The sequence below is a fragment of the Lipophrys pholis genome (assembly GCF_963383615.2).
Source record: "Lipophrys pholis genome assembly, chromosome: 12".
NCBI classification, from domain to species: domain Eukaryota; kingdom Metazoa; phylum Chordata; class Actinopteri; order Blenniiformes; family Blenniidae; genus Lipophrys; species Lipophrys pholis.
Genome location: NC_137641.1, coordinates 20,158,220 through 20,230,308, shown reverse-complemented (window position 1 = coordinate 20,230,308; position 72,089 = coordinate 20,158,220). Strand labels below are relative to the sequence as shown.

The 72,089-nt window shown below is 40.5% G+C and overlaps 2 protein-coding genes across 2 annotated transcripts in view; one reads left to right on the top strand and one right to left on the bottom strand.

Moving 5' to 3' along the window:
* Nucleotides 1-14,705, bottom strand: part of sppl3 (signal peptide peptidase 3) — a gene marked incomplete at its 3' end in the record, with an annotated part of 24,540 nt that extends 9,835 nt beyond the window's left edge. Inside the window, exons 1-2 of the mRNA XM_080476572.1 lie at nt 14,594-14,705; nt 1,344-1,421 (exon numbers count right to left, since the gene is read on the bottom strand). Of these exons, the coding sequence (XP_080332698.1) occupies nt 1,344-1,421; nt 14,594-14,619 (104 nt within the window). The 5' untranslated portion in view covers nt 14,620-14,705. The remainder of the gene's footprint in view (nt 1-1,343; nt 1,422-14,593) is intronic.
* Nucleotides 14,706-28,536: 13,831 nt separating this feature from the next.
* Nucleotides 28,537-61,302, top strand: gnaz (guanine nucleotide binding protein (G protein), alpha z polypeptide). The gene is made up of 3 exons (XM_080476571.1): nt 28,537-28,842; nt 45,142-46,509; nt 58,616-61,302. The coding sequence occupies exons 2-3, from the start codon at nt 45,787-45,789 to the stop codon at nt 58,958-58,960; spliced, it is 1,068 nt and encodes a 355-aa protein (XP_080332697.1). The 5' UTR covers nt 28,537-28,842; nt 45,142-45,786; the 3' UTR covers nt 58,961-61,302.
* The last annotated feature ends 10,787 nt before the right edge of the window (nt 61,303-72,089 follow it).

Genomic DNA, 72,089 nt, shown 5'->3' with positions numbered 1-72,089 from the left:
TTTTCCCACTTTAAACTTTGCTTTGACACATTTGCCTTCTTTTAGCCGTCTCTGCGGCACTCTTACCACAATCTGTTACGGCATCAAACTGATACACATCAGTGGTGATGGCTGCCATGTCATGTCACGTAAATATGCAGAGTTTTGCAATACAAAATGTTTTGTGAATAACAGAAGCACCTAAATGTTTGATCTTGAAGTCACTGTGCTTTGAAAATACTTCTTCTAAATAACGGTGCTCTTTCTCTTGCCTCTAATTTACACCGGCTGTAACTGGGATTTGTTGTTCTTAGTTTGTCCATCACACGTGCGTCTGCAGTTTGTGACCAGCAGCATTTCAGAAGTGGGACAGTGTGTCCACTCTTTGTGCTTTTGTACTTCTGAACTCTGCCTCTGGCCATCAGGTATGAATTAATGTTGCAGCAATGAAGTGAAACATGAAACGTCATCATACCGGATCAATTTATGCATTTTGTGTGGCAACTCCCTTTGTGGGTCAATCTTCTCTGTAAAGCTCAACATAGTTTCGGTGAATACTAAAGAGACGAATTTTCCATAGAGCTGAACACCTAGCCCCTCTCGGTGGAAATACGAGGCAATTCGCAGTCATTTTACACAATACCCGAGTGCTGCGGTCAATGTGAATTAGGCATGATTTAAAAGTAAAAATAAGCACTGTTGAATTCACACTGAAATACAACACTGTTATTTTGTCTACTCGTACATAAGTAGAAAAGTTACTGCCTCAAATCATAGTCCATGAGTCAAAAGTTTCAGACGGAGGTGTAACTATAAAGTTACACTATCCGAGCAGTTTTAACAACTGAAAATGACATTGTTATTGTTTAAACCATCAACAAAATGCAGCAAATTTTTTTCCGAAAATGTGGTCGAAATAAAGCCATTGGGGTTAGCCACAAGTTCCCATTTGACCAAGACTGTCCTTGGTTCCACCATCACAACAATCACTAAGCTTTCTCCTTACACCTTTTGAGTAGTGTGAATGTTGATACTGCCGTGTCATTAAATCTGGTTAGATCTACTCGCACATAATTGGGAGGAAGTTTGGGTTCAACGTCTTGCCTTCGGAGCTGCCTGACCACAATTCGATACAAGGTGAGTCTGGGATCGAACCAGCTGAGCCACAGCCATACATGGGCACTGGGCATGAGTAAATAAAATATACACAACTAAATAAAATATATTCATCCGACTTCCTGGAGCCTTCAAATAAGGCTGCTTCAAAAAAATGAGCAAAGCTTCAAAGCAACATGCAGGCGTTCTTGTCAACTGTTAACATGCCCTGCAAGCCAGTGTCCACTATCTGGACTTCTCAGACTTACCTGAAGCTGCCATAGACGATGAGAAGGATGGAGATGAGGAAGGTGGACACCTGGCTGGAGTCGACTAAGGAGTACGCCCTAGAGAGGAAGGAGGAGAGAGAAGACTTGTATTACACAGCATAACACACTATATGATCGAACTGAAAGTAAAAGAAGCATAGAATCTCTCCATCTTTATTGGACAAGCAACCTCATTAGATAACTTCGGAAATTATTTTCATCTGGTGCAAGTGACTCAAAAGCCAGTGAGGTAACACTAGTTGTATTATCACAGGATTTAATAGTGTATCTACAATCTGTAACAGAATCTTCATCACACCTCTATCCCATTGAGAGGATTCTATAAATTGTGAAATGTGTAGACTTTGTCAGTTTCCAACACATTTTTGTTTGTCTAAAAGTTGATTGAAATATCACAAACTCCCATGGATTTCAGAAGTGCCCAGTAAAAGGTTCAAATACTATAAAAGAACAGTTTTTATAATAACTATCTTCTTGGGTACAAAACAAAATACAACTGTTACAAGTCAGAGTGTTTACTGCTACATAAAAGACATTTACTCTAAATAAATCTTGAACAGATGGGGTAAACTAGCTGCACAATAAACAATCATTTGGAAAGACGCAAACACTTCACATCCCACTCCACATAAATCTGCTGCTTTTACACTTTTGCTGAATCTAAAGCACATCTTAAGTTACATTAAAGCTTGTAAGCGGACTTCTAATGTGGTTACTGTCACTATTTACCGCAAACTTTAATGAATCAGTTCAGCTCAGCACCACTCTGCTGATCAAGTCAAAGTAAAAAAAAAAAAAAAGAAAACAAAAACACAACCACAAGTAGATTTGTTGTTTTGGTTGGGGTCCCATCTGATGACATGGGATTGAGAGGATACAGGATGAACCTGTCTTTAATCCCATTCACTTTAAGAAGTCAAATAAAAGAAAGAATACAAACTGCAAATATGACAAATAAGAAGGGCAGAAAACCCCACCCGTGAAACTGTTAAAATGAGGCCAATTGTGTAAATGTCCCTTTCTTTGGGAATAAAGGTGGTTTTCCTTCTGGATTCTACTCTATAATCTGTTCAGATGGAGGGTGCACACCCATACAGAAGCACAAACATGAGCGAGAAGTCAACCTCGACCATTTAGAGTTTTTATGCTGCAATTCTGAGGACAATATGAAAAACAGACGGGCACTAAACTGTCATTTGAGTGAGTTATTTTAGATATGGCGTGGCCACAACAGTCAGCACATAGTCAGAGTTTGTGGCCGTTTTTGACACATTTTCCACAAAAAAAAAAAAAAAAAAAAAAAAAAAGCATGGATCTTCCATCACTAAACTTTACAACCCAAACTGAAATGTTTGGTGGAAATCTCATACTTGGAGTTAAAGGAAAACTCACTAATCAGATTTAAACAAGGTAGTAATTAAATGAACTTTGTATGGAAGACACTTAAAAGGGCTCAATCTGGCCCGTGTGATGATATTAAAAAGTTGAAAAGTATTTTTAGGTGACGACGCACAGAAACAATGTAAAAACTGAATGCAAGCTGTATCGCTGCACAACGCTCTGAGGATGCATGATACATGAAATATTCAGTTCCCCCTGAGATTACTGGGCATAGTAATGCTGACAACAAAGCAGAAAAGAAAGAAGAGTGTTTGATAGTAAAATATGAATGACACTTCTTTAAATAAAAACACAACCTTTGGAGGGGAAGAAGTTATTGATTTTGGAAATGAATGTGAGCACAACATTCAATAAACTAAACTACATATCAAACAGGCGTATTAGTTGTCATACATGAGTGTTACATTGCATATTGACCGCAACATGCTCGGGAAAAATGGTAAACATCTGATTCTGCCCAATTTCATTTACACCAAACCCAAAATTTATATACAAACATTATTGTCTGAGAAAGCTGAAAAACAAACACGGGGAGATTTAAAGGTGATCAGAACATGTGAATGCAGATGTGTTGTTTCAATTACTATGCATATCAACTGAAAAGTCAATGTCCCACGTAAGGCTTAGACACAGGGCCACTTTTATAGTTCTTTAATAAGGCTGACCCCACCCCGCAAAACACAAGGGTTACAATTGCACCTGGAACAGCCCTGACATGCAGCTACAAGACAAGTCAGTTTCTCCCAATTGTGCTATTCACTGATCACACACTCTGCAAATCTATCAGGTTCAGCCACATATTTTCTGAACGCCATTTTTTTTAAAAGTGGTGTAAAGACCTCCTCGCCTCACAGGTCAGACAAGGACTGAAAAAAATGCTTTTATTATGAGAGATACTATAGGATCATGTCATCAATACTTTCAACCTATATTTTTCTGACAATGTCCAGATGAGCTTCTACAGGCTCGGCCTAACTATGACTGTTGGAGCTGGGAAAGGCATCAATGGAGGAGCTGTTAGTGCTGATTGACTCACGCTGGCGCTGCCTGATTGCGTTGATGTACTCGAATAACACCAATCAAATATACGTCGGCTGGTAAGTGTTCAATGGGGCGGACATGGCCACCTACTCAGTGAGATTGTTCCAAGTTATCCTTCGGGCTTGCTGAAAAGCTGCCTCTAGACCAACACAACCATCTGACCTATATATGCATAAAGCACACAGAGGATGTATTTTAGTTTTGGATAACGGAGAAGACAAAATAACACTGTGATCAAGGACAAAAGGCACAACCGCCTCTGCTCACGGTAGCCTTAAAAAATGATTACAAGTCAGTGAAGGTGGCTGGTATTTTATTTGTGGACAAAGACAGATTTACTGCACTGAGGATGCGTGTGGCTTCCAAACTGTGTTCATCCAGCTCCATTCTATCTTGTTAATCAGATAGTGTGCTGACAGTCTGATTTTGTTTTGGTTGCAGTCTAATCCCAACTTTTTATACACAAGTAATCCCGAGCCTTTCAGCGTTGAATAAACCCAGCGTTTTCCAGACAAATATGTAATCTGCCTTGTAGCTCGTGGACAGGGCGCTTTGTCTGAGCATCAAATTGTTCCCAAAATAATTATCTGGGACCTTGACATAGCCGTGACTTGACATGCAACTTTAACTATAATGCAGGCCTGTTACTGACACAAAGACGAGGCTGGCATTGTGACATGCCGGCCTTCGTTGGAGAGGTGCAGTCAGGCCTGTCTTTCTCCCATCAAACTCTGGCCAGAGAAGAAGAAAGCACTTGTTAGTTACAAGATCTAATATCTGTCCACCTCTGCAAGGATTCAGAGCTACATTTAGCCATTTTCACAGATAATTCTTACAAAAAGTTAAATATGTGGTTTATATCATGATGGACATTGTCGGTAACTGGAAATGCAATCTTTTTTACAGGTCATTACTGTGGGTTCCTGAATAAGACCCTCAACTCTCAACTATGTAAAAAGAGGAACTTGTAAAACTTGTGCTTAATAATAATAATAAGAATAATAAGAATAACTTAAAACAAATTTCAACACAATGTAATCTTTTTGTGTAAAGAGATGGGTCTTATAAACACTCAGGAAATACACCAACACTACATTAACAATGGTTAACAGTTATGATTTGATCGCCAAACAATACTGCAATTTAAGACAGGCAACAGACCTACATTAAAGGTCTCTGGTTCGTCTTAAAGTATGTGAACATACATTTCAGGTGTTAAGACTGAAGAATTTATTCTTTCCCAAAGTAACACTGGTGGTAAAACTGGTAAGACTGCTAAGCCTTAACTACATAATTAATGTATGGTTCACACAGACATGAGACCACGTGAGGTGAACTGCTCACACTTCAGTCTATTACAACATTCAGAGCAAAGAGGCATGTGTCTAGTAAAAAGAGAAAATAATCAAATAAAAAGGTTATTTCATTTGAAGTGGTCTAACAAGGTTCTAAAGTAGGTGCCATTTCTCATGGGTGAAATTATCAGGCACTGCAATTAAAATCTGTATTTCAGCTGGCATGCAGCGGGTGCTGTTTGAGTATTGCTGGGCTTTGCCAGTCTTCCTTCCAGTCCTGATAGAAGAGCTCAGCATGACAAGACCCAGCACATCAAATCTTTTTTCATTCTGGAGCCCCTCTGATACAGGAACTCACAGATTTCATTGTGATGCAGTGGGTATAAAAAAAATGAAGAAGAGCCAAATCATCGGCCTTTTTCATTCATTGAGTGAATGAGAAATAAATGGCTACAGGCTGTTGAGGTAACATGTAGTTCACTGTGGAATGAAGACACCGGGACAATGCTGCCTCATGAAGCTTTTACCTGGTCTTGTTTGTTCAACGCAGACTGCTGCCTAATGCTGACTGTGAAACACTCAGTCTGATTCATCTTCACACAAACTTCATATTACAATGGACTAAAGTCCACCTGAAACAAGATGTAGGTCATCATCAATTTCCAACAAAACAGGTGCCACAAAAATGACACCATATTCAGCTTTTTCTTTGCTTTTAACACACATAGGTTACATGTCTTAGCGGCAGTTTGGCTTCACACATGAAGTGGTGAGGAGACTGACCTTCTTTGATACACTGACGCTAATGATGTCACTGCTTCACTGTCAACACAGCTCGCAGCTCCACAGCTAGTTTAATCTACCACAGGCCTAATTCATATTCTAGTATCGAACTGGTTCGTCTGAAATCTGTGAACAGAAGCCTGTAGAACATGGGTGAGATAGATGAATGGAACATTTAAAAACAAAATACAATCCCGGACTGTTGAGGCCTGGATGGCAGCCCAAAGTGCCATAAGACGTCCTTGTTCACTGACAGACTAGGTTTTCAATAACACAATTCCAATACTGGCCTCCATCAAACCAGTTGCATGCCTGACCACTAAGGGCCATGTCACCAGGCCACAATCACGTGTTTTGCAATTCTTGCCACTTTAAACTGCAGATAATTAAGAATGAGTGTCCTCAAATAATATCTGTCTGTGGCACAAAGGCTGATCCATTTTTCAAAATTAAAACCATGATCGTTTAGCATGGGGTGTGATTTGCTGAGTAGGTGAAGGGGATATACCCCTTCCCCCCTCGTCTATGTATATCCCCTTCTGCTGAAATATTTTTACCGCAGGGGGTGATGAGGATAAAACTCATATCCTCTTGAGTGATTAAAGCTCGTTCGCGAGCAGACCAGACAAACATCCAGTGAAGGTCTTTTGTCCTTCACCCGAACCGCCACCACTGTGGGCCCTTGAGCAAGACCTTTAAATTCCAAATGCTTCCTGGAGAACTACCCACTGTGCTTTCAGGAAAAATCTCAATGTACTGGTGTGTATTTGACAAAGGAATTTCTTCTTTAGGACAGTAGCTTAAGGTTAAAGATGCAAGATTGTGACTGGTAGATTGCTGGACGGAATTCTTAGACCAGAAAGACATTTTGGTGGAAATAGTGAAAGCCACCGGTTGTCTCCACCCTCATCTCCACCCTGGGGAGCCTGGGGCAAAGCCCCAATACCTCTGAGCGCTCAGCACAGTTACTGACCCTTCACAATGGATTAATGCAGAGGATAAATCTCACTTGAATACTGTGCATATGTAATTAAAGAATTTCTTTAGTAAAGCAGGGCTGCCAAGTCTTGCACATTGATAGTGAAACTCACAACGCACATTTTGCCTCATGTTACGTAGTCATTCTTGCATTAATACAAGAAAAACTGTATTTTCAAAACCGCTCCGTTCAGAATAAATCAGATATGCCTTTACAAAGAGCTCTGACATAGTTTAAAACTTTTTTCTTCACCACTATTTTTTTCTGGAGCTTCAAAGAAGAAAACATCTCGACAAAACATCTACCGAGTTTACAAGAGCCACCGGGTGTAGGGCATGCCAATCAGGAGTTGACTTTCTCGCCTCTACTTCCTGAGCCAATCATGGACGTAATGGATTACATCCATCAAGAACAAAAACATTGGTAATGAGCCACAAAAAACCCCGAAAAAAAACAAAAAAAAAACTACTTGCACCACAGTACTGTTTACACCTTGTGTCATAGTTTCTTCTATTTGATTAAACACTGAAAAGAGACTAGACAAAAACAAGGAGAGAGTCACATAGAGCGCAAGATAAGTTTGCCATGTTAGAATTACATGGCCTGTGCCTCAGCTCAGAGTCACAAGGATGGCCTCCAGCACAATGTTTGATGACATTTTGGGAGGTGAGGAAGATCCACACCAGCTGCTGGTCACACCTATCAGAACTGAGATCAAGATTTAATCGTTCCGTTCATTTTTTTCTGAGCACATGAACACCACGAGTGGAATCCTCAGCTTGGAAATTTGAGATGGGTCAGACTGCTTTGTCCCTCCAAATTACAACTAATTGGGCATTTAAGTTGTGAAGGATAATCTTGGTGGTGCTTCTGCTCAGGGAAGAGACAACAGGTGCTTTAGTAATCTGCCAGTTAGGAAGAGGTCAATGTGCACAAGATGCTGTTGGACTGACTGCAAAGCACTGAGGACTCTTGAAATGTACAATGACTGCTTAAATGCTCGACACAATTGTCCATTCAGTACCAGTACAACATTTTTTAATGTTTATAAGACAGGGCTTTGAGTAGCACCAGCTGTTTATTAGGTCATGTGAATGATTAGTTGATTAGACAGTGTCTAAGAAAGCCAGGACTAAAGTGGACTGTACTGTAGATGGTCTTAATAATAGGATTTGGGGATTAGATCCTAATAACCAGGTTACATGACAGAGAATGCTTTTCTTCTTAAATTCATTGACACAAAGATATTTGTGGACAGTCGCAGTAATGACCTGCAACAACTGTCATTTGCTCACACAAGCATATTTGATTCACGTATTGGACAGAGGAGTTTAAAATGTACATCGGGGGGTACGTGTTAGCTTCAGCATGGACAGCAGCTAAAGTCTGACTGTAAGAGGAAACTGTAAATGGGCATTTTGAGGAATGAAGTAATTGAACTATGGCAAACAAAAGCTGTAGAATTGAAATAAAAAGTAAAAAAAATGCGAGCATTGTATTTGATGATCAATCCCTTTGTCCACAAATAGTGGAAAGGTACAGAGGACATAATAAATACAGTGAAACTAATTAAAACCTCAGCCATAAAGTAGAAGACCCAGAGTAAACACTGTTTTTGAAGCAACAGAAATAAGGATGCAGTGACGAGTTAACCAGAGATCGCCATTGGTGAATCATGAGGAACGAGATGGAAATGAAATAGCCATGTGCTGGGATAACGCTGGTAAAAGCATCGCATGGGGATCAATGTGTGTTACAGAGGATTAAATGAGTCAATCCTGACATGGAATTAGCTTTTTTATTATGCTGTCCTACTGACACGAAGACTTTGATGTGTGTTACGTAAATCATTTGCTTTTATGTAACATTTGCTGTCAACCAAAACAAAGCACCACCCTAAAACAGTCCTGCATGAGATGCTTCCAAAAACAACAAATATATTCGGGCAATCTGCATTGATATCTGCCAAAACAAATAACAGTAATATTAATATATCACAATATTTGTGACTGTGCAAGCAAGGCGATGGTGTGCAACTTTTATAGTCGCGTATAAAAGCATTCAGAGGATTCAATGCAGCCTGTGGATGACCAAGCAAAGTGTAAAAATTGTTTAAAAAAAAAAAAAAGAAAAACCCTAACCCGTTCTTAGTAAATTTAATAAAGGTGCCACTGTTTTATTAAGAACAGCAGTTCTTAAATAAAATGTGTAGTATGAAGGCTGCAGAAACTGTTAAGAAGTGCCAGGCCATTAATGTGAAGAGAAACCGTTGCATTGAGGTTTTCAGATGTTTTCACAAATTCGAACGGCCAGAAAAGGACAAATTTGAGTGATTTGTTGCAATGAAATGTAACAAATACTTTACTGCATTGAACAGATTAGAAGATTTCAAACCAGGAGACAAAATGGCAACTTGTTGAAACTTTTTCAGGTCTTATAAAAACACATCAAATTAAATATTTCTGCATTTATTCCTTTTTGGGGGAACACGTTTGGCGTTGCAGTTATTTTTAGATTAAGCTGTCAATTTTGGTCCGATCCACTCAAGATCAAATTGAATCACTATGTGGAAATATATGTATTTTTCTTTTCAGTCCAATGCAGAGTTTTCACATTCAGGCAATTTGTCAGAAATGAACAGATGAAGGTGTGTCACTGCCAGCCAATGACTGGCTTGAAATCGTGCCAAAACATACCAATTTGACATTGGAGATCAACATCAGAATAATTCATTAAGGGGTGAAAACCATTTAAGCAATTGATGAAGTAAAATTTGTATAATCTTGCTGATATTTGTGATAAATGTAATATTTGAAGCCTGCATTAACACAGCAGGGCAGATTTTTTTCACTCAGTTTGACAGATACGACATCCACAGCGTTCATACAGAAAAAAAGACAAAACAACAAAAAGGTAACTGTGGTTTAATTGACCCCGGCTGTGAAACTAGGTGATATTGTGGTTGTCCATGTGTCACAAAGATGAGGCATTTGTTGCCACAACTTGTTGCGCAAGCAAAAGTTGAACTCTTTTGCTTTGCCGCATGTGGAGCTAAACGCACTCTTTTCATGTCCGAACACAACGCAGGCGAACAATCATGAAGACACTCTCGAAATGTATGAGGATCTGTTATACTGAACCTCAGAGATCTCATGTTTTCGGCCTCGAGAAGGCATGGACAGTAGACCAGGTAAGATCAATACTATATCACTTGTCCCACTCTGTCACCTAAAAGAGCAATAGCACAACATCAGAGACTTTTACATTGTAATGCGACATCTCCCAAATAATGTATGGCTGGCAAAACCATTACATCTCCAAAATGTCTAAAGGCGAATCTGATTGATGATTAAAGTAGACAGTTTATCAATTATGCAACCTGTCCCTTTCACCACTCCTTGTACAACTGTTTAGAGACATTTCAGTTCAGAGATAAAAGGTTAATGCTTCCAAAACACATTCTCAATTAAGTAATCAAATGGAAGAGATTTTCACGGCCGGGTATTTCATTTTTTAATCACAAAGGTTGGGACATTTCAAAGTGAAGTTCTGGCTTCAGCTGAGCTGCAGATGGAAGGCCAAGTGACACATGATCATATTTGAACATCCACATCTTTTTTTCCTTCTCCTCCTCCCTATCAGGAAAGTCATGTTTTTCTCAAAACGACAGTAAATGTTAAGGGCACAGAGACGACTCAATGCCACATATTTGGTTATTACCACACACTTCGCAGTCAGCCAGTGGCTGTATCAGCACGTGCTGCAGCTATTCACCAAACTCTTAATTCCCTGTATTGCCTGTACTCACAGCAGCACCGAAAAAAAAAGAGGATGTGTCCCAAAAAAGGTACAGCCAATCACCTCTTGTGACATTTTCAAACTAGGAAATGGGCTATGAATACTTTCCAGAGCCTCACACTTACTGCAGAACACCACCACACTTTGTGTCCTTGTTTCAAACTACTATAACAACCAAAAAAACATTTGGGACTCCATGATAAATTGAAAGCTTTCCTCGATAATAGCGGTGGCGTTTTCATATCCGCCACTGCAAATTCAAATACGTCGCACCACAGTTAGAAAAAACAAAAGCTTCGCAACTGCAAAGTCTCGCGCTTACCTGTCTATGTGATCATCAGTTTTTCTGCTTCAGGAAGTCCGACTTACATGATCTCACAAAAAAAGAAAAGGTTGAAAAGTTCTATATAAAGTGTGCAGTCTGACAGCTGCAAAACTTAAAGTGAGGAAGAAAAACCAGAGAGCAGCCTCAACAGATGGTTCACACTGAAGATATCTGCACCTAACAAGACTGCAAACTTTTAACCGGGACATCTTCAGGATCAGACATTAAACAGGTAGTTCCTGCAGGGCTTACTTGTAAGCAATTTATACATGTTGCTTTACAGTAGCTATAAAACTAATGGTGCAAAACACAACAGGCAAATATTGCCCCACCAGATGTTTTTACACTCACTGTTATTAGAGGTCTGACTACAAATACTAAAAACATCTACTTTTTAAAGCTGTGGCTGCTTAAATATTACCTGTATAGAAATGCAATCAGGCTTTTTTAAAATACACAAAGAGCAGAGCAGGTTTTATGTACAATACATGTCACCGCTGCAAGTGTCTATTTGTGCTTTCAAGCGTAACGTTACACTTTTGAAGGTGTGATGCCGACTACAGCAGCATCTCCTGTTCAGCAGTGATAAAGGTGGGAGCAAAGAACAACAACAAAGACTCGTATTTGCAGACGCTGATGTGATCTGTGTGAGCAGAAAAACAAATCTGAAACTTATCCTTTTAAAATACAGAAAACAGAGCAGCTCAGACAGGTTGTGGTTTGCCAGCATTACAATAATGGTATGAACAGGAAACACCACTGTAAGATTGTCACATCAACAGGCGGTAACCCTTTAAATCACAATAACACATGAATTTGCACTTTACAACACAACGTAAGACATTAATGGAACCAGTCTGGTTACAACTATATTAGGAATCACTATATGGTCTTAAAGGACGAGTGTGAATTATCAGTCTGTTCACATTTAAATTAAATTTGCCATGGTTCTAAAAGTTATACTGCCTCACTTGTTCATTGATGCCAATAATGATCTAATCTGATTTATTTCTGGAGCGCAGCTTTGACAAAATCCTAATTTTGAAGACATGCTCCTGCTCGCTTAGCAGACAATTATTAAACTGTGAAAGGCATGTTTAGTACTGCTCCAATACTGGAAGTTACATGTTTCAAACCATTGTCAAGCTGCTTGAAGGCACAGTTCTCGAAGGCTTTAGATACCCATTTGATTGGTCATTGATAATCTGTCTATTCTGTCCTGACACGGGAAGCCACACGTTAACGGGGGTAAATGCCACACGATGGGAATCGATTGGATTGACCACATCTGGGGATGATGAGACTTGAGCGGTGATCAGCTCTCAGCCGGGTGTAAAGGCCATCTGTACAGTGAGATGACCCAGCAAAGCTGCGAGGCCAAACCAGATGCTCAGCCTGCTACGTTAATCAGACCAAGTAAACGCTACAACAAACAAAACGAAGCTTTTAAATCATCCCTCAATATTAGTGATAATAAAAACTATATAAATAGGTGTGGTGAAACCGAATGACCAAACTGCAGCATGAAATCTGCTCATTGAATTGATCCAACACAGGCAGAATAAATATCTAATGTATCTAGAGAAAGACACGTATAACTTTTCTATGGGATCTGCTGTGTTTTGGTTTAAAGCTTATCATTAAGACTTTTAATAGTTGTTATTGGCAACAAACTAAAAGTAGTCTCCATCTTCACTTTAAATTTATACGACACCACTGCCAATAAGGAAATCACTCCGTAAGTGTTTTCCATTAAAACTTCATTCCTCACATTTAGCATTTAAAAAAACTAGCCCCCTCCTCCTCCAAGCCAACATCATTCAAACTTCTATAAATAAAAAGTATGGAGGGGAAACACGCTAAACCCAGAAGATGGATTTTTCCATTCAAGCCTGTCAGTTTGTTTACTTTTAGAATCTGCTGCTGTTAGCGACATGCTGAATATCGACAGTACATCGAGATGTCATTAAACACAATTCTCTCCCCTGGCAAAATGCAAATACGATTAATTTTTTTTAAACTTTAAATAGCATTATGAATGAATGAGGTGATCAGTAAAGATGTTCACAATCTAGTTGTTATTTGGTCTTATTTAGAGAACATCAAAGCAGAAATGAAATTTGAAAATGATTGAGCTTCACTTCGCTTCTAATCTGATCACAAAGCATTGTGAATGTTTATATGATAATAACACAAAGCCACAATACTGGCAAAACAGTAGTAAAAATAGACTACGTTTACAGACATCTGAATGACAAGTTTTAGCTGAATGACCTAAAACATACAAGTCAAATAAATGACTGAAGGACTTTTTGGGGGGGGGGGGGGGGGGGGGGGGGGTAAATTAATTGAAAAAGGGATGAACAAAGTACACACCACATAAAGAAAAGGCCAGCTTCACAAGAATGACAAGAGTCATCACTGTGGAATGAAAATTATGCAAACAGTGACTTTTTCCATCATTTGCTGGTTTAGTAAGAGACAATGAAACCAGTTTCAGTTCGACTAGGGAAACACTACAGCAGTTGTTTCAATGAGGTGCTATTTTATACTGCAAGACACTGTGATTGGTTACTGTTTTAGCAGTATGAATGGACATGATTTCATTCTGTGGTACGTTTACTCTCTTTCTGGATCCTGGGTTTCAATCGGACTGGAACTGAAAAGAGTTTGAGAAGAAACAGAGTGGACCCCTGCCATTCAATGAACCTGATCTAATCTTAAAGACTCATTACGTTGGACTACTTACACCAAGATGCTGTTGCTCTCACAGTGAGCCCCCCCCAAGATGAGCCAAGCATAATTCATCCTGGAACAATTTGCCAGGCCTTAACTAGGTGGTCATTTTATTCACGTAGACAGCGCATTTCACTGACCACAGCATCTCTGAGCCTTTAACAAGCTCAATTCCCTCAAATGCCCCCCCCCCCCCCCCTTCTCCTGCTTTAAAGCGTGAACGCCTCACGAATCCAAATAAGCAACTTGTGATAAACCTGACGGTTTGTCGCCACACGGACGCCGGTAAATCGTGACATGCGATGGTGTTGAGCCGTCTACGGCTTGAACCTTTTGTTATTGTGAGCAGCGGGTCGACGACGAATGCTAACCAGCTAATCGGCTAATTCGCTGGCACGGCTAACGTCAACGAAGCCGCTTGACATTGTCATGCAATGCCGTTTTTTTCTTAATTTTTTTCTTTTACTGTGCAACAAGCGGCCATATCGTCGGGTGGAGAATAAGTGGACGCCCGATGTGCTTTTCCAGCGTAGTGTGGGGCAGCTAGCCGCTTTAGCATCGCCTCACAATAGCAGCGTTGGATTTGACCGAAGCATCAGCTGGTGCTACCGATTAGCCGCGGCTACAGCTAACCTGCGGCTAGGCTAAGCTGTTAGCAGTAAAATATGTGGATCTGCAGGATTCGTGCTCTGTAGTCGAGTATAAATGCACCCGAAACAATGAACACGGGGTCAGGGGCGCATTTGGGTGGATTGACAGGGATACAATTCATTGGTTTTGATGAGGAACTTGCAGCCCAGGCTGGGCAGTGAGCAGCAGGAGCTAACGTCTGGTAGCTCCTGCTGGTCGGCGGCGTTCTGTGCGCACTCACCAGGATGAGTAGCCCTGCTCCGCCATAGCGCCGAAAACAGTGGGCTCCGCGGCTGTGGCTAACACGGATTCAGGTCCCGGTGTTACAGCCCGCTGGGACCCGGGGAGAGCTTCTCTGCTTTTCCTTCACAATCCGACGCCCTTAGCAGTTTCTTTTAGGTGACAACATGGTGATACATTCCGGCGGCAGCTAGTTAGTCACTAGCTGAATCTCTTGCGATTGAAACGAGAGTGATGGTTTGCTATCGTTAGGTGGACAAGACAAAGCACCCCGAGAAAAAAAAAAAAAACAACACACACACAGATGATTTTCGTCGGTTTCGCTAATGTCCTGCCGTCACCCCAGCCGAGAAGGCTCGGTTCTCCGACGATGCTACACCCACTGTAAATCCATATTCAGCGCGACGTATCCAGGGTAAATTCGGATATTCCTCAGGTCTGCACCCCTAGCTGTTATGGAAGACGTTCAGCTTTGTTTTCTATGGCGAGAGAGAGTCCACGGGAACGCGCAAAATCGCCCCGCTGTGGAGGTTTACAAGTAGGACGTGCACTGAGACGGTTTCCCTTCAGCTGGCGGCGGCGCAGCCTATCACATCCAGTCAGCGGCCAGCAGCGGATAAAGTGCCTGGAATCAGTCCGAGGGCCAAATCTCGTCGAAGTACTGAGAATCGTTTCAATTCGGACAACACCTCAGCCCCACACTGATTGGAAACGCATTTTTGCACTGCCATCCGGAGATGCTCAGCGATTTTTCTCAATCAATCCTACTCAATTATATTATGTTCCATTTTATGTTTGATTAAAAAAACAAGAAAAAATCAATTTGAGTACAACAAAATTATTTCCTTTTTCAAATACCAGAAACACGATAATGCTGATGTAAAAATAGAAGGTTAAAAAAAAAAGTATTTTTTTTAATCTATATACTTTGCAACAGGAATGTCAAACGATCCAATTGCATCTCGAGTGGATCAGACTGGTAAAATAGTGCCATAATAATTTTTAAATTGAAACTTTTAAGGTTATTACGTTGTGACACAGCATATACGTGATGAAAAAAATCTTCTCCAAACCAAAACAATTCCGACTGAAAGTGAATACAAGTTCAAAAATCTAAAGCCAATTTGAATGATACATTTTGGTGCACAATTCAGTGAAATGTACCAAAAACTGGCATCGCTGATATCTCAGCTCAGATCTCACTGTTGTGTGCACTAATCTTTTTGTTAAAGAAAAAAAAATAATCAAAATTTTCTTTGAAATCAAAACAATTTGCTAGGTAGTTTGGCAGGCTGGGTTGCAGACCAGTTTTGGCCCACGTGCCTAATGTTTGACCCCCCCTCCCCCTGCTTTGCACTCTATTTGTTCACAGATCTGGATAAATTCTTGATATCATCTTATATCTGGTTTAAATACATTTGATCAACATACTAATTAAAAAAAGACTGAAATTACAGAACAAGTTAACTTTCAAGCATTTTTGAATATTAATTGAAACAATTATGAACTTCTGTTGAAATAACTTGGCAAAAATTGATTACATGAAATATTTGGATATTTAAAGAAATTGTGTTTTTCAATTTTGATGACATAATCTAATTAAACAATAATACATAAGTTTATCTATGATGACTCACAGATATGTAGGAGACATTGTTTGAAGTAATTTCTGGGTGAATTGTACTTTTCTATTGTATTCAAATGTTTGTGATGCATTATAATTAACATTGAATTCATCATGACTCCTATTTATTCAATTACTTTATTTTATAAGATACATTAATATGTTGAAAGGGCTGTATAGTGGTGTTGTGGTTAGCACTCTTGCCTCAGAGAGAAAAAATGCTCCTGGCTTGAACCCAGGCTCTCTGTGTGGGTTTTCTCAGGTACTCTGGTCTCCTGGTACAATATAAAAATAATACGTATTTGGTGATTCCAAATTGCCTCTGGGTGCGTGATTGTCTCTGGTTTTGCCCTGTGATGGATTGTTGACCTGTCCACAGTGTAACCTGTCTTCCTCTATAGTCAGCTAGGCTCATCTCCAGCTCTGTGTGACCCTGAGCTGTATGAAATGTAATAGTAGAAGGATGAATATGCTTATAATAATGTTGTGGTGCACTCCTAGGCTGACCCTCGTAATCTCCAAGAATAATGTGTCCACGCCCTTCCTTCAGCTGGGACTGATAAAAAAATTACTTCACTGCAGTCAAGATTTCACAAACCGTGGAAATCTCAACGGAACCAGAGTGTGTCACAGTAGAGCTCCAGCGATCGCAATCTGCAGAAGTTGCAAGAATAAGCAACATCCATGAAAAATGTTTGTAATAGAAACAGATCCTTAGAAAGTGCTCTGATCCGTTGTGACAGACTTGTTTGTTCTTGCAGAATATTTGTTGGCTGGATTGACCTGTTTCCCTTTGTTTATTCATGTCTGCAGGGTGGCAAACCTTTTAGACGGGAGCACTCATCCCTCATGTTGGGCTGTTTTCAGTCTTTATGTATTTAACAAACTTCAGCTAAAGGACAGATCATTTCCTCTGATATATTGTAGATGTCAAAGATTGATTTTCAATCCTCTTCAAGAAACCTTCACTGCCTGTGCCCAGGACTTTATATGAACGAACTATGGAACATCCCACTTGGCATCGCTGAGGTCTAATATTTGTATATCAATAGTGAAGAGTTGATTACAAGAAACAGCAAGAACTTTCTGTGAGCCCTGCAGAAGAACAGCTCCAGACAGAGTTTCCTGAGTCCGCATGGCCTTAGATTAAAAAATACTGACATAATGACATCTTCAGTTCATATTTATTGTCTCCAGATGATGAACTTAACATTCCCCTCACTTTTTACCTGATGGTAAGATGACACTTATCTTTTACTTAAATGGTTGAAATAATTTCTGAAAACAATCATGGTTATTGTGAACTTGGCTATTTCTGACCTTGCACGTCATCTGGTCAAAATCTCATTTTTCGTTTCTCAGCAATGACCACTGCGGCCTCCAGAGACATCAGCAGAGCTCTAGACTCTTTGTCTTGCTCTTTTCAAGGAGCCATACCAGGATGTGGAATTACTCAAATACCATTTCATCATTAAAATGGAGGCATACTTTTTTCTTTGTGGAAAGCACAAGCGCTCCGAAGCCGTGCATAACCGTCAATATAAGGATCAGATAAAGACGTACAAATAAAAAGCTGACACCACCTTTTATTCTCTGGTTACACTCAATGTGCTGAATAAACTCTGATGTCCTGCAGTAGATATTTTGTCCAGACGGAAGAGAGAAAGGAAATATAAAATTTGTTCTGTAAGAGAGTTTAAAACTGCAGGATAAAACAAAAGTACGGTATTTATTGTCATTGACTGAACTTAAAGAAAGCAGGCTCCTCGAGGGCAGAAGCAGCATTTCAGTTGGTTTATTGGAGTTTGAAGGAGTCACATGTCATTCCTCAAGACAGCAGGTAGAACAGGTGATGCCCAGGGTGGGCGTCGTCCTTCAAAATACCACAGGACGTCATTTGTGATTGGCCTGTGTAAATGTCCCTAAGGGGAGGGAGTGGCCTGTTCACCCCTGTAGGTCCTTCCTGTTTTACACTTTACAGTTGGAGGACTGCACAGTGGAAAGGAAGGGACCGTACTTCAGGTTATTAAGAAAGTATTGTCCCAGTTGGGGTTTTTCTCTTGAGGTCAGATGAGATCAAGGACACCATGACATCTGGAAATCTCCTCTCTCTGCAATGTCTCTGCTGAGGGCAGACTGATCAGGGGGTTTGAAATAGCTTTGACATGATGATGCTACCAATAAAAGTGATTATAGTGGTGCTGGGTTGGATCTATGAATAGTCATAGGTGAAGAGGAGTGGGCCGAGTATCCATCCCTGTGGTGTGTCAGTGCTCAGGATCAGTGTGGCGAATGTATTATGTGCCATCCAAAAATTAAACCGTCATCATAATCTCATAGTATATCAGAGATTACAACAGAATTAGGTTTGAAAAATTTTGTAATTCAGAATATATAAAAGATATGAGTCTTACGACCAAAGTCTTACGACCAAAGTCTTAAGACCTGTCAGATATGAAATTATCCTGTAATAGTTTGTTGATCTACAGATGTTATAAAAGATGAAGGCATATATAATGACTGGTCAAGTCTCTTTTTGTAGCTGTTACCACCTTCAAATGCTGATGAGGCCTGCGAAATTTTACTGACAGAACTGATTCAGGTCAGTCAAATTTTAGATGGCTGGGCCTCCAGAGCTTTACGGGGCTCAACCCAGAGCAACTCCATCCTGTTCAGACCTTGACTTAAACTGGAGCACTCCAAGTGGTGGTATTTCTCCTTTATTTGACTTTTTAAAGCCGTTCTGTAGTAGCACTCCCTCACATTAAAGTCACTGTCCTGTCACTTCACTCAACTTTTATAGAGCTTCATCTGGTGGACAGACCTCAAGTGGTCCAGCTCTGAGTCAGCAAAGCAGCTTCAAATCATGAAGTCCACTGCATTTCACTGTGAGGATTATGTTCTCATGCTCTTATGCAGTGCCCTTTTCACACCATGCTGCATTTACTTCCTGAACAATTCGGCCTCAGTTTCACCAGTCCACAAAAGATTTTCCAAGTAGCACTGTGACGTAGTGCTGCATGGTTCTCCCATACAATCCAGCCTTAGTTCCATTTATCCATGAGATATTTTCCTAGGAAGACAAGGTGCTCTTTGGTATACCAGAGGAGATTTATTTTTTCTTCTTGTCTTTCGGAAAAAGCGCCTTACACTGTGGTGTCGTTCCATAAACCCCCGTTTGTGATGTTTTGAGTATGACAGATTCCTACTCCTGCACTAGTGTAACAAGTAAAGGCCCGGTCAGGGATGGGGCAGACAACTGGGTTTGCCCACAACTCAAATCTTATCTTCCCCACCCCCACCAAACTACCAGCATTTGTTTACTAAAGAATAGTGCATTCCAAGATAATAATGGCAATTCATTTGTGGATTGGCCTGTTACAAGTTATCCTTGTGAAAGATGACACTTTTAAGTAATGTATTGTACATCAATGACTACAGACCGATTATTACCAAACATGACAACACCTCTCATAACATATATCAGCGCGGACTCATCGAGGTTTGACATTTCTCTTCTCATGAATGTCAAACCAGTAATGACGTGAATGCGCAATGCACACCTTCTCAGTGACCCCTGGTTTGGACACACTTAGAGTCAAGTTCGGAGGAGGAGGAGGAGGAGGAGGAGGAGCCCTCCCTGAAGCTCTGCCCCTTCAACTCAGTCCCAATGACTTCTTTAAGCCACTAGCTGTGACTCTACTATCTCACTGAGCTGTCGTAGCACAATGAGTCAACTCGGCTCAGTCCATAACTAATTAATATAGCCACAGGTATCACATTCTTTTATTTGTGCAGATAGTGAAATAATGACAGATTTGCTCCTCTCGTATGTGTGTTTACACATGTGACTGATTCTTTAATAACTAATGATGTAAATTACTCCAAATTAAAGCTGACACAGCACTTTAATGCAGCATCCAACATAATATTTTAATATGGACGAACAAAGCCTCAATAACAAATAGAAGTGTGTAGCTTTCCGGATACTAAACAACCTGCACGGCACATGACCAGAAGTTGGGTTTAGCGTACAATGGAACCAATAATTGTGCTCGAAAACAGAAAACTTTCCTCTGAGGGCTTTGCCGGTGCCAGATAAGATTGCGTCTCTGCTGTAGATAAAGATGCCATTGGGGTTTAGAAAGGGGTCAGTGGGATTCCCTCTAGCCAAAGAGTGTGCGGATTACCAAAGTCTGCAAAGAGCTGCTTTTCTTTCAGATTATGTACAATCTGTTCTCAGCTACAGAGCCACATATTCACAAAACAGAGGCAGCATGCACCACAAGCAACAAGGATTTTTCTTTTTCCTGGAGCATTCATTTACTTCCCCTCACCTCATACAGCAAAACTAGTGCCACTGAGGTTTGACAGAACGGTAGTGGCCTCCACTGCTATTAAAAATAACTTATCTTCCCTGTTTGAAATGTCAATGCATCTGGCTCCAGGAACAGTTTGTTACCATCCTTTATGTCCAAACTGTGCAGCTCACTGAAAAGAAAGTGTCTCCTCCCCGGCTGGATGCAAAAAGACAGGAATAAACCAAGAACTCTCAAACACAGTAAAAGTCAGTGATAAATAAAACATCAAAAAGATAAATGATATGAGATATTGAAGAGGCTCTTTATAATCAGGAGCACCACAATAGTCACAGCAACTTCAGATGTGATAAAGCCTCTAAATTATATAATTTAGCGCACATGATACCCATGTTGTGGGTCTCTTGAGAACGAAGGCAGAACCTCTGAGAATAAATTCTTTCTTCATTCATTGTTTGCACGATTACAGGCTATATTTGCACTCTCTGAAGCCCTGACTTTATAATTAAACGAGGAGGACGTATGAGAGTCTTTAATAGGGAGGAAACGCTGCAGCTGTGGTGAAAAAACTGAAACTGTGTTAAAAAAAACAAACACACAGAACTTGCAGCCACCACCTGAAAACCACAGGGAGAATAAACATCAGCTAACAGTCTCCACATAATGGAACATAATGGAACATGCAAAGAATACAAAAGTTGATTGAAAGCATAGTAGCAGTACAGTTGTTTACATTTCAAGCAGTTTATATCATTAACAACTCAATTTGTCATTAACAACATATTCAATAAATTGGGCTATATATTTTTGATGTCAAAACCAGGACAGAAAAAGTAGACAAGAGTGTATTAGCTGGGTCGCAAGTTCTGTGTTTTGGTGCACTCATGACAAATTAGGATTTGGAAAGGTCCCACTTTCCAGAGAAAACAGAACATATAAATATGGGCAAACGAGGAGTTTCCTACTGTTAAATTAGGAGGTTTGGAAAAGCTTCCAGAAGCAGGTCTGAAATCACCGAACATGGCAGTGGTTTTGGTAAAAATTGAGCATACATTTTTTTTTAATTTTTGCTAATACTCTGATACAAAGCATGGTGCTCATAATTCAGAGAAAGAGACTATATTAGTTTATACGATAGCAGGATATGTTATCAGTGAGAAAAACAAGGTGACGTCTGAACAATGAATGTGTATAATGAAAAATAAAAAGTACCTCTTTAGGTTTATTTCCACCCGTCTGGAATGATGTGTGTTATTGATGAGCTTGTTGTCTCTTTTCAGGATTTTGACAGCTGCAATGAAGCGGCACTGCTGGAGGAGGCCATGTTGCTTGTTAGCTGGGAATAGGATGCTGCATGAACACAGAATTAAGTGTACTGAAGAAGAGCAGACACATCTATCCAGCATTAAGTGTACATAAGACTTACTTAGACATCAATCTGAATCAACAAAGTCATCTGACCTCATCTGACACTGAAATGATCATCCTCAGGCATTGAATGTTAGTATCGTGTGACTCAGCAGCCACTTACGCCAGTAAATTTCACCGTAAACAGAGAACCACAAAATCAGGTTGAGTGGGAAATTGTGCCTTAACTTTAAGTCAAATTGACACAGGGCCATCAGTTTGAAAACAATAAAAAGAGTGTCTTGTGTGAGGGGAAAAAATTTGAGAAATGTCAACTGACTCCCCAACCATGTCCTCTTTCCTTTGAAACGTGCACTCAAGTGCAACTGATGTTGCATGATGTCATTTGTAGCTAAACAGAAGGAATTTGTTAAAAAAAAGCACATCTGTGTTCAATATCTGGCTGTTTTCCAACTTTCACGGGACTGAATGACTGAAGGCACACACGCACGCACGCACGCACGCATGCACACAGTAATTAGGAATGATCAGTTCATCACAGGAAGAACATGCAAACTCTGCAAATAAAGACCCAAGACTGGACGAGAACTGGAGATATTATGTGAAGTGAGGGTGCGTCTTAATTGATGATGGTTGCTTTTAGGCTGCTCCCTTCCAGACTCGTCACAGCGGCTTGTCATCCACATGTTTGACTTGGCACTGGTTTTATGACGGAGGCGTTTCTCAACACAACTGTCGGTAAGGTTTTTGAGCTGGGTGACTGGATCAGCTTTCCAGTCACAACCTGTTCTATCTCTAGCCCAGGGGTCTGCAACCCACCACCTTCCAACTCATTCAATCTGGCTTATGCATCTAAAGGGATTTAATTGTCATGAATTTTCAAGAAATTTCCCTCTGGGATTAATATAGTATTTCTATTCTATTCTATTCTATTCTATTGTAAAACATGTATTGCAGTTACTATAAATACAGTTTACTGAGCAAATTTTGATGAAAACAAAAAAAGCAATTAAAATACAGTAAAAGTGAGCACTTTAACCTCACAGTGAGAAACTCCCTGGTTTGATTTCATGTTCGGCGGACCTTACTCTGCGGAATCTGCAGGTTCTCCCTATGTGCATGTGGGTTTGGTCAGGTAGTCTTTTTTCCTGTTTGTGTATTTCTCTGTGTTTGCTCATAATAAACTGGTGACCTGTCCAGGGTGTACCCTCCATTACGCCAGCTGGGATCAGCTCCTTCCCTCAACCACCCCTATCTTGAATGCAGAAGGATGGACGTTCCGCCTTAGAAGTACACATTTCTGTCCACCAGGTAGCAGCGTTTACCACAAAAGCAAAGATCTCGGCCCCAAACAAGTTCTTCTGGCCAGTTTATCTTCATTTGGTGTCATTGATCTCAGCAATATAAACGTAATTCCTTCAGTTTAATCATCATGCACCGTATTCGCAGATTTGGTGCGATGAATGAAGCAAATATTGGATTATTAACTTCCACTCCATTCTGGTCACAAAGTTTTCCTGATTGCATTTCCCGCTGAAGAAAGACCATCATCATACCAGGTATGTCACATACTGATCATTCAGTTCACAGGCAGTGCTTCCTTTCTCCAGCTTGATTTAAAGCACCTGATTACACTGCTGAACTGATTAAATAGAGTCTTGAGGACACTGTCAGTATTGTTGTAGCTCTGCAGAGAGCTTCGGCCTCCAGGCCATGTGACCGTGAGAAGACAACACATTTATGCACCATTTCTGTTGGTTCGGGAACTTTATCCAGCAAGTGAAAGACTCATTATCGTGATGAAACTCTATATGCAATATGTCTTTCTACTCAGAATATCTGCCTCTGAATACAAGGTCTGCAGGGAATAAATTACTAAAAGAATGCAGTGGAGAAATAATGTTTTTCCACAATAACATCGTAGGTGCATTAATCTAAAGTTAGTGAGGATTTGCTGTATTGCAACTGCCAAAATTAATTGGTATTTGACATTTTTTGTATCTTTTCTTGACTCCTATGTTGTTTTGTACACTGATGGCTGCAAGATGGTTTAGTGATGAGCACTCCCACCTCACAAGCAAGGAGACCCTTGGTTTGAATCCAGTGGGAGCCTTTCTGTTTTGAGTTTGCATGTTCTCCGAATGATTACATGGGCTTTCTACGAGCTCTCGTTTCCTCTAGCAGTCCAAAAGGAAGCATCTGAAGTTAATTTAGGTCTCTAAAATTCCCTGCGTGTATTAATATGTGTTGTAACTGTCGGACTCTGTTTGCTGATTGATGGACTCGTCACATCTCCAAAGTGTGTCCTTTCAATGTCCATGATGACCCTGATTTGAGTAAATTAATTTGCATGACATTGATTAATATGGATAAAGCTGTATAGAAGATGGTTTTCCTGGTCAACAGATGTGTTTCTATTCCCACCAGGGAAGGTTTTCCTACTGTCTATGGATCACTTGAACACTAATGACACAGATTTTCATCCTTGTTGTCAAGGACACTTCTGACAAAAGCAGAAGAGACTTTTGTGCCTCACTCATGTTCGCTGTTCTCAGTCACAGATGGCTTTACACTGTCTGCTGTTCTCTTTTCCCAAAGCGAGTTCAGCTCAAGCAGAAAAGTATAGGTGTCATCACTGCGAAAAGGTGTCAAGTCATGATGCAAATCTGAAAAAAAAAAGAGAGGGAGAGGGACTTATGTCAGAGTCTGCTGCTGATAGTTGAGACAGGAACTCCGCAGCCTCTCTTTCCCCTTCCTCCCAAGTTGAGTCCAGGGGGGGGGGTTTGAATGCCTGTTTGAAGCTCTCCCCTTGGGCTCCAGGGTTCTGTGGGATCTGGGTGTGCTGACACTGTTAGCACGCCTGATATGAGGGCCTGATCAAAGCTGGCTCCTTCTGCCTGACCGATTTCCACAGGATTAAGGATTAGGGAGACAGGAAGCTGGGAGAGGCACAGAGACAATCTGGGAGAGACAAAAAAGGGATGGCGAGGGTTAGAGAGAGTGAAGGGGATGGAGAAATGTTGAAGGAGACGGGGGGTCAGGAGGAACTCAGCAAGGACGTCTTGGAAAACAAGACGGAATGAAGACAGGAAGAGATTTATTAAACTACCAAACATGTGCGCTAATAAGCCAAGGAAGTTCAAAACAAGATAAATGGAGAGAAAAAAAAATAATCGCTGAAGCATGATTTAATGAGACTTATTTAAAAGACAATCTGGCAGCTTTTGCTTTTCTGGCTGCATCTTGTGGGAGTGTGGTCACCTTCTGTTACCAACCGAGCTCTCCCAGAGAAGCGGGCTGTGCTGCAGCTCGTGAAGTGTTAAGTCTGATATGTTTGCTGGAAGACAAACCCCGCTGTGCTTTAACAGTAAAATCTTACAATCAACTTCAAACCAAACCAGCTTGCAGATGCCTCACGGAGGTGATTTTGTTCATCGTATGACTGAATACTGAAACAATTTGTGAGCAGTGCAGCAAATCTGTAGTGAGAAGACACTAGAAGAGAAATTATAGAGTGACGGTGTCAATGGAGTTCTTTTTAGGCATCAAATAAACGGTTGAAAAATGCAGTAGGACACAGGTGTTAGATTATTATCTACTTGGTCAATATTGCTCAACTGTTAAAACTCCAAAGTCTAAATCAGGGCTGTCAACCTCTTTGCATTTCAGGGGATTCATACGCATGGTTTATTCTCAGTCCATGATAGTGTAACAACTCCAGTTTGTCAATTTCTTTTAGTGAAAATGAAAAATCATTAATAAATGTTATGCAATCTAATAAGAACCACCTGAAATAGCTTCAGAAGAATTTGTGCACCTTGAGATCCTCACTGAGAAGTACTGTGAAGGTTCTTTTTCTGATAAAACTTTAATTTCTATATAATCCTTTGTAATTTTTACCGGAGCCTAGACAAGGTCAGATGGATTTGACCACCACTGGCGGTCAGCGATTTGGCCTGTTGGCCACATGTTTGGACAACCGCTTTTCTCAATGGTGCTGCAAACTTGTATTTAGTCACTACACATATTCATCCCCATGCAGAAAATGAGTAAAAGAGGCCAAGTCATTTTATTTATATAGCACAGAAGAAAGTGGCAGACAACAGACAACCTAAAAACAAACGCTTAAAGTGCCCAAAACATTAAAAAATGTAAATACAGTGAAACATGATCTAACAAGCATAAATGTGTGCAATTGATAATATAGGTTAGTTTTAGAAAAGTCATCAAGAATAAATATATTTTGAATCTAAATTTGAGAGGCTGTTGACTTGATATAAAGGAGGAGGCTGTTAGAGATTAAAAAAACAACTGCTCAGCTTTAAGTACAGGTTTGGATCTGGGAGTGGCTCAATATTGTCGAGGAAAATGAGCTAAAGGTAATAAAGACACAAATACATTTTTCAAGGTCAGTGAATAAGGACTCAACATGAGACTGAAACTCTCAGCCGTAAAGAGCTAACTTCAAAGACTTAATCAGATGATCTCCTTTAAACGACTCGTAAAAATGACACGGCTTCTTTGCATGGGGTAATGTAGCATACGAGCGAGACAATGTGAAACAGTAAAGCTGTTGCTCTGCAGTTTTGAAGAGTTAAACCCAGAGTAAGACAAAATGAGAATCAATAAGCATCTTAAGATTTTTTTTTTGTCAAATTAAAAAAAATACATGTTATCTGGATCTTGTCTCATTATTGCCTTGAGCTCCAATTAGCCAACTAAGTCATGAATTCATTTGTTACCAGATATGTCAAGACATGCACAGGCTCCAAAATTATTCAGAATAAAAAACAAGTTCTTCAATCTATATCTAGTTTCTTCCTTAGTTTTCTACAGTCAAATCTAATTGTATTGTTGTCTGCATCTTTTGTTGTGTACACTTTTCTATTGTCATACCTTTGCAATCCAGGGCGTTACAAAAAATCCCTCAAATCTTGAGTGATAGAAATGCGTGTGCCACACACCTGAAGAGATTTCGATCCCCTGGTTCTTCACATAGATCGTCAGAGGTTTGACATTTGAAATGTCCACAACAACAGTTGAGCGTAAGTAGAAACACTGACCTAGATTCAAGTCAAAGACTACCGAGTGTGACGCCTTGTCTGAACAGGCACTTTCTTTGTACGTCGTCTTTTGTGTGCCAGAGAGGATCCTGAAAATAGTGTCCGATGAAATGTAATTGATACAGATACGGACCCTTCACAAAGGGCTGTGGGAGGTTGTGTGACAGCTATAAGTGTTAGGTGGCTGATCCATGGTTTGCAGTTTTACTTAATCACAGATGAGAACTCTAGACTCTATTAAATCCAAAGCTGTGGGGTCATACATTTTTGCAGGAGCAAGGAACTATTGTTTGGGTTAATTATTGACATATGAGTTGGGTTTAACAGGGATACAGACATACAGTAAGAGAGAAAGTGACAGTGGGGAAAGAATGGGGACAATACACCACCTGCCTGTCACAGCAGATTAAAAGGTCCGATGTAAGGACAGGGAGAGGCAAAGTTGTTCACCCTCACCAGATGTGCACTTGCTCTGGCCTATAGCCGATTAATTATCTCATAGTTCATGACACAAGGCTTGGTGTCCAGGAAACTGCATTACACTACACACCCTGAGCAACCTGATCTGGGGATTTTTTTCCCCTGCTGAACGCAGTGTGTGTGTGTGTGTGTGTGTGTGTGTGTGTGTGTGTGTGTGTATGTGTGTGTGTGTGTGTGTGTGTGTGTGTGTGTGTTTTAATAAGGGAGGAGTCTCTTCACACACTGGTGGCATCCATAATGACAAAGCAATCATGCTCCAGCAGTGCGATCATTGTGTTTTTGTGTGGTCATGCATGTGCTCTCTGTAGCCGCAGTCGAGTACAACACATAAATTTTTTTGATGGGGTGTGGGGGGGTTGTGGAGGGGTGTGTGTTGTTCCCAGACAAGAACTGGAAGAGAAAAAAGAGGGGAAAGAAAAAGAGAACCACCCATTCCCACCCAGTGGCATGCTGCCTCATTTGCCCAAGCCTCTATCAATTCGTCTTTATAGCCAATAGCAATAAAGGAAGTGGTCCCACTGTCACAGAAACAGTTGGCACGGAAACAGCACATTACACCATCGTCCAATCCCCCTCCCATTCCTTTGTCGTCATTTCTCCCCTCCCTTCCTCTCCTCTTCGGTCTGGTCCCCACCTCCTCCTCCCTCTCTCCCTATCTTGTATGTTTTTTCAGTCATCAATGAAATCACAACCAATCCTGCTGCTGGCCTGTCATGAAGCATCTAATACCTCAAGGAAAGAGATCTACTCCCTGTGTTACCTCCATTCTCACTGACAGCCTCCAGATTTCTTAATGAGACATGTATATTTTATCGTATGAAATGAAGACACTCAGGATGCCGGAGCGACCCCATCAAAGCATGTTTTTTTTTTTTTCTCCTCCAGTTCTCTCTCCCTCTCTCTGTTACTCTCATGATTTAATCCTGACCATTTCCCCCTTCTCTCTCTATCCCTGCTGACTCCTCCCTCCATTTCTGCCCTGCACTCCCTCTCGCTGCCTCTCCGTCTCTGACACACTCAAACACACGCACACATATATACACACCCTCCACCCCCATCGCTGCAGTGTCTCAACTGCCTTGGAGCAAACAAGAGAGGATATAGAACACAGACGTTAATAAGACAGAGAAAGAGGGGTGCTGAAAGAGAAAGAGAGAGAGAGAGAGAGAAAGAAAGAGAGGACAGAGAGAGAGAGAGAGAGAGAGAGAGAGAGAGAGAGAGAGAGAGAGATGTACGTGTGTGAGTGTGTGTGAGTGTGTGAGAGAGAGGCTGTGAATATGAGGAAGATATGAAGATGAAGCAGCGGGACTAAAGGTGGATTGCACAGAGCCTTTCTCTCCCTGCAAGGGGCTGGTCTGCAGTATCCTTTGTAAATGGATGCTGGCTTGTGAACACGGTAAGTCTGACTACGCTCACGTATTTTTTTCTTTTCTTTTCTTTGGGCAGGGGGGGGGGCTGCAAGATGATATTTCACTGTAGCCATTCTGTGGAAGCTGACAGTGTTTTCTTGATAAAATGGGGAAGGTGATGTTCAGAGATGGCACCAAGGCAGGCAGGCGAGCAGGCAGCCTGTCCAGTCCCCTCCTCCACCCTGTTAGGTCTGTGCCAACGGACGCTAACCTAAGCTTGCAATTTGACTCATCATCTCCCCAGAGCATCCTTGCTTCCTCACAGAAAGCTTTTATCTGAAAGCAGCGCTTGGTTTGTATAATTACAGTATGTAGGACAAGTGGAGGATGCATCAGAAGGTGTGTGTGTGTGTGTGTGTGTGTGTGTGTGTGTGTGTGTGTGTGTGTGTGTGTGTGTGTGTGTGTGTGTGTGTGTGTGTGTGTGTGTGTGTGTGTGTGTGTGTGTGTGTGTGTGTGTGTGTGTGTGTGTATAGGCCATATCTATAATAGACAGAGGGGGAATTAGAGCAAAACCGCCATCATACACGATCAGGTGTGGAGTACTTACAACTGGCTTTATGAAACACTGAATGTGAATGTGCAAGTGGGAGGTGTTCAAACCCTGTGAAGCCCGGCTCTGCGGGCACAGGGGGAAGCAGGCAAATTGTGGCCTGACAGCAGCACTGGGAACATTGTAGGATATTGCCAGAGGAGCTTTTTATTTGCTGTAAATTCTTATCAATGAATAATTTCAATCTTGACCTGGAATTTATTTGGTCCATTTGTGTCCAGCTGTTTGCGTCGGCTCATGAATATAAATCCAAATGGTGAGATGGAGAAAGAGGGAGGGAGCAGAGCGGATTCATTACTCAGCTGGCAAAACAGGACCATTTGTGACATTTTCAGTCTCAACAATATTTCATATTTTCAACCGAGCATTATCATGTTTTTGTTTTTTTTTCAATGAAAAGGACTGAGGGGGGTGTTGGGATTTGTTGTGTGGCATCAGGAGAGCATGTGTATTTGTGTATACTGTATGTGTGTTTGTGCTACATGCTTGAGAGAGAGAAAAAGGGAGAACCAGTGCAGGGAGGGGTTGAGGGGCTGGGGGGGTTTAACAGTAGGGAGGCAGATGGGGCAGAGGGGCGGAGGTTGATGCAGCAGAGAGCAAGCGAGAGAGAAAGAAGGAAACAGAAGATTTGGAACAGATTGGATGGATGAGTGCAGGGAGGGGGGGGGGGGTGGGGGGGTGGGGGCCGTGATAATTTCACGGTGGTAGAAAGACAGCGCTTTTCTGAGCATGTGACAGAGAAGGAATGCTGGATGTGTCTGTGATAGTACCAGCAGCAGCAGCAGCAGCAGCAGCAGCAGCATCAGCATCAGCATCAGCAACAGCAGCAGCAGCAGCAGCAGCAGCAGCAGCAGCAGCAACAACACACCGAGGCCCTGAGATATCTGTGAATCAAGGCAAAGATGGTGGAAATTCCACCACGCCTTTCTTTTTTGAATCAGAGATATCAGACCTCTGATGAAACCTCGGTAATTCTGCTTAATCGAGGTATCGTGGAGAAAAAGAACCTAAAGCTGCAAGTGAATCTTTTGTCATCACACTGAATATTCACACATTTCGACAAGCTAATTGTGCAGTTGCAAAGTTGGGGGGAAAATAAACTCACAGATAACTAAAACCTAATTCTGATGAATTACATTCACGGCCATATATTTAGCATGTAAATGATGGCTGTAGTGATAATAATGAAACTGGTTTCAGTCGGGCTTCAAGAGGTCTGAGTAGTGATTTAAAATGGTAACCACATCAGCAAATGCTTCATGGCACCATCTCCGAAGAAACCGCTCGTCGGCTTGTTGCCATATCAGAGAGTGAAGGAGAAGCAACTGTGGGCCATAATATTGTAGCCTGAATCGATGTTTTGCATGTAAACATTCTTTTGCAGGTGAGACCGTTCACAGTGTGTCTCCGCCTGTGCATGGCAATCTGAATTCAAAAGGTTTTTGATGATTTTGTCTCACTGTGATCAGGTTTTCCTGTTTTTTTTATGTCCCACTGCTGTCTCAGAGTCTGGTTGTTAAGCACTAAAAGACAAAACAAGGTCACATTCAGCTCTGATCAGCTCTGCAAGCTGCACTAACATCTAATTCGCCTCTCCTACCAGCTCTAAAATGTTCTGTTGCTCTCTGCAACATGTTAGAAAATGTCAGGGGTCAGCAATGACCGTGGCTTTAAAATGATGGATGACGAGGTTTGCAGTGAAATTTGAAAGGTTAATCACATGCCTCCATAATGAGCCCTCAGCAAGCTTCAGACAGAAAAAAAAACACACACTGAAAAATGTAATCGTGGTTTTATACAGACTGCTCGAATATCATGTTTTGAGCAGCACAAACACTGATTTCTCTTGTTAAACAGAATACACAATGTCAAGACGAAAACCTCTGAAATCAGTTTAAGAAAACATCACATAAAGGAATAAATCTTCTTCAAAAAGCTGATTTCCAATATGCTGAGACTCAAGTGGCTTTATGCAGCCAAAAAAAACAAGAGCAATAGTGTGGCAAACCCTATGCTGAGTTGACCTCCTTCCACCCCTTTTGTTACTTGCTACATCCATTCCACTGGGTGACATAATGGCCGAGGACAGCAGGGACAGACTCGGTTTTTAAAGTGACAGCGGCCGTAGAGGTAGTGACTCCTGCCCTGAGATAGACCAGTGTCACTGTATGGGGGCACGTTAAGCCATTTTTAAAGTTGTAGATGAGCTTTCAACTGAATCGGACAATTAAACTCGGCTCTTTTACAGTTGAGCGCCAAGGGGGCTGAAGAGAGGCCCCTCAGCTGCCTACTTAATAAAATGATTAATGTAAGGTGTCAGTCAGTTTTGTCCTAGAAAGAGAGAAGAGGAATTATGCCATTTTTCACGAGTTTCATGCACATTTATGTCGTGGTGAGAATGAGCATGAAAACTGTAGAGTGAACTTAATCGCTTGTAAAGCCACAGGAAATGTGTGTGTCCCTGAAATCTTTGTGTCTTCGTTGCTCTGTCACTCTGTGTGTTCAGACAGGTCATTGCTCTCATTCATCTGGCTCAGCAGTTGTGTTTGTTTTGGGTCTTTAATCCCAGCCAGGTACTAGGACAAAGTATCATCCCCACACAAACAGCTGTAAGACACATTTTGGCAGCCATTTGTTTTTGACAGGCGCTGACGTGGAGAGAGACTGATGAATTACTTGAGAGAAAAGCATCGGTAAGAAGTGCTGTCACATGAATCGACCAAAATCTGCTGGGCGGGGCCCAGTGAATGAGTAAGGATTAGGTTATCTTTCGGTGTTACATAAAACAACATCAGCTCAATTCATCCCCGTCTCTCTCTCTCGCTCGCTCTCCCTCTCTCTGTCTCTCTCTCTCTCTCTCTCTCTCTCTCCCTCGCTCTGCCCTCCTTTCTAATCTTTGCTGGTAGTCACATACAGGGCCCTGCCTGTTTTCCCGAGGCTGGCGAGTGAGAGGGCCTTACTTCCAGCACTCAAATGTGAGTGATGAGAGGGCAGAGCAGAGGGGACTAACAGAGCAACTTTGTGTTCCATTGCACACACATAACAGCGGTCATATGACAACAAGGAGGTGGTGGAGAGGGAGGGGGATGATGAGGGAGTGCTGTGGCCTACTAACCACTCGTGAGGGATGCTGGTCTTGTTCGGAGAAATATGAAAGGAGTGAACGTGTGCTTAAATGCATGGTTGCACATACATGTGCAGCACATTTTCCTGCTGAAAACAACAGAGGCTGATTGTCCGAGGGTGGTAAAATGACCTATATTTCCAGTGGTCGTAGTAATTATCCTGGGACCAAAGAAGGAAGTCGGCCGACGAGTATTAAAAGTGACAAAGTGCACACAGGAAGGCAGGTCGGGGGTGGAAAGAGAGTTCAAACAGGACTTTCACCCATGAGGCCAGATTGAAAACAAAAGCCAGTGTTAACTTCTGTTAAGTGACGTAAAGTCTGGTAACTTCTTTTAGTTAGGGAACTTACATTAATGTGGATCACAGCTTTTCCCTGCACCAAATCCTGTGCTGATGTTACTTAAATCAAGACACTGTGAATGCACCACAACAGCAACCACACATTTACTGTTCCAACCATCTCACCACCTTGTAACTTACAAGGCATTACAGTCAAATGCAGCATTTAAACATAAGAGATTTTGCCTCCACACGTAATGATCTTATAATGGTCATTTTTAGCAGCAATTAAACCAGGTATCCATTGAAATGACTTTATTACTGGCTTTATGTCAAGGTAGTAAATGTATCATCACATTAGTTGCCATAATTCTCATAAATCATGAGGGTTGTAATGCTCTTTGGCCCTCAAATAGTGAGCATGACGTTTTTGCTGCCCTCACAATGATCAAAATTTATTGCTGCCCATCCCTGCACTAAACCATAGGAACAAAGATGGTCACATGGCAAACGCTTATCGCAGAACACACAAGTCCACAAATTTAACAAACAAAATGAAACAAGTAGAAAGTGGGCTGGTTTGTTTCCCTCTTATTTCACTCTGAGGTCAGAATAATGCTCTCTGAAATACTGCCAGTAACACAGTTCATAGTGGAACGGCCATCTTGTTTTGATGGGGGTGTTACAGGTCTGCTTTTCCAAGAAAACACATGAAACTAATGTGAGGATGGTGAAACATGCCGCTGACCTCCACAGTCCGCTGGTAGGCCCCCGCCCCCCCCTCTGCTTTACCAGAAGCTGTTTCAATAAATAACAGAATATCTGAGGTCTGATCTGGTGGAAAAGTGAAAATTGATTTTCAGTATTTTGCATGTGTCTTTGTTGGAACGGGTGACATTTTCTCACATCTCTTCATATTCTTACTATAAACACAATACATACAGTTATACCGTGCTTCCGCTGTTATCTGTTTAAAATCTATGAGTATAATTTACTTAAAATTCTATTATTTTAAAAATGATTCAGGAGGATTTTTTTATTCTCCACATTGTTAACATAGAGGATAGTCTGCTCTTAATAATTTGTGTGTCAGGTTTCTTTCACTTATTGGCCATCTTGTAATAACAGAGCTATTGTTTGGCGTAATGGCTGTAATATTGTTTCATCTGCTGCAGTGTGAAACATTTTTCCTTTTCCTGTTGCAGTTATCAAATCACAGATAATGTCTGTGGGTTGAATAAGCCTGAAAGTGTCTGTTACCCACAATTTCCTTCAGTTGCAGAAAGCGTTTGTTTTATCTGTCATGACCTAAATGGACACTCTGCTGGCACAAGTTTCCATTTAGAATGTAGACAACACTGTTTCTAAGACTGGCCTTAGTAGCAGAAGTAATTTCCTTGTAAATAAGCAGCAAAATATCTTGTCAAATATTAACATTCATTTATGAGAGAGAGATTAACGTGCAACAGGTTTGTTTACACACCAGTGCACGCTCAGTGCACTGCTGTCCACCTAGTGCCATCTTATCCTTTCACATCAGGAAAGCCGAACCATAGCTCAGCCTCCGCACAAACATGCCATTGTCATCGCTGGCTGGCCTTGTGACTCAGTGTGACCCACTGCATTGGAGAAGGAGGAACGCAGCCACTGAGATCAGGAACGTTAGACAGAGCACTATCACAAAAAAGCATCCAGCATAGGGAGGCCTCACCCCCATCCCGTCTCCACCCTCTCAACAGCCCTCTGTTTTGGGGGAGTAGAGACGAGAACACTGCCCACCATTGTTTCCCATAATGAATGAGCAGTGTCCTCATATGTGTACTGTATACAGGCATCTTTCTCTGAAAAATGGCAATCAGGGCAGCGTGTTACTAAACTATAACATGGAAGGCGAGAGCGCTGGGTTAGTTTACCATAACTAGCTTCTGCTTGGCGTCTTATATTTAATTTAGCTCAAACCTCTCAGATGATTTGATGCATTCATAATGAACGATTAGTTTCACATCACTGGAAAAAGCAAGCATGGCTTTCTTTCATGCACGTTTCAAAGAGTGAAATTAAATGTTTTCAGCCCAAATAAATGGTTGTTGTTGTCAGTATAACCACATATATGTACAATCACATGTTTTGCAGCAATATGTATGGGAGTTTCCTTGTTCTTCCTGTGAGTGTGTTGGTTTTCTCCTGGCATCTGAGGCTGTATGGTGTGAACCTGAGTGTGTGTGGCTGTTTGCCTCTTTGTGTTTGCCCTCTGATGGACTGTCCAGGGTGCACCCTGCGTTGCCCCCGTAGTCAGCTGAGATTGACTCCAGCACCATCCACCCACAATTGGATAAAGTGGGATATAAAGGATGGATGGATGTTTTAACAAATATCTACTTTTCTGACACTTTTATAGTGAATTTTGCTTTATTTTTAATCCAATCTACTTTTATTGTGATGTCAACTTGTAAATGTCAGTAAAGTATTGTATTCAAATCTACCATAGATATCAGTTCATAGAAAACAAACTGCACTAGTTGCCACAAGATATACAGCAATTCCCTTTTGGCTGTTGCAACTTAATTTTACTTGGGAGACTAACTAGCCTGAAACCGATGTAAAGAAAATTTGTTTGAAATCAAGAGGCTACTAACTGTTTATGGTTCAGAGGACTGAAGGTGACAAATATACAATGGTTTGTTCAACCAAGCAAAGTGGTTTGAGTACATTTAGTCCAACAAACTGTGACAATGATAGGAGTTGTTTAATGTCACCATTGCAGCAAGGCAGCAACATACAGAAATGATCAAGTGTTCTCTTTTAGTAAACCTAAACACGTGATTTAAATGCCTAAACAAGCATCAACCAAATATGTCAATAATATGAATATAACAATAAATCCACGATTACACCTATTCCACATTATAACCTTCAAAGTAGGTGAAGGTTGGTCCTCGTGTCCCATATCCAGACTTGACAGTGTATTTTGGCTCACAACATATAACCGGAGTAGATTAAAATGTCCTCAGCTGAAAACACTTCATGAGGTTAAATTTATCTTATGCTTCTAAATGTGTTTTGATTAATTTAATTGAGGTGCACCAAAGTGATCTGGGAGATCTGGCAGACCTGCCAGAATAAGTGTTCTTGCAGTGAAATCTCAGACACCTAATCTTGTTTCAGAGAGTCTTTGACAGACCGTTTTACTTCCTAAATGTGAATAACTTGCTCCCCTTGTTCAACGAGAATAATGAGGCCTATTGTTTGTTCAGTTTTCACTATAATCTCATGGATTCCTGATAACAGAAGACATATGAGAAGGTGGAATTTCAAAGTAGATTATGAAATGCAAATGAAGAAAAGGTTGAAACCGTTGAATGGAGCTGAAGATCACCCTGTCTATGACCTATATCTCATATGATACTGACGTAAAGTGGGGCGACCACAAAGCTCTGAGTCATCACACAGATGCGAGGCTTCTAGGTTAGAATACTTCATTTATCTGATCCTGCAGAGATCTGGACTACAAAGCATACATTTTGGTTTTTATTAGAAACAAGAGACTCAGTTTATGTTTGCAGAGGCATCACATGACACTATAGGATCTGTGTTAGGAACCGGCATTGGGGTGACATTGATATATCATTCTGCAGCTTGAAGCATGAAATTGACCGTCTGCTGTTTTGTCCCACATTCCACAATGATATAGTTGCGGCATATCCTGCATATGAATTGCACACAAAAACCATTTATAACCCTAAGCCACCTATAATTTACAACTTCCTTCTCTCAAACACATTCATGCCCATGACCTGTTTTATCTACCGAGGTTTCTGGCCTTTAAATAATGTCAGCGTTGTTCTGTCTTTGGGAACAGATTGACAACTTCTGGTTAGACAGCGACCATGTTATGATAATAAAGATAGTCAGGCATGTTGGAAAGGAAAAACGCAGTTTCAGAAAATTCTCCTTTAGTTTAGGGTTGCAAAAGGATTTCTAATGGATGAAGATTATGATCATTGCGGTAGCCAGTTCCATTTTATCACAGAGACTTGTTATATATTAGCTGCGAGATGCAAGAGTCCCTGGAAACCTTCCCACACTGGTAGCATCTCCAGTACTCTCTCCAGAAGCTCTAACAGAGCTGATTTAAGACTCCTCCCAGCTCTGCTCCTCAGCAGCAGACCTAAACAGAATCCAGGAAATGTGAACGCATAAACGAGACGTGGTGATTTTAGAACATACACAAAAAAAAAAAAAAACTGAGTTCTATGATGTCCTTTATTGCCATTCTGTCATTAGTGCCATCTTTTAAATACTTTTTATTTAAGACCCATTTTAGGATAATTTTTACATACCATGTTTTTGTACGTCAATATTTTTGTTTTATTATCATCTGTTCCTAAGAGAGTATCATAAGTATTCTTTGCTAACTTCTGAAATTACAGAGCAGTGGTTCCCAAAATGAAGTAACTTGCCTGTTTGTGGGGAGCGGCACAGATCACATTAGGAGTGTGAAGCTTTGTTTACCCTGATGATGTCAAGTTATATATACCCATGCTAAAGAATATAATAATATGACAGTGATTTGGATCTAAAGCCGAGCTGGGACACTAAATCTGAAAGGCTACTGTTTGTGTCTTTGTATGCTCTCGCCCACATGAGACTTCTGGCTTCACTGGAATATTTTGATAAATCCAAGACTGAAATGTGGATTTTTGCAGCTTTTCTTAGAGGTGAAGCGCGGTCGAGCCAGTAAAGAACATTTTGGAGACCTTTACTGTGTGACAGTCAGCTCCAGGTTCTTCCATGACATTACAGAAATCCAAGGATTCACAATGGTACAGTGGTTTGAATCTCTGCTCCGGGCTTTTTCTTCGTAGAGTTTGTATGTTTTCCCTGTGCGCAAAGTTTCCTGAAAAATCTAAACTCATACTTGTTAATTTTGTGTGTGGTTGTCCGTCTCTCTGTGCAGTGCTATGATGGACTAGTCACCTGTTCAGGGTGCAGCCTGCCTTTTGCTCATTGTTAACTGGGATCGACTCCAGCTCCCCTGTGATGCTAAGCTGGATAAAGTGGGTATGAAAGCGTGATGGATGGATGAATTCAGAAATCCATTTACCGAGCATGTCAACCTTTTTCCATGATTGCACAGTGGCGATTTCAGCTCGACTTTTTTTTCAAAATTGCAGTCTCTTAAGATTCATCCAAAGGCTTGACTTTTAAAGACAAGGGATCAATTTTTTTTGAGCAATTGTATAAGGTGTGCTGCATGCAATCCAATAATCCAATACTCCAATCCGTACAATAAAGCGAGCAATACATTATGTCTTAGATTGGTTGTGTTGACCATGTGCCAGTTGGGACTTGATTCGATATGGTTTTAGACTGTACTTTGTTGTGTTGCTGACATGCGGTCCCACTCATATACGTTATGCACACTCACTTGTTTCCCCTGCATCTTAAGCCCCAGTAGCTAAAAACGGACATTGGGCTTAATAGACTTCATTGGCGTCATGTGTATTGCATCAGCCACATGAGTGTCGTGGTCCAAAGAATGCAGCATAATAAGACCGAAACCTCACGTATCCAGTTAAGCCAATTTATTCTTTGTAAACTAAAGATAAGCTCCTACATTTTCTTTTCAAAGAAGAAAATGTTTGTTGATGTTGAAAATTTAGATTACAGGACCATTTAAGGAGACAAATCTTTACTGAAAAGTCAGTGGCTGCAAGAACATGTCTGCTCCTGAATAAATATTTAAAAATCTCCAGTGAGCACAGCCTCAAGACTATGATTGCTTTGTCACTGACCAACCAGGCAGCGCTAATTTATATATCAATATTGAATATTTTACCCTTAAGCAGAATGGAAGCATGATTTCTTTGTAGGTCTCATGCTATAGTTCATTGAATGAGTGCAATTTTTTTTTTTTGTTCCCAGTGTCTAAAGCTGCAGATGATACTCTGATATGACTGTTTTAACTGTCAACATGGTGGTTTCCAGACCTTAAATTCCGGTCGAAGAAATGCTAACATTCATGGAAACAGCTATACAGCTTCAGCAGGTGTACAGTGCCGATACTCTGCTGTCACCCAATAACACCAACAATCTTTGAACCGTCGACAGAGAGCACTCAATGTCAGCATGACCTCCACCTATTGCTGCATTGAGTTTGGGCAGAAATAACGTCAGTGCTTTAAAAAAAAAACCCAAAAAAACAACTACTTGTATTTAATGCAGCCGAACAGCCATGACGTTACTATTTAAGTCCTCAGCCAGCCTTTCTCCAGGCACATTTCAAATCACTGCACAGCAAGGAAAAAAATGCCAACATTCATGTTTATCTGAAAGAGGATTAGTTGGCCCCAACATCAGTTTATCAGATTTTCTGATTTATATGCCTTCATTTGGGAATGAAAGCTTTTTGACGTATTCATTGTTTTTCCTTTCCCACTGATCGTCACCCATTGATCACCTCAGTTTGCCTATAACAAACTGTCTTTTTGCTCATTTTATACCGTTGAAGGAAGCAGCAGTTGAGGAATGCATGTCTATTGATCTTCTCACATGTTCTCACTTAATGCATTGCTTATTCACTGCCTCTGTGGCATTACATAAATAAATAACATCTCTCCAGCAGAGGCTCTTGTCTCGCTTAGGGGCCTTCTCTGTTTTGGCAGGGCAACTTGCAGTCCCAGGAACCTCACAAGGCTCTTATTTTTCTGATCTTCATCTGTAACAGCATAGATTGTACTTCATATATATAACTTATAACTTTGAATATATAACTTATATAACTTTGAAAACAGATACTTCAGAGGTGACCCTTAAAGAATCACATACGGGTGTTTTAGAATCCAATCATATTGCAGCTCATAAAAATCTGATCACTATGTCACACCGGCTGCTTAATCGCGACACAATAGCAAGACTTAGCACAGATGTGGGGATTAGCTACTGTTCCACTCCTGGGGTTTCTAATAATATGGTAGAAATCACTCTGCCAGACTCCAGTAAGATACTGTACACGGACAGTGACCAGACTGCCTGAAGTCTTTTGGTAACCTCTTTTTGTCAGACTGCTGGGGGGAAAGCGAGGCCAGCTTTCAGACTCTAAACCAGCTGCCTTTGGAAGAGAAAGCATAAGCACTGTGCAGCTGATTGTAAAGCATGTGAGCATTTTTTTTTTTTCTTTCATGTGCATGTACTGTATGCGAGTTTGCTAGAGGGAGTTTAGCTGCAGCATTGCTGGTATCCAACTTTCTATATATCTATATATATATACATACACATATTTTTAATTTTTTTTTAATGCTATATGAATAAGTGTACAGTTGTCAGGAAGTCACATTACCTCAGCAAAATTGCCTTCTGAATAGTTACCATTAAACTGCTGGTACATGTGCCTTTCTGCGTGATCCCTATTAAAGTACTGTATCTAACAGGGGCCTCATCCGATCCATCCTGAAATGCAAGCCTGCTGACTGTAGCACATACACACACGCACACACACACCTGCATGCCTCATTCATAAACCATTACAAGACGACTGAAAGCTCACCTCCGCCTTTCAACTTTCTCCTCACAGCAACACACTTTTGCTGTTCATTCTTTAAAATGTTTTCCTGAATTTGCTCGACTCTCACATATTTCATTATTTTGCACAAGTGACACACAGCGGGCACCCAAACTATTTGGATTTTCTTCAATTAATTTGTTGATTACAAACAGCAGGGATCACAGAAGCAATGTATTAAATGTGTGTTTATTCACCTGATTACTTGTTGTTTAAGCTGATTCACTAATGTGTATGTTACTTGACAACATCTGGAATGTGTTGTGGAAATTCCTGATCACAATAAAACAGTAAATCTTACAAAGGCCATCAATAATCTTTTTTATGTTCCGTATTAGAATCATACCACTAAGCCAACAGAATGTGTACAAAATAAGTCCAAAGAGCAATAAAACAGAACTTGTGGTGCAAACAAAGTCACAGGCACATTCTTGTCCTTTCGCAACAAATCAACATCGTCATCATTTCTCTACTGAGACTTTCTAGCTGTTCTGCACAAACTGTAATATCTCCTGCCTGAAGTCTTGCCAAAGCAATGAGGTGAGAGGTCGTTTGGTTGCTGCATGAACGAGTGCATGAAAGACGGGTTAGAGCTGCTAATTAAGTAAATCTAAGAGTAAGATTTGGAACAATGACATGCTCACTGGATACACACCAACTGCAGCATTGGCCTACTCATGTCAGTGCCACAAGTAATGCTCTGTTGCATTTCAACCAACACAGGCTGACTTAATGGATGGATTGATTCAATTTAATTTAATTTGAATCACATGTCTTCAGTAGCATGGCATGATTAATTTCATGGTAACATATAATGGGTTCAATATGTTTGTGTGCCTCTTACAAACAGATGCCATGCGATACGACCGCATCTCCTTCCCATGTCCTATGAATGCCGCGCTAATCTAGAACGTTCAGCTCATGGTCACCAACAGGGTGGCGATTAGTTCCAGTACTGAAGTTCACCTCGAGATCAGTCCCTTTATTTTCATTGTTTTGAGTGATATGATTTGATTTTTGCTTGGTTTTAAATGTGACAAAACTCAACTTTTCAGCTCGTGTTCGTATGTCCTCAGATGTAAAATTACAATGAGCTGTTAAAACCTACGATTTCTACCTCTTGACCTTAATAACATTTTGTTACGTAATAAACAAGCCACCGGGAAAAAACAAAACACACTGTGACTTTATCTTCAGTAAAGGGTGTGGTTGTAATTATTTGCAGCATGGTAAATTAATACAGGAAGCACGTGGCACAGTGATGGAAAGGGAGCTGATGGGCCGTGTGCAGCAGGAGCTGAGAAGGGGAAGCCACAGAAGTGACCGGGCTCAGTCTCATGCTGGCTATCGAATTTCCTCAGTCCTCATGATGCATCGAGATTGCTGGCCTCACTGCACGCCCCCCCCCCCAAGCTCTGCCTTCACTCATCCGTCTGCCTCCGCTCTGCCACTCACTCTCTCACTGTCCTTGTAACACTTTTGTTTTGGATTGTTTTTTTTTTTTTGTTCACTTAACTGATGGACACGGCTGGTTCACAAGTAAAAAAAAAAAAGAAAAAGCACACAGATTTGAGATGATACAAGTTTCTTTGTTGTCTATCAAGTTTCTTACAATGTACGGAAACATCCGCCATGCATAATGAAACGGCACCAGATCTCCTTGCTGTGTATGTTCCTCTATAAGATTGAAAACTTTGACAGCTATGACGAATAAACGGTATTAAATTGAGAAATACTCCAAGCTATTCATAACAGCTGAAAAATAAACTTAACTTAAAACATATATTTTTTAGTAAGTAATTGTTACATAAAAATCAAAAAAATCTAAATAGGTAAGTGTGCTCTCCAGCTTTTGCAACAATCTAGAACCATGCCCTAATTGTTGACTCTGAACTGCCTGTTTAAAAATGATAATGACCTGGTAACTTGTTTAAGATCCACAGAGAATTTTGTCCATTATAAGCTGAGGATGATAGCATGAGAAGGGAAATAATTATTAACAAGCCCACCAGTGCAGACGAGACTTCTGTAAATGATCGTTACCATATCTTAATCTTCCAATCTGTTTTGAAAGTACTACTAAAAAAAACTCTTAGAGTGATGAAATAAATGCATGAAAATCAAGCCTATTGCATAAAACCCCTAAGAATCATTTCCATCTATCTTCAAGAGGTGGAAAGTAAAGAAAAATAATTAGTCATTGTTCTTCTGAAAGGTTTCAGGTACCTGTACTTCCTCTAAGCATTTATTTTTCACTCCGCTGTTTTTACATTCGGACCAAAATATTTGAACTTCCTATTCTTTACATTCTTAAAACTGGGCTGTTGTTGAAAACATTGAATCAAGTGAGAATAGTTTGTCATCAATCAGAATAGCAGGACTCGGTGGCGGGTGCACAGACACTGAAGTGTCTACAACTTGTATTCCAGTGTTGTTTAATTAAGAGTTACCAGCAAAGGTGAACTTAGAAATGTGTCCTTAAAGTAAAGTTGATGAAACTGCAGGCGTCGCGTGGACTCCTGCCACAGCACTGATCTTTTCTTAAGCTCACACAGTTGTTTTTTTTGCTGTTGCTTCGACTTGAAGCCACTTCAACTTCATATTAGACTTTGTAATTTGTTACAAAAACTAAGCATATTTCCATCCGGTGGGCGCTTTCCTAATTAACTTTAATTGTTTTGTAAAAAAAGAATCAAAGTTCCGGGCATTTCCTCCTGCTGTGTGATGCTCTAGTTAAAATGGTGTAGGTGAGAAACAAGCCCCTTTCTTTCTGCATTTCTTTCTTGCATAAGCAAGTATAGGATTTATTTGAAATGTATGTGATGACACTGATTTCACACGGATGTCACTTTACTCCCTTTCCAATTATCAGGCGGCTGTTATAACTTCAAAAAGTGTGGACATGCAGGCGCTGCATTTTCCATTCGAAAACAACAAATGACTTCATTGTGTTTCATACACTCTCAAAACCAGTGATGTGTTTGAACCAGTTTGGCTGGCTATGCCATTTCGAGAGCACAGTCAGGTGCCTGAAGCCAGGAAACAATATTCTGCACTCTGCTTGTATTGTGATACTCTGTTAAGGCTTTGTTCTGCTCTGTTTGGCCTCAGTGTCTTTCGAGGACTGGACGTAACTCACCAAGCGCTGAAAAATCTTGCTTTTCTATCGCCGACAGGTTTGCAGGGGTGTAGTTTCACCAATACAACTAGGCCACATTATGATTTCACATTTGTTACTCAGCCAATATCACATAACCTATTTCGTTGCACATCTATTTATCAGACGTTCTCCGTATTCTCTCAGTGATCGTTTTGTTTGAACAAAGTGATCCTTCCCTAACAGCTAATGCATCATAGCAAGCAGAATGAAAATCTAATATCCCCAGAAATATTTCTGTTCATCCTTCGACTACAATCTAGAATTTGAAGGATAATGGCACAGATGTCAGGGCTTCGATTGGGGGATTTAAAGCGTAGTATAAAAGCATAAAAGGCACCTGCTGGCTTGAGATTGTTATTTTCCACGGTGATCATAAATGAGCATTTCACCTGATGTGGATTTGCTGAAAAGAATGCAGGGCAGACGAAAAAGATGGCAGTCTGAGGTGCAGGGATCTGAGGTGAGCAGCATTTTAAGCGGAAACACATTGACTCTGTTTATAAAGCGTCACTTTCCTTTGGAACGGGAGATTTGCAGCCTGTTCCCATCCATATGTTTGACCTTGATTGTGTATATAATGAGTCTGCATGTGCGTTCGTGTAAGTGTGTAGTGTTAAATGGGTAGGCGTAGCTCGCTAAACATCCACTTTGGCCCAGAGTCTATGGTAACACAGGACTGCAGATGGAAAGAACTGAGGTGTGTGGCTGTTCAGAGAACCCTGGAGAGGCAGAGCACACAGAATTTTGATAGCATGGTAATTGAACGGAAGGAGAGAAGCATAGTGTGCATATCATTTTAGGGTTGGGGTCAACATCCTCATCAACCTTTTTCCATTTCCTGAAAGAGATAAAATTATTACATTTCAATATTCTATTAAATATCTGCATGTGTTTTTGCCTGAGAGTACAACTAAAACTCTAATCTCACCGTCATTTCTTGTGGTCAACGGTAAACAACTGGCCAAGCGCAGGATGAAGTACCGAGTCGAAGCAGTGGTGAACAATGAGCAGCACACTAAAGTGCAGTTGTAAACCTTGTACGATTTCAAAATCTCACTATTTCCTTTTCACAAAAGTAAATAATAATTACACGTGTTTGCAGATGTTGCAAACACACCTGTGCCACCTACTAAACTAACCGCTTGCAAACTGAAAGGCCTTCACACACGGGGCAATATCACCATGCTAAACACGCACAGATGTTTGTGGTAAAAGCAATTTATAGCAGTGACAATCCACAATTGAGACAATTTTATGATATTGTTTGAATAGACTTCTGGAAAGCATGACAGTACAGCCTATCGTCACCCTCAGTATTTGTCAAATATCTTTTTCAAGGTTAGAGTATATCTTTATTATAAGGTACAAAGAGAAAATGGAAGATTGACTGCATTGCACAGGAATTTAAACTTAACTGTGTGCCCTTCTTATCACATTGTATCATGCCTATTGAACAATTTCAGACATTTTTAGGGCAGGCATTTTAATAAAGGCAGAGATTTTCATTGAAAACACCAAGTTACTGATGGGACTGAAAATGAAAGAGAATAGTTAATACATGTGTAAAATCTGGTATTCATGTCTCTCTTCCCTGTCTTATGTGTTGGCAGACTCGAGGACCTTCAGTTGCCTGTGAGGAGATATTTCATCGTGGAAGACGCTGCGAAGGTTTCAGAAGGAAGATCAACCAAAAAAAAGGCAAAAATATCGAACTGAGGTGGACGGTTGCAAAAGCCAAACAAGGGCAACAAACCACAAGAGCCATGTGGGAGGAGAGTGAAGGGCGTTTGCTATTTGTACGCATCAAGCCCAAACACTTTCTCTACTGACGCACGCTGAGCACTCCCCAGCCCTCCCCAGCCCTCCCCAGCCCTCCTCTTGAGCTTTTCCTGAGGGGCAGCCCCTGCTATGAACCCCAGCTCCATTGGCTTCAATAGGCAGTCCAACCTCAGTGCCAGGCGCTGTGTGGGCATCCCACAAGTCTGGGTTCTGCCCACTCAGAACTCGCAGACTGCCCCTGAACGAAAAGCATGAAATACTCCTGAGTCACTCCTCTGTGTGGTGGCTTTCCTGTCTAGTGTTAAATTGGTCTGTAGTGAAGTTTCGAACGCCTCTCACGCTGCAAGCTTCTACTTTGTGGAAACTGTTCTCCGACTCTTTCCACCGACTCTTTGTCAGTCACCACTTCATCGTATTTTGCTTCCACACCAAGCAGCAGCACGAGTTCCTTTGTGTTTACCACGTGGTGGAGGAACATGGGATGCCGTCAGAGCTCGGAGGAGAAGGAAGCGGCGCGGCGCTCCCGGCGAATCGACCGGCACTTGCGGTCGGAGAGTCAGCGGCAGCGGCGCGAGATCAAGCTGCTGCTGCTGGGCACGAGCAACTCGGGCAAGAGCACCATCGTCAAACAGATGAAGATCATCCACAGTGGAGGCTTCAACTTGGAGGCCTGCAAGGAGTACAAGCCGCTCATCCTGTACAACGCCATCGACTCGCTCACCCGCATCATCCGGGCCCTCACCACCCTTAAGATTGATTTTCACAATCCCGACCGCGCCTACGATGCCGTGCAGCTCTTCGCACTCACAGGGCCTGCGGAGAGTAAGGGGGAGATCACTCCAGAGCTGCTGGGGGTCATGAAACGTCTGTGGGCAGACTCAGGAGTCCAGGAGTGCTTTCAACGTTCCAACGAGTACCATTTAGAGGACAACACTTTCTACTACCTGAACGACCTGGACCGCATCTCCGCGCCCGAGTACATCCCGACTGTCGAGGACATCCTACGATCCCGCGACATGACCACCGGCATTGTGGAGAACAAGTTCACTTTCAAGGAGCTCACCTTCAAGATGGTAGACGTGGGCGGACAGCGGTCGGAGAGAAAGAAGTGGATTCATTGTTTCGAGGGCGTGACTGCAATCATTTTCTGTGTTGAGCTAAGTGGCTACGACCTCAAGCTCTACGAGGACAACCAGACGGTAAGACAATGTTTGAAAGAACCCAGATTTGTACTCACACTGCACGATTACACGCATGCACCTGCCGGCACAAACAGTGTTCACATGCAGAAGCGATTCACAGTCATTTAAAAACAAGGACGATTCTATCTATAGAATCCTATCAGCATTCTTGGTTGTTAAAATGTAATAATCATATAAAGAGCGAGAACATTTTCCCATCATAATGGTAAAACATAAAAGCAGAAAAAAACATATCTCACGTGTGAACCACAGATCATTCATTTGGTTTGTGACAATAATTCTAAATACTGATAATATTCTCAAATGTCTCAATTTAAATGACCGTGAAGCACAACTGAGTTTAAAAACGAGCAATTTTAAACTATCATTCACCATAGAAGCTGCTGAAAAAAACTAGACGCTGTGAGCTATCCATAAAAGTAATATTTGTGATAAATACTTCAACAGTTCTGGGAAGCTAATGGAGAACAAGCGTGTCGTGATGTCTCATTTCCTCTCTGTACATCCCCTTTTTACTACCCAAACAACTCTGCTGTGGTTACGGAGAGGCACCAGGCACAGTGGAAATGGATGATTTTCTTATTTTGTTGATATCCAACCTCATACAGCTAAGCTTACTCCCAACTAACATGTATTGTTAACATAGAATAGAGAGCAATTTTCACATTTCAGGTGCCGCAATTAAGAATTAAGTAATTGCTTTTCCTCATTACTTTGCTGAGATTATAGCTGATGTCAGTTTCTAACACAACCTTTCATCGCTCCCTATCAAATTAATGATAATCTCGCTGAACACAATGACAGCCGGCTGTCTGACAGAGACCGAAGGAAACAAAATACAGAGTTAAATGTCCTTTAATTGATGGGTCTACTGAAGTAAGAAAACAGCGATTTAGAAAACAGAATGGAAGTTTAGATGATATGATGTCTATCCTCTTTTGGTAAATATTTCCATGGTTTAAAACATCCATTAATTGGATTCTTTTTTCTTAATTCATTCATTTAATTCTTAGAACTTCTATTGAAACACTGTTCAGCCACATGTATAACAAATATTAGCAACAGCATGTACCATATGACTCTTATATGAAACATAAACTGACACTATGAGTCATGGATGCTGTGACATGCTGATCAGGCTGCAGCCTGGAGAAGTTTTCACAAAATGTATGTGGCGCATGATCTGTTCAAATTAATTCAATAAACCCTCAGTTAGGTAACCAACACCACTCTGGTCTAATCAGACAGCATGCTCAGTTTACAGAGGTCGCGGAGTCGAGGAGGCAAATGATCCACTGTGGCAACCCCCTGAAAGGAACATCTGAATGAGGAAGATTCCAATTATAGTCCATTCATTTCTTCATTTTTATCAAACAATTTATGTTCGTAATCTAAAGTCTAAACAGTTTACGTCAAAAATGGAAAAAAAAAAATACCTAAATTGTCCCTTAGCATAGTAACAGTCAAAGCTGTTTAAATAACGTGAATGCCTGGTCTGTTATCTCCTCTCCATGCTAATGGAATTTGAACGATTTCCTATCTATAGCATACAAACGTTCCTATCGGAGTGTTTTAGAATAGTTGGTTAGGTTTTGCTTGCTGAGCTGCTGCTGCGATAATGAAAGATCAACAGTTGGATTTCTTTGAATAGGCAAAACTATGTGGGGTGAATTTCTCCTTCGCTGGAATGATGACCATTTTTTTTTTCTAAGGAGGTTCCTGTATTCATGTTCACCTTGATATCTTAAAAGTCAGCTCTAGAAATAGCGCAAGCACAAAGGAAACCTCATCACTGTAAGTGACCTGGCCTGATATTTCATGGGTTACCCGGATAAAGTAGGGTGTAGACTGCACCAGGTTGGAACACGAAATCAATTAGTGTTATAGGTTAAAAATAAAGTCTGAGGAGAAAATGCAGTATGGTGTTAATTGAGTTCACAGAATAACGTGTGAGGTTGTACCTGTGAGAATTAGCAGATTGTTCCAACTCCGTGTAGCAAAGGGAGTTAACTGGTGTTACATATATAAGAAAAACAACTTTTATTCTTCAAACAAAACAAAGAAAAACCACATCTTTCCTCTTGTAGAGCCTCTCTTTAGGTCTTGGCATAGTTTTCTGTTCCTATTTCACATTGGGCTCTGGGATTTGCTATAAAAATTACTGTTAATAGTTAACTTTCACAACCTTTACAATGTGATACGATTCAACCTAAAACTAAATTGCACAATTCTGTGTATTAAAAACACAAACTGAAACCAAAATGTGACACCAATTAGTGATTTCATGAAAAGCATCACCACTGACTGTGAAGATTACTGTAGGTACACTATTGTCTCAGTGTGCAGCTGTTAAGCTGTTTTGATGAGCACATGAGCCGTGTCTTTAAGTAGCTAAGACGATTCATACATTCATCTTTTATATTGTTTATCCAGCTCAGAGTGTTGGGGGGCTCGAGACACTCCCAGTTCACTATGGGCGAAGACAGGGTACAACCTGGACAATTTCTGGTCGCCAATTATCTTAAATGTTTCTGGACTGTGGGAGAAAACCTGAGTATTAGAGAAAACCTGAATACATGCAGGGGAGAACATGCAAACTCCACAGAAAAATTGCCCTGAATCCCAACCAGTACTCAAACCAGCAGTTCAAAAACTAAAGCTACCCTATCCACATTTCCTGTTACTTATTTTTATTTCTTTTAATGTTACGGTGGGTACATTTTAGACCATCTTAAACAAGATAATATGAACTAAAAAAAAAAAGCTGTTTACACAGAACCACATGGCAAAATTGTGCAAAAACCAAAATCAAACATTCATCGTACACTGCTGGCACCTCACCTCTGGTTTCTAAAAACAGAAGTGTATTTCTACAAACATTGAACAAATGATTAGATATTTTGATGTCAAATAGGTTTGTCATTTGCACTTAGTCATCAAGATGTTCTACATTTTTCAATATTAGGGAAGCCAGTGATTTCAGACCATTATCTACATATCAAACATCACATTTCAATTCAATGCGGATGACATGAAATCCCAGGAAAAATGGATTATACAAGAAGACTATAGAAGTATGTAAATCTAAACATCATGATAAAATAAAAGGGAGTTGTATCCCACACACACATATATATATATATATATACGTACTTGCAAAATAATGACTTAGGAATCTGACCACATAGGCTTTGTAATGCGACCACCATGCATCCAACGATATTATTATATTGGGAAGTATTTTTATAATTGTCAACTACATATTTAAAATATAAATTACTGGAAGGACTCGTGCTAATTTAAAAAAAGTCTGTAGAGCTATAACATAAAGCTTGAGTCTCCTTCTGTCTACATAGAGATGTGTTGGTGCTGCCCCCTTCAATAATAGCTCTTTAAAAATGATTTGAGATTTCTTTGCTTGAAGACCTTATCGAAGCACTTAATCAACGGGACTTGGGTTTCATCTTCCGCAATCTGTCAGTCGGTCACTTGCCTCACAGTCCCGATCAGCTCTACTCCTGACTGAGTCTCGCAATGTGTTACAAAATGGTTTTCTTTCATGAGGACAACCAGAAAGACGGCTCGCATGCCAACCAATCATGCGTCACCGCTGATAAAATAGTTAGTTCTACACAAAAGACATCAAAGGCCAGATTTCAGGAAAAAGACAAGTCACAACACTAACATAGTTAACATATCTTATGTATTTGTCAGGACAGTGAGGGCATGACAGTGTTTCTTATGTACTGTGGAATAATATAGAGACATGTGAAACTAATGGCAAATCAATCCAAATCCAACATGTAGTACTTCAAAAACAACATACCAAATGGATCATGAGCATGTGGGTGAAATCAGCACATTTGTGACACCAGATTTGCAAGTAGCTGGATATATATAAGGCAATTTGCATTTTACTCTGTGGGTGGTCCTACAAGAGGCACAACATTCATTTCACATACGGATTTTGATGAAAACATTTAGCAACACTGATCACATACAGTAGACATGATAATCCATATACCTACGCTGTGTGGCTGTGTGTGTGTGTGTGTGGTGGTGGTGGTGGTGGTGGTGGTGGTGGTGGGGGGGGGGGGGGGGGGGGGGGTTGCGCTTTTAAAACATTTTTAAGAACAAAAAACAGATGATGTACCACAGTCCTCTCATAAATTTGTCCCCAGTGAGCTTTTTATTTTTTAATATTTACAACTTATTTCTGGGGAAACTCTTGGCACCACCAGACAAATCACTGGAAATTTATCACCTTTTGCAGTTTGGTTAAAAAAGAAAAATGTTTTTGTATGTAAATCTTTTTTCCCCCTGTAAAATTAGATCCAAAAATTACACGACTCTATGTCATTTGACACTTTGAAGGCGTTGCCATGGTGATGGGCGTTCTCACTGTGTGCAACATGAAGAACAACGGGAGTGAGTGTGAGTCTGCGTGCGTGCGTGCGTGCGTGCGGGCGTGCGTGCGGGCGTGCGTGTTGTCCAGTGCCAGCTGTTTAAATCTTTAAAAACCACTTTAATTAATCAAGTATTCCAGCGCAATATCTTCTCTGATTCCTCCTTTCTTCATGTTCATTGAGTACATGGACCAAAATCTGCAGGGTCACGCCAGATAAACAGGACTGTGGCTGGTCTGTGGTGTCAGCAAGCCGCTCTTTATCCATCTGCCCCTTTTCTTTTTCAGTGTCCGAGCTCAATACAGCCTGTTCTGCTCAGCTTGACTTTGTAACTTCCATCAGTTTTTGTGGGTTACTCAACATCCTCACCATAGGAGCTGCTCTGAATCTCCTTGATATTTCTATTTTTTTCCATTTATCAGACTGTACTCCCGGAGCAGGAACACATTTTTTGTCACTCAAGAAATTATTAAAAACTTGATCTGAGACCGTTAAAATCTAATTATAATGTAATCATATCTTCATCCCAATGTTTACATCAGCTTTAATATTGTGCGTTCTGCATGAGGTGAGTGATTTTGAGTACAAAGCCACACATTGTAACAGCTTGAACTCACTCCTTTATATGCGCAAATGACTGAATAATGGGCACTTTCAAAAAACTGATAAATATGTTTATTTCTGGCTCATGCTTTAATTTAACTAAATGACATGTGATCAGCATTTACTTTATCACATCTATGACCAAGCATAAGATGTTGATGATCAAAAATGGGAAAAGCAGATAAAAAATGAAATACAGCTTTGTTTCCTCGACTGGAGGTTTACTCACCTTTCATTCGGGATCAACTCTGACTCATTCATTTTATCGGCCCATGTTAGAAGTGCTGCATGTCTGTAAAATTTACATTTGATTCCATGAATTATGTCCTACCAATTTAAAGCACAAGAATGATCATGGGAGACTAATGTCACAGCCGTACTTGGCTACAAGTGTCAACACTTCAGAACAAATTTTTTTTTTTTAAACAATCATTTTGTTACATTTCTTTTAATGGTTGTTAATGAGCGACCTAGAAACGGTCTGCGTTGAGAAGCAGTTACAGCTGCTTTAAAGAGGAGCATGTTTTGCTGAAAATGATGGTTTAGCTGATGTACCATCGTGTAAACTGTCTTCAGATCAGTATCACACTAAGACCAGCAAGAAAATTATGCAAAAAGACCAAGGAAATGATTTGTAAACCAGGATGACATCGGTTCAGTTTCAATGCACCAACTCACCCAAGACAGAAAATACACTATAATAATTACAGTACATTTACCGATCAACCCATTCCCTGATGCATTTTCCCTGTCCCATCCCTGTCTTCATAATGAATCGGTTACCGTGGTTACTGTTGCTTAGCAACAGGCCAGTCAAATGCTCCTAATCCTGTGCTGTTGACAGTGAGCTGTGACTTGGGAGGAGAGGATGAGAAGGGGAAAGGAGTAGAGGGGTGGGGGTGGGGTGGGTGTACAATAAACAGCAGGGCTGGAGAAAATAAACAAGGTGTGTGTGCATGCGCATACGCGCATTGTGTGCCTGCGCGAGTGTTCGTGGGTGCGCTACCATGAATATGTAGTGCAGGTTTATATTCAACAGCTGAGGCTGAGCGACTGCAGCGAATTCTGCTCGTCTGCGAGGAGAAAATGAGAAGCAGAGCGACGAGGTTAGCGTTTGTTTGAGCTTGCCTTAGCCAAACATCAGCACAGACGCCGACGGCAGCGCCGCTTCTAACGATCCAACTACTATTTCATTCCTCACTTAAAACGAGAATTAATTACCTGTCACATGAAAGAGGACTGCAAATTAATTAATCTTTTTTTTTTTTTTTTTTTTTTATGTTTTTATGTGAAAGTTTGCCATGTGTGTTTCTTCTGTCAAGCGGCAGAAAAGACAATGTAGGAAGTGATGCAGATGTAAAACAACATTTTCACTGATCAGTGACTTTAAATCATGCTGACTGCTATTCAGAAGCACAGGCGGGCGTCAGATGTGTTTCAGTCAGATGTGTTTCAGTCAGATGTGTCTGACATGTATTCAGGAACGTCCACAGCCGGAGCCTCTTAACAGGCTAATGGCTTATCAAAGGCCTCGCTATCATGTAACAGCAAGGTTCATGTGATATTGCGCTTTCCTGATAAAAATCCACACAACGACAACGTTGTATTTGAGCAGCAGCTCTCAAAGTGTAGGTCATGGGGGGTCTTAGGGATGTTTTTTTTTTTTTTTTTTTCCCCTGTGGGATTTTTCCTCGTAATGTTGGGAAGATAAGAAAGATTTAAAGAATGATTCTGGTTAAACTATTAATTATTTAGGATGCGTAGATGGTTATTAGGACAAAGAAAAAGCATCTGTGCAAGAGCATTAGTGTTACAATATTTGCAGACTATTTATAAAGACCTCACTACTTTTGAAATTCAAGAGAACTGTTATGCTGCAAAAATACTACCAACAATTCAACCAATATCTACTACCTGACGTCGATGGGAGTGCAGCGCGATTGAAGCTCCAGGAAAATGTTGTTTTCTTAAAATGTCAAGAATTTGACATTCTGACATTTTGACTTGATTCCTGACATTTTGGCCATTTTGTGACTGTTTTGTATTTGTTATCAGACTTGTGTTCATTTCTTGACATTTTGACGCCGCTCTCAGTGTTTCCACTCTATACTTGACATCTCACCTCCATTGTGGATATTCCAGCAGTAGATGAACCTTTGAGCACGGTTACAATCTCGCATGAGCTGATCAGTCACATTTATCCAGCCGCCTCTACCAACTGAACCACAACAGCCCCTTCAATTCTAAAATGCAAAGTTACAAAGAAAACCATCTCATCCACCTTGCATGCTCTTACTATATTGTGACTGCAATAAGATATGAGGGAGGAAAAGTGGTTTCAATAAATAGTTTTTACTATCAAGTTTTTGTGTGGCTAAAGCAAATGGTAATACCATATACTGTACCTTATAGTATGTAGTTGGATGACAGCAATCATTTATTTAATAATGCCATCATATTATTATTACTATGAACATTATTCTTAGTAGTACTACTACTACTAGTAGTATTGTATATGTATTTATAATACTATAAAAACTCCAATCTAATAAAAAACATAAAAACATTAATATCCAATCGTCCCTTTTACAGCTACAGTATATCTGCAGGTTTACTGTTACTGTATATGAAGTGATCACACTCGGATGAGACTATACTTTAACTATAAGACTATTATTGAGCATTCTTTCATGTTTGAACCGATTTTATTTTTATCCGCATCCTAATTTTAAATTCATGCCATAAATTGAAAGATGAAGCAAACGTGATCTCCAAAATCTTTTAGTCCAAAAAGAAGAAGGTTGCCTGCAGGTGGATATAGTATACATCGATCCATTATCTACACCTGCTTTATCCTGCAGAGGATCGCAGGCGGCTGGAGCCTCTCCCAGCTGACCGTGACCCTCTGTAGGATGAAGCAGGCATAATGGATGAAAGGAAGGAAGGATAATGTCCAGCTGAAGGTAGTAACCTCATTAGCATTTAGAGTCAAACAGTTCTGAAGTTTACGTGAGCTGCACATTGATCATCCATGAAACGCAGATGAGCAAATCAAATGTTAAGTAAATGTGGCCAGTTTATAATTGAAAAGGCGACTTTTATAAGAATCGAGCCTTGATGTTTGTTTGCTTGTTTTCACATCGGTGTTGGCGCCCACAGAAGCAACATTAGTAATTAAACAGAGAGGAGAAACAGAAAGAGGGCAGTCTGAATAATGCAATTCACAGGTACAGTTGGAAGAAGAAGAAGAAGAAGAAGAAGAAGAAGAAGAAGAAGAAGAAGAAGAAGAAGAAGAAGAAGAAGAAGAAGAAGAAGAAGAAGAAGAAGAAGAAGAAGAAGAAGAAGAAGAAGAAGAAGAAGAAGAAGAAGAAGAAGAAGAAGAAGAAGAAGAAGAAGAAGAAGAAGACAGAAAAAAAAAAAAAAAAGACGAAGCGAAAAGGAAAAATTATCTGTGCAGATAAAGCGGCCTTTCTTGTGAGGCAGTGACATTTAAAATGAACCTTAATGAATAACGAAGAGGTGGCTGCACACGTAAATGACTTGTATTTATGGGAAACAAAGCAATGACACTGTGATGAACTTCCTCATTAATACTTAAGCTTAATTAAGGCCTGTGCCTCTCTTGAGTACTCAGACAGGAGGAGGTGAGGGGGGGAAAGCTGTGTGTGCGTGCGTGTGTGTGTGTGTGTGTGTGTGTGTGTGTGTGTGTGTGTGTGTGTGTGTGTGTGTGTGTGTGTGTGTGTGTGTGTGTGTGTGTGTGTGTGTGTGTGTGTGTGTGTGTGTGTGTGTGTGTGTGTGTGTGTGTGTGCGCATATACTGTGTAAGTGTGCGTGCAATCAGTGGGGTTTGAAGTAAAGGAAGAGGCGGGGGGGGGGGTCTGCATACTTCAGCGCTCTTGAGCGACACCCCCATCCCCCGCCCCCATCTCCTCCGTCTACTCTCCATTGAGAAATGCTTACGGTACAAATGGTGTAGTGGTCAGGTGAAGAAGAGTGTCTGGGCTCGGCTGGTTGTTTCCTGCTGTACTGTTTTAGCTGCTGGCTTCTTGTTTTGACACCCAGGCAAAAGGACGAGTGAGGTCAAAAAGCCTGGCTGACTTTGTGTAGTATACAATGTTTAGGGGCCGGTCTCAGTCCATGGGGGAAAACCCAGTCATTCAGAGAGGAGAGCTTGTGCTTCGGTTTGATTGTATAACAATATGTAAGAGAATGTGAGGAGAGAAAACAGGACATAAAGCAAAAGAAAGAGACGTTTCAATGCTTCAGTGCAGAGCTGATTCTGTAAACACATACTGATGCAATTTGTATTGAACAAAGCCCTGCATTATTTTCTTCTTCCTGTGGAGTCTCATTTTAATTGTTCAAACCATTAGCTGTTTTCTTAATATGAAAATAAGTTGTTTAGAGGGAAACTGTCAACAGTATTCAGTGTCTAGATTGCAGCACTTTAGTTTGCACAATGTTTCTGGCAAATCTTTAACCAAGACTTCCTAAAGGCTTACATTTATTACCGCTTCAAATCTGTTATTAAAAAGGTCTTTTATAAAAAATAAAATAAAATAAAACCATATGACTGGATCAACTAGACCTTCCCACTGGAATCATTTTGTCCAGCATATTTTCTGGCTTTTCCAAAGCATCCGGAGGTTATTTTGCCAAACATCCCAATCAGGGCCTCAGTCTGTCCAGGAGACATCAGGAAATATGTCAGGATGCTGTGGTGCCTGTTCCAACAGTGGGACTTCTCTTCTCTTTTTCCACTTAAGACCAGGAAATTCACCCAAACCCTGCCCAAAAGGATGATCTTCAGAGCCAATTTGACTGCTTATAGAAATAAAGTCAAATTTTTCAAAAAGGTACACACACATGATACAATTATTTTCCATTATCTTGACTTTGTTTGTAGGCCTGTATTCCACAACTGATATGCAAAAGTTTATCAGCAGAATCTAAAAGAATATAATAGTGAAAAACTGTGCTAATGTCTTTTTTTAGTCTACTTCAGAAGCTTGAAGGGCAATATTTTTGGCAAAGGGTTACACTTACACTTACACCAGTGAAGGAGCCGGGTTTGCTTTGAATCTGCACAACGATTGCCCAATACTCTATTCCTCGCTCTCGGTATCTTTTTTTCAATTGCTGTTTTCCGATCTTGTGATTTGCTCAGAGCATCTTGTTGTTTCTGCAACCTTTTAAACACCAGCCCTCCATCTGACAACATCCTAGTCACGAGCTACTGGCCAGTCGCCACATGCCAGCAGCTGCCATGAACAGGCCAACTCTCTTTGTTTTCTCATACACGTTCACCGTCACATGAGCGCAAAAAAAACTGTCAGGGAGCATATGGATGTCTGCATGTATGCACACACACCACCGTGGAAAAAAACACATACACATTTGCATAGATGTTCCCAGGCTGTGTCCTGTGGCTATAGCCAGCAATGCATAACTGTACTGCTAATTAAAATTAAAAGACCATTCCAACATGGACTTCCACACGGTCTCTGATAATTCAGAAATAATATGCACGGAGCTGAATCAAATGGAGTTCTATAACATTTAAGATCATATTAATAGTGGTGCAACATACTCTGGTATTCCTCCTCTGTGCACACCCTTTACGAGAAGGAACTATGACCAACTAATTCGTCGCCACATATGAATTATTTTCATTACTGGTTGTGAAATAATCTTTTACCTAACTTGAGTAAAATCACATGTTATCACACTTATTGCTGTCTTAGGTCTTTTTAAAATAATTTCTCCACATTTGGGAGCTCAGAAAACTCTTGGAAGTTAAAGGCTGAAGGTATAAATGTCATCATGTCATCAAAGCAAACGGTGCCATAAACAAAAGTACTTTTTAAGCATTTCACCTGATAATATTTGCACTGGAGCAGCCTTCAACGGTCTGTTGTAAGTGTACACAACTTATCAGTCATCGGTGTTTGTTTCAGCCTCGACACACAACTCCCCCTATGAAGATGATGAGTAATATTTAAAATTTTAAATGGTCTGTCTTTCTAAAAAGAACTACATTTAATAACTGTCAAGCATCTGTGGTGGAACACTTTACAATATCAGTGTCAGAAAAAGCTGGAGGTAGTCAAAGGTAACACGGCTTTTCAAAGGAGAATATGAGAGTTCAAACGCAGGTCTTTGTCTGTCTGAGTCTGAAGTCTTTGTTGACATAACAGAGAAGCCATACCGTTGACTAGTCAAGTGCACATTTGCAAGGTGTTTTGGGTGATTTTTTGACTTCAGTTTTGTTTCGGTTTCATCCTGAAAATTAAGAACTGTAACCTCACATGCACAGATTCTGTCAGTTGGCTTTTGTGAAAACTGAAAACACACGTGAAGGGGCATGACAGGGCAACATTAAGACCATTTCCTGGCCTTTGCGAAAAAAATTTAAAAAAAGAGAGACAAGCATAAACCTGGTTAGACTGGATACTCGACAGGTTTAATCTACTGATTGAAAACTTTTCATTTTAAAAACAGTTTTTAATTTCTAAATAAAATTCAGAGGTAACATCTTTCTACCTATTACTGATGTATTTACACAAAGCAAAAGCAATGGGTCTGCTCTTGGATCTAAAGAGTGTGTGAACACACTTTTCTTTCACATGTGCAAAACTAATTTTGACAACCACGGAAAAGGCAATGCCTCGGTCTCAGCTGTGACCCTCTTGTGCTCATTATACGGTCCAGGAGTCCAGGTTGGGAACCACTGCCTTAGACCGCTTGGCTCTCTGGACTACGGCACTTTTCAGCAGCCATACATGTCATGCCGACACCTTTGAAACAAGCCTTTTTCAAACCGCTTTGTTGTCTGTAAATCCTAATTGTAACTCTGCAACAACATTTAGAAACAGAGAAGAAGTGAAACTGCATAGAAAGTTTAAATAGTAAAAAAATAAAATGTTTCTGATCCACATTTGAAGCACCAGCTGTGATCTTCATGGATCAGTCATGGCGTTCGCCACTGCTGCTCACTTTGCTTGACTGAACTTGAATTTGTCACTTTAAAGTAAAAACTGTGTTGTGATGATATCTTTTTTCTTTTCTTTTGGTGTCCCGTGTCTTTCCACACAGAGTCGTATGGCCGAGAGCTTGCGTCTTTTCGACTCCATCTGCAACAACAACTGGTTCACCAACACGTCGCTCATCCTCTTCCTCAACAAGAAGGACCTGTTGGCTGAGAAGATAAAACGCATTCCTCTGACAGTGTGCTTCCCTGACTACAAAGGTCAAAACACCTATGAGGAGGCGGCCGTCTATGTGCAACGGCAGTTTGAGGACCTCAACCGCAACAAGGAGACCAAGGAGATCTATTCGCACTTCACCTGTGCCACTGACACCAGCAACATCCAGTTTGTGTTCGATGCTGTCACGGACGTGATCATCCAGAACAATCTGAAGTACATTGGGCTATGCTAGGACCAGACGCTGGGTGTTCGGGGGAGTGGGGGGTGGGGTAAAGCGGGCTGCTTGGCAGCAGTTGGCCCGCCGTCAGGCTGGATAAACAAAGGCATGTCAGTCTGCCCGACGGTGTAGCTCTTTGAAGAAGTGCAACAGAGAACTGGAAAGTAAATGAGGTAGTGAGATGGTCGGGGTCGGACCATACTGTAGATTTAACAGTTTCAATCGAAACAACCGAGCTGATTGGCCGCGGTCAAGATGGGATTTTTACCCTACATGTTTGCACTGATTATGAGTATGCAGAGACACCCAAACACACACGCGCACGCACACACACACACACACACACACACACACACACACACACACACACACACACACACACACACACACACACACACACACACACACACACACACACACACACACACACACACACACACACACACACACACACACACACACACCTTTATCTTTTGCTCACACACACAAAATCTTCGGATCAACAGTCGAGCACTTGTTTGACGAGGCGACACTGGAAACAGCGACCCCTACCTGCCTGCCAAACCTGTGACTGAGTAGTCGGTCTGTACTGGTGGTTTTCAGTTACTTTTGTCTTCTTCGTTTCGTTTTATTTCTTTTTTTGCCTGAGTCAATTAATGCTGCTTCACAAAAAAATAAGTTTGACCGAATCTACTTTCTCTTTTGGAGTTTCACCCAAACAACAGTAAGCAGTAAGTGCACCTGATGGAGAGACAGGGAGACAGAGAGAGAGAGAGAGAGAGAGAGAGAGAGAGAGAGAGAGAGAGAGAGAGAGCGAGAGTTAAAAAAAAAAAAAAAAAGTCAATAGACATGATGTCACAAGGTTTCTGTCTAAAAGAGGAAACTGTCACCGTCAAAAGTAAAATGTGTTTTCTACACACTATTTCCGTTCTTTCCCCTTGTCGACACTCTAATGTTGTTCTTTTTCCTCCTTTCTTTTATCTTTTTGTGCTTTAGAAAAGAAGAATATTTCTCTCAAACCTGCTTTTGACGGCAGGTCACTGACTTATATTACCAGGAGTATGTTACACTCGGCAGAGTCAAAAGTATTTATGATCATTCCAGTTTCCAGCAAAAGACGACAAGAACAGTGCCAAGATCAGTTTGTAAATAAAACAAGATCCCATTCTTTAAATTTTTGTTTTGTTTTCCCCCGTTTGTTTGTTTGTTTGTTTGTTTGTTTGTTTTTATGGACAAATACATTAAAACATGCATGATTTTGTTACTTTTGGATACTAATATATTTTTTTCTTTGGGATTATGTTCGTCTTTTCCTAGGTTTTAAATAATATATTCCCAAAAATATATATAAAAGTCAAACACTGTGTACGATTGTACAGTTGTCAAGAGAGGAATCTATTGAAAAGAGTTATATCAGTATAATAGCGGTGATCATAATGTCATCATGATGAAGATGAAAAAGATTACAGTGATGACGAGGATAACGACGACGATGACTGCAATGCCGACAAGGAAGCGCTCACCATGAAGTCAGCATGAGAAGAATAAATGGATGAGAAAAGGAGCAACATGAGGAAGAATATGAAGAATGAAGAAGTAAATCTCGAAGGCTCAATCTTCCTTGCATTGTCTAAGTGGAAATTGTTAAACAGTCAGTCAGTATGATGTGTAAATATACTGTAAGGTACACTCTTTGTTCAAACAAATGAAAATCAAGGTTGAGTTGGGATACTGTGAGTGAGATAAAGAGAGAGTGAGAGATAGAGGAGGAAATTCCCACTCCACTCCTCCTCTTACCCTTTCTTTTCAGTTCAGAGAACAACTCAGCCAAGGGCTTCAGGCTTGACTTTACAGGATGTCCACTTCAACAAAAGACAAAAACGATGAAAAAAGAAATATAAAACGGACAACTATGAATAAAACAACTTATGCAAATTTTGATGGTGTAGTAAATGTCTTTCTGGGTGATGGTTGTGTCGTCTGTACCGGGACTGTTCATGGACTGCACTTGCTTTTCTTATTGTTAAATCATCATTCTGCATCAAGAGATCTGCAACGTGGCCCGGAACGTCAGTCCACGCTTCCATCCAAAATCATGAGATAAAACATGTTTGTCCTCATTATACAATGTAGTCACTGGGGCAAAAGCAATTTGAGCATAAAGTGTGCAATTAAACTACTCCTGAATGAACTTGGGCAATCTGTGATAGGGCGACGGTGCACAGGGGCAAACCAGATTTTTCCCTAATTAGTGGACGAACACCTGCTGACCCAATGAGTCTGCCAACAGGTCTGCAAAGTTCACCACAAACTTTTTTAAATTTACTCACACAAAGTAATAAAATGAGAAACTTTAACAATGCTAAAAAATAAAACGTAACTTTTAACCCCTACATATTGTCCATATTCCATGCCTTCACATTATGGTGGATTTTATTTTGACCAAATTCACCCAAAGTAGTAAAATATAAAGTTGATATGGCAATAATAAATGTTTGATTAATCCCTTATAAATATTCTGCGGAGCAGGGAGTGTATTTTCTCAGTTTTACTGTACTTATTGTTGATGGAAAACTTCTGCTAATCATAACAGGATGCCCTGTTCAGCATAAGGCAAGAAACGTCACGGCCAACTGTTAAATTTGAGCACCACTAAATCATTTTCTTTATTTGCCGCACACTGTGGCATCTAAGATCCACCTCAGCTTATCCAAAGTTTGAATTTGTAGCACTTGTTCCAAAGTACACAAGTTTCAATTTTTGTTTAATATTTTGTGTATTTTGCCTCACTTTATAAAAATGTCTTTAACTCCAGGGTAAAACAGTGACATTTAGGTTGTGTTAACTGCTCTGAAATGTCCATATGGGTCCATTTGGACTCAAACAGTATTTACGAGGTTAAGAAATAGCACCTCTGCTATAGCGTAGTCTAATGAATGTAATGTAAGAATGTTGGCATTTTACATTTTGACCAGCCAAGAATACGTACTTTTTAACGAAGCACCCTAAACAGACAGAAAGTACCATACAGTAGTTGTACTAATCATCCATCCATCATCTATGCCACTTTATCCACTTTGGGGTGGCGCGATCCCAGCTGACAGCGGTTGAAGGCCGAGCATATTGACAGGTTACTGGTCCATGACGGCGCAAACACAAGACACATTCATATCGAGAGGCACATTTTCTGAAATAGAAAAAATTAATAGCCTAAAATGCTGGACTGTAAAAGGAATGTGATGGGAAAAAGGTGGTATATTAGGTGACTTTATGAAAGTCTGCATGAGGGGCTGCTTTCATCAGAGAAGCAACCGTACTAATCCCTGTGAAGGAAAAGTTATGGAAGTAAATTCGATCTTCTTTTTAATTGATTTATATATATTGTTGTTTTCTCTTAACCCAACAAAGCTGTGTACATTCAGGCCACCTGGATTCCATTTGAATTCTCATTAAATGTTCAGTGAGTCAGGGAAACAACATCGACTTCCTATATCTGGGAATTACTCGTTGTGCGGTATTGACAGTATTGAGAAACTCCTATCACAAATCTGTGACACAATGGTGATTCTTGCAAAAGAAAAAAGAAAAAAAAAGTCATCAGGGACCTTGTAAAGACTAGGATATGGGTACAAAGCTAACTTCTGTTGCGTTCTGGTAATTTTCTTAAAATTATCTAGAGACTGCAAACAGTCTAGAAACTCTAGGTAAAGGATGTCGAGCGCGCCAAATCTGTGTTGGTGGCAAAGGGACAGAAATCCATCCATCTTCTTTTCCGCTTTTTCCAACCTAATAGGATATGTTGCCAGTCCAACAGATAATTAAGCACATAATCACACCAGCGGGCAATTTAAAGATACCGGTTAACCCTCAAACATACGTTTTCAGACTGCGGTAATAAACCAGAGAACGCAGAAGGAAACTCAACACATGCAGAGGGAGAACATGCAAACTCCTCATGGAAAGACCCAGAGACCAGAAGGTGAGACATACGCAACAATGCAGCCCCCGCAGGAAAGTATGGGTTAAATATACCCGAACTGTCAGCGTATCATATCAAAACAATGCTTACATTATCGTGACCATGACAGTTGGTTTAGTGCACCAATCACACTGCCAAGAATTGTTGACATAAAACATTATTTTATTGCTCTCATGGAAATGTTTAACAGAAGTAACACACTATTCGAAAAAATAAATAAATAATAATAATCCAATGACCTCTAACAAGATTCTGGCTTACTTGGTAAAAAATATATTTGAATCTTTAAAGTTTATGGATACAAGACAAAATCTCTCCTCTGGCTTTGTCTCAGCACAGAAAGCTGCATCACATTGCTCCTACAGCTGAATAGGAATCATTATAAAAATCTGAACGCATGTAAAACTGAGTTTTAAAATTCTAAACACTCAGTGCCGGCTTTCTGCTCTTCGTTAGGGCATGTCCTATGGAAACACACTTAAAAAACATGTAAGTCCAAGTAAAAAAAAAAAAGCATCTCAAATGTCAACAACTACCAGCTCGAAGGGATCATCAAAATTGTGTTGACAACTATAATTACACTGTGTGCACATTGACAGTAATAGAGGGTTATGTATTGCAGCTGGGGTTCCAATGGCAGAAAGTCCACGCACAACTAATTTAGCAGTAAAAGCAAAGTAATTTATGATTTTCAGCCAACTACAATCAAAGTTAGTACTACCACCCAGGATAATGTAATCACTGCTGAAGAAACTGTTTGAATCAAATAACTCTTTGGGAAATTTTTTTTTATTAAAATATAAAAATCAGGCCAGTTCCTCATCTCACAATAACATCTTTTTCATGATGATTTCCCACATGGGATGCGTGTCAAAACAAATATTTGGCTCAAACTTAATAAAACCTTCAACATATTTAACCTTCCAAATATCTATAGGGTGTCACGTGAGACTACATCAAACAAAACCTAAAAATGACAGCTCCATCTGGTCTGTGAACCAATTTCCACTCACATTGTGCACAGTCTCTCCTGCTCATGTATTCGTAATCTAAACCCACACGTGGAAAAACATCTTCAGATCATGAGGAAATTCTTTTGCAGAGTGATTTAAGTAACAGTAGGAATTCTGTTTGAGGGACGAACATGAATAAAAAACCTCCGCTGAGAAGGGCCATTTTATAGAAACATTCCCTTATGACTGTCATGCGGTACGAGTGGATGCCAACAGTGAGAGTGACTGAGAATGGAAAAGAAAAAAAAGAAAAAGAAAAAAAAACTGTGAAAAACATCAAAAGATGTAAAGAAATGTCTGTGTTAACTGATTCAAATGAAGCAGGAGGTCACTTGAGAGTTAATTTTTCTTTTGTTGAAGAGTCGGGCTCCTCGGGTTTGTTTTGTCACACCGTGATGCTGCCTAGGTAACAGATTGGAAATTTACAACCTGGGTTTATGATATTTACCACGTTATCATATTGACTTTATTATTTGCACAGATGGGTTTCTTGACAGGGGAATTTCTGTGAATTAGCACAGGCTGCCTCGTTAAACCACGGCATCGCAGTAAACAGTATCAAGGGTGACGACTCCTCACAGTGACACTCGGTCGCTTCACATGCTGCATCGGGTTTACAAACTGGTATGATGGCCTCAAACCCCCCAAAATATTTAATTATTATTAATTATATTCCATGACCAGTCCATTTGTAGGCTTCTTGAATCATTCAGATGTATCTCAAATAGAAACAGAGACTGATGAGAAAGAAAGGGCCTTCCACATCTCTTGACTCCTGTCTGTCATTGTTGTCCGGCACTCATGTCCTACTTCACTCCCCTTCTGCATGAGCCCCTCTAAACTGGTTTTCCCCACACCGTCACTGCTGGAGCATCTTGTAATCCCTCTGTTTCCTTCTGTCCTCGGCTCACCTCTACCCACCCTCACCAGCAGACTCCTTCCTGCGTCTCCTCAGCGACCTCCATGTTTATCCCTGCCCTCTTATCCCCTCAAGACCCACTCCCCCTTTCCTCTAAGCCCTGCTATCTGCTCCCCCTGGCTCTTTTGGCTGTAAGCCACCTCAAGAATCAAATGGACTGCTGTTTAAGGCAGCTGGAGGAACATTTCCTCAAGTCTGGCTCTCCTGGAAGGGTTTCAGTATCTCATCTTATCAGCAGACAAATCTGGCATTTGCCACTTTAAATCCGCTCATTTGCTTCTGGCCCACAGGGATGAGTCCAGACACTCACCTGACCCCAGCACTGCCAAAGTCACTTTTTCTTCCACTTGTCTTTTCTTCACTTCATTATAGAATGATGACAGTCGACGCTAAGCTCTGCGACCTGGGGTACTCAATTACTACATAATAGAGAGATCCGAAGGCAACTTTCCACAATTCTAATTACATCAGCCTGATTATGTTTAAGTTGAATCATAGTTTAGTTTCACATCACAATTTATTATCTATATGTATTAAAATAGTTATGTCATTGTATCAAATCTGCACTGCGGGAGAGCAACAACTCAAATCAAATAATGAAACCGACAATTCATTGCTCTTTAAACAATAAATCAGAAACAGGTGAAAATATTCTTCTAAACTCAATAAATGTTAATGATATGTTGGTTCTGAACCCAACGTATCATTAAACTGTAGGTTTGGTAACTATTTTCCACTCTGACCTGAAATGAATGCGTCCTCCATCGTCCAACTGAAAAAACTAAACAAAACAAAACAAAAAAAAAATACAAAAATACATGAGAAGACCTAATGGCTCCCCCCTTGACCCTCCCCCTTCTCACTGTCTCAGACCACTGCTGCTCATCTGCTCTTGGTTCTTGATGAATATCCTCAACCCCATTCTGACATCTGGCCATGAACCATCTGTCTTTGAGTCAGTTAGAGTCACTGCTCCGGCCATAAAAACCTCCTCTTGATCCGCGTGATGGATCTATCGATGGACTGCAGTCGAGGCTTTTCTCAGAAGTCAGTCGAGAAAGTGAACAGAACAAAGACTTTGTTAAGTCCAGTGAAGATTTGCTGTATTGTTGTAGCTTTTTCTTATTGTAACCGTGATTGTCTCTTTACAGGAAGCTCTGGAAGTCTACAAATACAGTGAAAACAAACCCTAATAGTAATGATTTTTAATGATCTCCAGACAACAATCCTAGCTACAGGTGATGGAAACCATGAAACCATGAAACTGAACAGAATGTCGTAGCTGTCTCATAGTTGTTGGGCTGTTTTATTAAGTTCATGTATGACAGGAACATGGACATGCTGCTGGCTAAATAATCATACTGGACAACACATAAGAAAACATCTATCCATTCATGACTTTTCTTTACCTGCTTAATCCAATGCTAGGGTCCAATAAAAGACTCACAGGCCAAACAGAAAGACATGCCTTCATATCACACATACAAACAAACCAGTATTATTGGCAATAAAGACCAATTATTATTTCCAAATATATTAAACTCTCTCTTCTCTGCTGGGCTTTCATTTTTTTTTGAAATTGTTCATGGTTAGCTAAACGAGGACTGCATGCGGTTCTGTGAAACAGGAAGCCACTAGAGAAAAGCCAAAGAGTCACTAGAACAACCTAACAAGCATGTCTTTGCTTTTTGTGCCCTGAATAAACCCACACAGGGAGAACATGCCAACTCCCCAGTCAAATCTCACTGTTTTTGCTGCAGGGTAACAGTGCTAACCACATTACTTTCCTACAACCACGGAAACATCCTATCACAGTCATTTCCTTAGGAACTATATTTTCTTCTGATTGTTTTTAAGGGACTTTATCACCTGTCAGTTTTTATATGTCGGCCATGTCACGTGTGTATATATACAGTATATATATATATATATATATATACTGATATATATATATATATATATATATACTGTATATATATATATACTGTATATATATATCAGTGGCACTGAAATGATTTCTCCCTTCTCTGACTAAGAGCCACTCTTGAGATTCTCTTTTCTTACCCTTCTGATGTTTGTTTGCCTTCTTCCTGTGCGAGACAAATATTTTGAGAGACTGCAGATCTACTAGTGACTGAACCACGGCAGCCTTCCTCTATAGCAACATGCAACCAACACCATCCCCGTCTTCCGTGCAACGTCTGCATGCAACACTCTAGAGACTGAGTCAGCCCGAGACTCAACCTTTCTTTTAATATCATAAACAGCTGAAAAATCTCGGTCCTAACAAGGTAACAGTAGAGCGTTGTTGTGCTGCAGAGAGGAGAAAGAACACTACTCTCTGTTGCAGCCTGAATGTAGTAAATGAAGGCTTTAAGGCTGTGAAGATGCCTAAGCCCGGCTCAAGTCCATCTCATTGTGCCTTTAGGCATCAGATAAAGATGTGTGCCAGCATTCTTTTGCAAAGGCAGAGTGGAAAAATGATATTGTCCAGCCCTGAGAGATGAAAACAAGGCACCCCGACACAAATAGGTTTTAACCTTCAAGGATTTGTGATTGTAGAACCATTTGTAATTTTTATTTAGGACATTAAGATTTTTACATTCTCTTTTTTTCCGCTATCTATATTGTACCAAACATATATCAAAGCACCACCTGTTAAAAGAGCATTCACTGCAACTTCACTCCCATCTTTTCAGAGGCGAAATGAGCTCAGGACACTTCAGATGGTGAAAGATGCTTAAAGAAACGCTGCAGCCACAAAGCAAGAAACAAACTAACGCGAAAGAAAATGCATAAACTGATACCAACAAGCCTCGGCAACGGGCTGTCCGCCTACACAGTGAGTCACACCTCGGAGGCACCTGCAGACGAGCAGGACAGTCGGGAGTCAAGGGCGAAAAGGGACAAAGAGGAGGACACACCCAACACGGCCAAGAAGATAATCCAAAAGGCTCACTCCATACGGACATAGCTGAAGAGGAGACAAAGGTGAAGAGGAGGTCAGACTCCCACCCTCTTCTAGGAAGACTATTATCATATTTTAATCTTGTGGATGTCTGCAAAAAGTATCTATACTTCAATCTCTCAACATTGACATGGATTTTCTGACCCCTCTTTATTGATTTTGGGTGATTTTTGGTTGTTGGGTGGCTTTTGGTTCAAATATCATGTATCACACATGAGCTGGTACTCTCAAGTATAAAGCCGACTATTTTTTAGGTTCTTTAACTTAAATAAACACACAAGAAAAGTGCAGAGTCTCTCCTGAACCTCCCTAAGAGTACAAGTTTAAGTTTATTCTTTTGTCAAGAACCCCCCCCCCCACCACCACCACCAAAAAAAACAAAAAAACATCTTGTGCTTTTCAGAACAGCATGCTGCATGACGATTTGCTCTTTTGGAACTGTGGAGCTACAATCTGTTGTCTGTTCACTTTTCGTAAACGTTAGCTTCCCTTGATTACCACAATTTGTGGCTAGTCTGAGGCAATTACCAGAAACCCGCCGACACACTTCATGTGCTTAGTAATGTTGGCTGCACGGTTTGTATAAGCAAGTACAAATATACTCTCCAACTCCACCTGTTTGCCAGTGCATACCGGCACGTACTGTGTTTCTCCTGCTGACAGACTGTGAGGCTATGTGCAACTGTGAGTGAAACCGGTGTGTCACTTACCCATGGGCATGACCCCGATTCACTATGGTACTCCACTAAATCCTTTTCACGACTGACTGACACGTCGATGTGCATGTGCATAAAATCGAATCACGACACTTGCCCGTGTAATTCCGACGCGGCGCTGGAAGGGGGTCCAAGCACACATTGCCCTGCATTAATCACAGGTTTGCCGCTCAAAACAATGCAACTCTTTCAACTGAATCCATGGCAGCCATCAAGTTGATTGATTGATCTGCTAATGCATTTTACCTCCCATAACGGTTTTATAGTTCACACACATACCGAAGGTCAACACAACAGTGACGTCTACAAAGTAACATCAGTTATGTTAAACTGAGTGAACACTAGCGGCTTTTTTTTTTTAAAGACATAAACTTAGCTTTCCAATTCAATGCCAGCAAGTACTGCAAAAAGCAACATTGCAATTTTTCTGTGCGGGTTTTCTGAGAAAATGTATAACTTCTTAGTACTATACAATCAAGCTGAAATGCTTTTATACCAAAATGCTGTTCTGCCAGTGATGTAAGTTTAATGGCACGTGAGGCACGGGCTCTCTCATGGTCGGATCTATAAATAAATTAACTCAATAGAGTTCACACTCGCTGCAGACGGTGTTTCATATTTCAATTCAAAATGATCTCAACACTCGTTCATATTTGGTTGAGGAATAATGTTGCATTTTGTGTCAGCTCAGGGAAACAACTCACAGTTGTTCCATGACCATTCATAAATGTCCCATCGCCATTGATTGTCAAAGAAAAATAACAGCACAGCACTGAGCCCTCCATGGAAGTTGAGCGACTTCCTGCCTCACTTTCAGCTTTTCCATTGTAGTTTCATGTCAGCAAGACTAAGAAACGTCCTGAACAAACATGACATACATGATTTTCTCTATAGGAAGTGAGGACTTGTGATAAAAATCTGCATAAACATACACTGGGAGACACTCAGCTGAAACAACCGTACAAGACTAAAAAAGACGGGAAAAGCAATTTGTATGTAATTTCTTCATCTGTCAATGATTTTTTTTTTCTCTTTTGATGCATGATTGCATTTGTGTAGAGTAAAAAGGTTATAGGCCTTGAATACATTGTTTTAATTCACTCAGTTACAGTTCTGCTTTCACAAAAGATTGCTAGATAAAAACAGCCTATCCTTGAACCTGTCCATCAGAGAGAAAGAAAAATGGATAACCTTAGACAATCTTCGTCACTTCAGATAGTTAAATGAAGGAAGAAGAGGAGGAGCAACTTGTTGTTCCATCTGTAGGTTTTATTTTTATTTCGCGTTGTCAGTTGAAACAATTTGGAACATTATTCATATTCTCAGTTGATCAGGGTCACCAGGGAAAATATCGAATGTGATTTAATAAGGAAATCATTTATTTTGGCTAAAGAACAAAATGCTTATGTATTGAAACCAAATTTTCAAGAACGCAGCTGCAACCATGTCCACATTTATCTTGTATTTATCTTCATTTCCATGGTGACCTTAATTTGTATAAGCCTACTTAAAGGCATGATTCATTTCTAGCCTCTGTAAGTCCTTTTGGTTGTCACATATTCCATTACTTCACAAAGATCACAAAGATATGATTTCAGAAAGGCAAGCCACCTATAATTAATAGGCTTACAGGCTTCCAAATTCTGGGCAGTCTGCCCTCCTCTTGTGCTTTATCACACCAACTGTCTGTAATGCTGTATCACCAACACTGTTTGACCTCAAGTTTTTGATCATTTCATCTTTAATTCATCCGCTTTGAGTCAGAACAAAAATGTTATTTTAACAGACATATAGCTTTTTTTACTTTCTGTCGATGAAACATCCAATCTATGTCTGTCTTCTTTTCACATGTTTACAGGAGCAAATGGAGCATCGGGATGTTCTCAAACGCAACATTTGGCTCAAAATGAAGATACATGATTTTCAGATGTCTGAAAATATTTAGCTCTTTGGATTGAGAGTAAAATGACTGCTATGTCAAAATCTAAGCTTAAGGTTCAGGAATGGCAGTTACTATAAAATTTGAGGAACCTCACTCACTTAACATAGGAAGAAAATTTCCTCTGACTGCAGCCAGACTGTCTCTTTTTCCAGTATCTTTAATTCACATGACTATTTTCTAAAGTCTTTAAGATGAAGGAAGTTACATTATTTTGCAGTTTGTTTCTACAATGATCACTATCTTGACCTGTTAACTTTAATATGCGTTAATGAAAATTAATTAATCTTCTTATGAAAATTATTGTTATTATCATAAAGTGTTTAAATAAATCTCATATACCTGATCTATATTCATATATATATAGTTAGAGGTTTGATGATGAGTTAAATATTACAATCATCTTACACTGTCATCCTTCAAGTTAAAGAAAAAATTCTTAGCATAGACTAAGTGAGGTGAAGTTGCAGAAAATGTACTTACAGCTGCAGTTCCAGAGAATTAAACACAAACCTACAACAAAGAATTTCAGGAGGAACAATAAAATCTAAATAACAGTTGTAGTTCCTATATCCAGGAATTATTTGAGTAAAAAGATGCAGTATAAATCTATCTAGCATCTTTCCTGCCTCCACTTTCCCCACATTTTGCCTGTCCTCTCCCTACCGTGATCAGGCCGTTTGCCCATGAATACCTCTGCATGTGTGCCAGCATCTGAACTAATACGCAGCACAACGGGGAACCGAGTCACCTCGCAACGCGCGCAACTGCAGCCAAAATACACACGTCCGACTTCTCGGCCAAAAATGATGATGATGAGGTCTGCTACAGTCCTGAAAGATCAAGAGGTGGGCCACTATTTTTCAGTCTTTATTGTCCTAGTTCAAATTATTGCTACTTGGTTAAATGTTTTTTGTTTAAAAAGAAAAAACTACTAATGTGATAATGTGATAATTTTACTAATGTGTTCAATATCACTTTTGCACATGTTTTAGTATGCATATTAGATCAAGCCCTTATTCACGCTTCGTTTCTACTTTTGAACACTGAAAACATTTTTGTTTCAATTTGGACAGTCGCTGTTTACTTTAATAAAGACTTGGTTTCATCGGTTTGGACACAACGATGCCAAATCACTAGAAGCATCATTCGATAAACTCTCATGCGGAGAGTGACTAAGAACAGTAGGAGGCCAATGGATCTGATGAATGAAACAGATGAGAGAGTGCTGCTTCGCCCGGGGGATGGAAAGTCTAAAATATTGTGGGATAAGAGGATAAGAGCACTGCTGTGTGCGGAAATATACAACAAACAGTTAACATATCTCCAAAGCAATTGTAGCCTAATTGCTAAACATGTAGCTGTGAGCATTAACGTGCATTTCATCCATTAATGTACGAAATTTAATTAATTACATGGACGCACGCACGCACGCACGCACGCACGGTGTTTTAATTGCTCTTTGGGCTATTTACTTCCCTTAATTGTTACAAATAGTGCTATAATTCACAATATCGTTATCATTCTGGAAAATAAAAAAATTAAACAGCCATGACATACTTCATGATAGGACACAAATCATGTGCACACAGCGAGCAGCTTTATCTGGA

Coding starts and splice junctions, on each gene's coding strand:
- gnaz (XM_080476571.1), top strand. CDS start 45,787: ATGGGATGCCGTCAGAGCTCGGAGGAGAAGGAAGCGGCGCGGCGCTCC. Junction 46,510..58,615: donor TCTACGAGGACAACCAGACG/GTAAGACAATGT, acceptor CTTTCCACACAG/AGTCGTATGGCCGAGAGCTT.